A 72089-nucleotide genomic window follows, 5' to 3' on the forward strand; every position below is an offset into this window, starting at 1 on the left:
TTGCACATAGGTGGCTTGCGGGCGACTGTCTCTCCAACTTTAGTTGAACCAAGTATGGCTACGCCCGGTCCTTGCGAAGGTTAAAATGGAGTCTATTTGACAAACTATCATTGTGGTTTTGATGCGTAGGTGAGATTAGTTCTTGCTTAAGCCCGTAGCAGCCACGTAAAACTTGCAACAACAAAGTAGAGGACGTCTAACTTGTTTTTGCAGGGCATGTTGTGATGTGATATGGTCAAGGCATGATGCTGAATTTTATTATATGAGATGATCATGTTCTGTAACCGAGTTATCGGCAACTGGCAGGAGCCATATGGTTGTCGCTTTATTGTATGCAATGCAATCGCGATGTAATGCTTTACTTTATTACTAAACGGTAGTGATAGTCGTGGAAGCATAAGATTGGCGAGACGACAACGATGCTACGATGGAGATCAAGGTGTCGCGCCGGTGACGATGGTGATCATGACGGTGCTTCGAAGATGGAGATCACAAGCACAAGATGATGATGGCCATATCATATCACTTATATTGATTGCATGTGATGTTTATCTTTTATGCATCTTATCTTGCTTTGATTGACGGTAGCATTATAAGATGATCTCTCACTAAATTATCAAGAAGTGTTCTCCCTGAGTATGCACCGTTGCCAAAGTTCGTCGTGCCCAGACACCACGTGATGATCGGGTGTGATAAGCTCTACGTCCATCTACAACGGGTGCAAGCCAGTTTTGCACACGCAGAATACTCGGGTTATACTTGACGAGCCTAGCATATGCAGATATGGCCTCGGAACACGGAGACCGAAAGGTCGAGCGTGAATCATATAGTAGATATGATCAACATAATGATGTTCACCATTGAGGACTAATCCATTTCACGTAATGATCGGTTATGGTTTAGTTGATTTGGATCACGTGATCACCTAGAAGATTAGAGGGATGTCTATCTAAGTGGGAGTTCTTAAGTAATATGATTAATTGAACTTTAATTTATCATGAACTTAGTCCCTGATAGTATCTTGCTTGTTTATGTTGATTGTAGATAGATGGCTCGTGCTGTTGTTCCGTTGAATTTTAATGCGCTCCTTGAGAAAGCAAAGTTGAAAGATGATGGTAGCAATTACACGGACTGGGTCCGTAACTTGAGGATTATCCTCATTGCTGCACAGAAGAATTACGTCCTGGAAACACCACTGGGTGCCAGGCCTGCTGCAGGAGCAACGCCGGATGTTATGAACGTCTGGCAGAGCAAAGCTGATGACTACTCGATAGTTCAGTGTGCCATGTTTTACGGCTTAGAATCGGGACTTCAACGACGTTTTGAACGTCATGGAGCATATGAGATGTTCCAGGAGTTGAAGTTAATATTTCAAGCAAATGCCCGGATTGAGAGATACGAAGTCTCCAATAAGTTCTATAGCTGCAAGATGGAGGAGAACAGTTCTGTCAGTGAGCATATACTCAAAATGTCTGGGAATAATAATCACTTGATTCAGTTGGGAGTTAATCTTCCGGATGACTGCGTCATTGACAGAATTCTCCAATCACTGCCACCAAGCTACAAGAGCTTCGTGATGAACTATAATATGCAAGGGATGAATAAGACTATTCCCGAGCTCTTCGCGATGCTGAAAGCTGCGGAGGTAGAAATCAAGAAGGAGCATCAAGTGTTGATGGTCAACAAGACCACTAGTTTCAAGAAAAAGGGCAAAGGGAAGAAGAAGGGGAACTTCAAAAAGAACGGCAAGCAAGTTGCTACTCAAGAGAAGAAACCCAAACCTGGACCTAAGCCTGAAACTGAGTGCTTCTATTGCAAGCAGACTGGTCACTGGAAGCGGAACTGCCCCAAGTATTTGGCGGATAAGAAGGATGGCAAGGTGAACAAAGGTATATGTGATATACATGTTATTGATGTGTACCTTACTAATGCTCGCAGTAGCACCTGGGTATTTGATACTGGTTCTGTTGCTAATATTTGCAACTCGAAACAGGGACTACGGATTAAGCGAAGATTGGCTAAGGACGAGGTGACGATGCGCGTGGGAAACGGTTCCAAAGTCGATGTGATCTCAGTCGGCACGCTACCTCTACATCTACCTTCGGGATTAATATTAGACCTGAATAATTGTTATTTGGTGCCAGCGTTGAGCATGAACATTATATCTGGATCTTGTTTGATGCGAGACGGTTATTCATTTAAATCAGAGAATAATGGTTGTTCTATTTATATGAGTAATATCTTTTATGGTCATGCACCCTTGAAGAGTGGTCTATTCTTGTTAAATCTCGATAGTAGTAATACACATATTCATAATGTTGAAACCAAAAGATGTAGAGTTGATAGTGATAGTGCAACTTATTTGTGGCACTGCCGTTTAGGTCATATCGGTGTAAAGCGCATGAAGAAACTCCATACTGATGGACTTTTGGAACCACTTGATTATGAATCAATTGGTACTTGCGAACCGTGCCTCATAGGCAAGATGACTAAAACACCGTTCTCCGGTACTATGGAGAGAGTAACAGATTTGTTGGAAATCATACATACAGATGTATGTGGTCCGATGAATATTGAGGCTCGTGGCGGATATCGTTATTTTCTCACCTTCACAGATGATTTAAGCAGATATGGGTATATCTACTTAATGAAACATAAGTCTGAAACGTTTGAAAAGTTCAAGGAATTTCAAAGTGAAGTTGAAAATCATCGTGACAAGAAAATAAAGTTTCTACGATCTGATCGTGGAGGAGAATATTTGAGTTACGAGTTTGGTGTACATTTGAAAAATTGTGGAATAGTTTCGCAACTCACGCCACCCGGAACACCACAGCGTAATGGTGTATCCGAACGTCGTAATCGTACTTTACTGGATATGGTGCGATCTATGATGTCTCTTACTGATTTACCGCTATCGTTTTGGGGATACGCTCTAGAGACGGCCGCATTCACATTAAATAGGGCACCATCAAAATCCGTTGAAACGACGCCTTATGAACTGTGGTTTGGCAAGAAACCAAAGTTGTCGTTTCTGAAAGTTTGGGGCTGCGATGCTTATGTGAAAAAGCTTCAACCTGATAAGCTCGAACCCAAATCGGAGAAATGTGTCTTCATAGGATATCCAAAGGAGACTATTGGATACACCTTCTATCACAGATCCGAAGGCAAGACTTTTGTTGCTAAATTCGAAAACTTTCTAGAGAAGGAGTTTCTCTCGAAAGAAGTGAGTGGGAGGAAAGTAGAACTTGACGGGGTAACTGTACCTTCTCCCTTATTGGAAAGTAGGACATCACAGAAAACTGTTTCTTTGACACCTACACCAGTTAGTGAGGAAGTTAATGATAATGATCATGAAACTTCAGAACAAGATACTACTGAACCTTGTAGATCAACCAGAGTAAGATCCGCGCCAGAGTGGTACGGTAATCCCGTTCTGGAAGTCATGATGCTAGATCATGATGAACCTACGAACTATGAAGAAGCAATGGTGAGCCCAGATTCCGCAGAGTGGCTTGAAGCCATGAAATCTGAGATGGGATCCATGTATGAAAACAAAGTATGGACTTTGGTTGACTTGCCCGATGATCGGCAAGCAATTGAGAATAAATGGATCTTCAAGAAGAAGACTGACGCTGAGGGTAATATTACTGTCTATAAAGCTCGACTTGTCGCAAAAGGTTTTCGGCAAGTTCAAGGGATTGACTACGATGAGACCTTCTCACCCGTAGCGATGCTTAAGTCTGTCCAAATCATGTTAGCGATTGCCGCATTTTATGATTATGAAATTTGGCAGATGGATGTAAAAACTGCATTCCTGAATGGATTTCTGGAAGAAGAGTTGTATATGATGCAACCAGAAGGTTTTGTCGATCCAAAGGGAGCTAACAAAGTGTGCAAGCTCCAGCGATCCATTTATGGACTGGTGCAAGCCTCTCGGAGTTGGAATAAACGTTTTGATAGTGTGATCAAAGCATTTGGTTTTATACAGACTTTTGGAGAAGCCTGTATTTACAAGAAAGTGAGTGGGAGCTCTGTAGCATTTCTGATATTATATGTGGATGACATATTACTAATTGGAAATGATGTAGAATTTCTGGATAGCATAAAGGGATACTTGAATAAGAGTTTTTCAATGAAAGACCTCGGTGAAGCTGCTTACATATTAGGCATTAAGATCTATAGAGATAGATCAAAACGCTTAATTGGACTTTCACAAACCACATACCTTGACAAAATTTTGAAGAAGTTCAAAATGGATCAAGCAAAGAAAGGGTTCTTGCCTGTGTTACAAGGTGTGAAGTTGAGTAAGACTCAATGCCCGACCACTGCAGAAGATAGAGAGAATATGAAAGATGTTCCCTATGCATCAGCCATAGGATCAATCATGTATGCAATGCTGTGTACCAGACCTGATGTGTGCCTTGCTATAAGTCTAGCAGGGAGGTACCAAAGTAATCCAGGAGTGGATCACTGGACAGCGGTCAAGAACATCCTGAAATACCTGAAAAGGACTAAGGATATGTTTCTCGTATATGGAGGTGACAAAGAGCTCATCGTAAAAGGTTGCGTTGATGCAAGCTTTGACACAGATCCGGACGATTCTAAATCGCAAACCGGATCCGTGTTTACATTAAACGGTGGGGCTATGGTGCAGTTCTAAACAAAGCGTTGTAGCAGGATCTACATGTGAAGCGGAGTACATAGCTGCTTCGGAAGCAGCAAATGAAGGAGTCTGGATGAAGGAGTTCATATCCGATCTAGGTGTCATACCTAGTGCATCGGGTCCAATGAAAATCTTTTGTGACAATACTGGTGCAATTGCCTTGGCAAAGGAATCCAGATTTCACAAGAGAACCAAGCACATCAAGAGACGCTTCAATTCCATCCGGGATCTAGTCCAGGTGGGAGACATAGAGATTTGCAAGATACATACGGATCTGAATGTTGCAGACTCGTTGACTAAGCCTCTTCCACGAGCAAAACATGATCAGCACCAAGGCTCCATGGGTGTGAGAATCATTACTGTGTAATCTAGATTATTGACTCTAGTGCAAGTGGGAGACTGAAGGAAATATGCCCTAGAGGCAATAATAAAGTTATTATTTATTTCCTTATATCATGATAAATGTTTAATTCATGCTAGAATTGTATTAACCGGAAACATAATACATGTGTGAATACATAGACAAAGTGTCACTAGTATGCCTCTACTTGACTAGCTCGTTAATCAAAGATGGTTATGTTTCCTAACCATGAACAATGAGTTGTTATTTGATTAACGGGATCACATCATTAAGTGAATGATCTGATTGACATGACCCATTCCATTAGCTTAGCACCCGATCGTTTAGTATGTTGCTATTGCTTTCTTCATGACTTATACATGTTCCTATAACTATGAGATTATGCAACTCCTGTTTGCCGGAGGAACACTTTGGGTGCTACCAAACGTCACAACGTAACTGGGTGATTATAAAGGAGTACTACAGGTGTCTCCAAAGGTACATGTTGGGTTGGCGTATTTCGAGATTAGGATTTGTCACTCCGTTTGTAGGAGAGGTATCTCTGGGCCCTCTCGGTAATACACATCACTTAAGCCTTGCAAGCATTGCAACTAATAAGTTAGTTGCGGGATGATGTATTACAGAACGAGTAAAGAGACTTGCCGGTAACGAGATTGAACTAGGTATTTGGAATACCGACGATCGAATCTCGGGCAAGTAACATACCGATGACAAAGGGAACGACGTATGTTGTTATGCGGTCTGACCGATAAAGATCTTCGTAGAATATGTAGGAGCCAATATGGGCATCCAGGTCCCGCTATTGGTTATTGACCGGAGACGTGTCTCGGTCATGTCTACATTGTTCTCGAACCCGTAGGGTCCGCACGCTTAAGGTTACGATGATAATTATATTATGAGTTTATGCATTTTGATGTACCGAAGGTTGTTTGGAGTCCCGGATGTGATCACGGACATGACGAGGAGTCTCGAAATGGTCGAAACATAATGATTGATATATTGGAAGCCTATGTTTGGATATCGGAAGTGTTCCGGGTGAAATCGGGGTTTTACCGGAGTACCGGGAGGTTACCGGAACCCCCCGGGAGCTATATGGGCCTTAGTGGGCTTTAGTGGAAAAGAGAAGGGGCAGCCCAAGATGGGTTGCGCGCCTCCCCCCTCCCCTAGTCCTATTAGGACAAGGAGAGGTGGCCGCCCCCCCCTCTCTCTTCTCCCCCTCCGCGAATCCTATTCCAACTAGGATTGGGGGGAATCCTACTCCCAGAGGGAGTAGGACTCTCCTGGCGCACCCTCCTTGGCCGGACAGCTTCCCCCCTTAGTCCTTTATATACGGAGGCAGGGCACCCCAGAGATACACAAGTTGATCCACGTGATCTATTCCTTAGTCGTGTGCGGCGCCCCCAGCCACCATAGTCCTCGATAATATTGTAGCGGTGCTTAGGCAAAGCCCTGCAGCAGTAGCACGTCAAGATCGTCACCACGCCGTCGTGCTGACGGAACTCTTCCCCGACACTTTGCTGGATCGGAGTCCGGGGATCGTCATCGAGCTGAACGTGTGCTAGAACTCGGAGGTGCCGTAGTTTCGGTGCTTGATCGGTCGGATCGTGAAGACGTACGACTACATCAACCAAACGCTTCCGTTTTCGATCTACTAGGTATGTAGATCACACTCTCCCCTCTCGTTGCTATGCATCACATGATCTTGCGTGTGCGTAGGAAATTTTTTGAAATTACTATGAAACTCAACACCAACAACGTGCACATGCACTTTTTATGGCCTAGCTAGATCTATGCATGTTTGTGGTGTTGCATATGTTTGTGGTGTTGCATATATGTTTGTGTTTGCAGGTACCCGTATTTGAAATGCGATAGTTGACAATATTTTGCCGGAATGTTGATTCATTTCCGTTTCGGCGAGAATTTTGGCACTATGCATTCTTTTTGGTCCTATTTTTAGGAAAAGTCATGCCAAATTTTTTCTTGGTTCTAAAATATTGTTTTGCTCTACCCCACAGGCGACCATGGTCCGCATGATGACCGAAGGCATCGTGAATAGGTTTTTGAGCTCCGCGAAAGCCGAGATGCTTCAAAAGAACGAGACAGAGATAAGATGTCCGTGTCGAAGATGCAAGCTGAAGAGCCTTATTGCGGACCCGGATTCTGGGCAGGTGCGGGACCACCTGCTCTTGCGTGGTTTCATGGATGGCTATCGGTGGCAAGGTGATGAAGATGACTATGAAGTCATCCATGGGGCCGGGCAAGAAATGAGGAAGGGCAGCAAGACAACCACCGCGGCGAGGGCGGGCGAGAAGACGAAGAATCTCCAGGACATGATCATGACGGTGATGCTGTACACAGTCATCATGTAGAAGATGTCGGACATGATGATGAGGAAGATGAAGATGCCGGAGCAGACGACGATGGACCATCGATGGACTAGGTGCAAGACCCTCATATTCAAGAGCTTCTTCTCAAGCAGACGGATAACGCAAGAGCTGCCGCCTGAGAGAAAGCCAAGCTGGATCAACTGGAGATAGACGCGGTTACTCCATTGTATGAAGGATGCAGGCCCGAGGATACCCGCCTGAAAGTAACGCTCATGGCTCTGGAGATGAAGGTAAAACACAAAATGACCGACGCATGCTTCGACGAGAACATGTCATTCTGGCACGAACGTCTTCCCAAGGGAAACAAGTGCCCGATCAGTTTCGAGGAGGCGAAGAAAATCGTGTGTCCTCTGGATTTACCGCACGTGAAATACCATGTGTACATGAACAATTGCATCATTTATCGGGACGAGCACGCGGAGTCTACCATATGTCTAGTGTGCGGCGTCACTCGATACAAGAAGAGGAAGAAAGCTGCTCGAAAAGTGGTGTGGTACTTTCCGATCACTCCTTGTCTGCAGCGGTATTTCGCGGACCCTAAGCTAGCAAAGCTCCTGCATTGGCACGCGGATAGGGAGGAGAAGAAGCGAGAAGATGACGGAAATGATCCGGAGATAAATAAAAAGACAAGATGCTGAGTCACCCTAAGGATGCGAGCCAGTGGCAAGCGTTGAACTTCGAACACCCGGAATTTGGGGACGATCCAAGGAACATCATGCTGGGCGCGAGCACCGATGGAGTCAATCTGTTTGGCAGCCAGAGAAGCACACATAGCACATGGCCTGTGTTTGTGTGGATGTACAACCTTCCCCCTGGTTGTGCATGAAGAGGAAGTACATTCACATGAGTATGCTAATTGAAGGGCCGAAACAACCAGGGAACGACATCAATCTGTATCTGGGGCTGCTGAAAGAGGAGCTAGACACGCTGTGGAAAACGCCAGCGAATATGTGGGACGCCGCGGAGAAATAATATTTCCCTATGACAGCCGCACTGCTCACGATGGTGCATGACTATCTCGGTTATGGATATCTCGCGGGGCAGGTGGTCCACGGATTTTCTGGATGCGTCAGGTGCATGGATGACACAATGTATCGCCAGCTAGATAGAGATCCCGGGTCTTTGAAAACCGTGTTCATGGGACACCGAAGGTGGCTTCGCGACGATGACCCATGGAGAAAACGCAAGGATCTGTTCGATGGTGAAACCGAACCCCGAAGACGCCCGCGTACGAGGAGCGGCGAGGAAATAGATGAGCTATTGAAAAATTGGAAAGATTGCCCAATGCTGGGAAAGAAGCAAAAGGCACCAGAGCCGGGAAAGAAGTGAAAGGCGCCAGAGCCGCTGCTGAAGGTATGGAAAACGAGGTCTGTTTTCTAGGACTTGCCGTACTGGAAGATCCACCGTGTGCCTCACAGCCTTGATGTCATGCATATCACGAAGAACGTGTGCGAGAGTCTGCTTGGTACCCTGCTCAACATGCCAGAGAGGACCAAAGATGGGCCGAAAGCAAGGGCAGACTTGAAATCAATGGGCATCAGGGAGGAGCTTCACGCTAATGATGATGATGATGAGGCGAAGCAGGACACGGAAAGTCGTCGCAAAGAAAAAAAGGCCAAGAAGACCGGAAATGACTACCCTCCCGCGTGCTTCACTCTAAGTCAGGAGGAGATCGAGCAGTTTTTCACCTGCCTCGTAGGAGTAAAACTTCCTTACGGTTACGCGGGGAAGATAAGCAGATACCTAGACCCAGCGAAGCAGAAGTTCAGCGGGATGAAGTCTCACGACTGTCACGTGCTGATGATGCAGATACTTCCAGTTGCAATCCGTGGGATCATGGACGCGCACGTCCGTGAAACGCTATTTGGCCTATGCAACTTTTTCGACGTCATCTCTCAGAAGTCGGTTGGCGTGAGGCAACTCAGAAGGCTACATGAAGAGATCGTGGTGATACTATGCGAGCTTGAGATGTAATTCCCGCACGCATTCTTCGACGTTATGGTGCATCTGCTAGTCCATATCGTGGAGGATATCATCCAACTCGGGCCGACGTTCCTGCACAGCATGATGCCATTCGAAAGGATGAATGGTGTCATCAAAGGATACGTTCACAACATGTCACGTCCAGAGGGAAGCATAGCCAGGGGCTTTCTGACCGAAGAGTGCATCTCCTACTGCACGAATTATCTAGGCATCGAGAACCCCGTTGGTTTGCCCGTCAACAAGCACCTCGGCAGGCTCGCTGGATGGGGTCACTGCGAGGGTCGCCGCGAAATGCATGTCGACTTCGAGGGTCGACTCGCCGACTTTGAAAGAGCAAACCTAGTCGCGCTACAACACATAGACATGGTCGATCCTTGGGTGGTAGAGCACAAAACCTTTATTGAGAAGACATACAATGACCGAGGCCAACAGAGGATGGACGGAGATATAATCAAAGAGCACAACTCATGTTTCACATGTTGGTTCAAGAGCTTCTTTCATACCCTTTACATGAGGATTCTTCCGCGGAAGAAAAACTCATATTCGCCTTGTCACAGGGCGCCGAGCACAACCTGATGACCTATGAGGCGTACGATATCAACGGCTACACATTCTACACCGAGCACAAGGACATGAAGAGCGATGGTTATCAGAACTCTGGGGTAACGGTGGAATCCTACATCGGTAACAACAAGGACAGATACTACGGAAGGATCGAGGAGATCTGGGAGCTGAGCTACGCTGGAGAGAAGGTCCCGATGTTCCGTGTCAGATGGGCCAAGAGCGTCCTAAAAGAAGATCGGTATTTCACCACCATGGTTATACCCGAAGCCAAATCCAAGACCGCGAGCGCAAACGTCACTGCGAAAAATGAGCCATGGGTACTGGCTTCCCAAGTGGACCAATGCTTCTTCATTACCGACCCGTCAAAGCCCAGTCGTGTTGTCGTGAGGGAGGCAAAAGGAAGATCATCGGAATGGATGGAGTTGCCAATGAGCAAGACTTCAACAAGTACGGCGACCCGAAGATGGAACATGACGACGACGATGAAGTGCCATACACCACAAGAAGAAGCAGTACCACCCTACCTAAAGGACGTCTGTTCCACAGAAGAACTCCATTTGCGAAAAAGAAGGGCAAGAAGATTGTGAACAGATAACTAGCTAAGATCGATTGTATTTAAATTGTAGCCTTCATCTCTCGACTGTATTTCGACATATTGAAATGATATTTCTTCTGTTCTAGTGCCCTCACGAATATTTATTTATGTTTATTATGGTATTGAATTTCTAATTCGCAAAAAGTATTGAATTTGTTAATATTTTTTGAACTCATGAATATTCAAATTTGATGATACTTTTTCATATTCAATATGAAAAAATATTGAATATTCATGAGGACACTCGATCTCGATCCCCCTCCATCTCGATCGCTATCCCACCTCGCCAGATCCCCCTCGCCGCCGAGCACCCCCCGCACCCTCCCCCGCTCCGCCGGCGGCGACCCCCCGCACCCTCCCCCGCTCCATCGCCGCCGACGACCCCCCGCACCCTTCCCCGCTCCGCCGCCGCCGCCGACCCCCCGCACCCTTCCCCGCTCCGCCGCCGCCGCCGACCACCCACCTCCTTCCTCCCCCCGAGCGAGACCTAGGGTTCAAGACGCCGCTGTCGGCCCTTCGCTAGGCAACAAAAAATCCTAAAAAAAATACTAATGGCGCACCGATAGGGGGTACGCCATTACTATCCAAAAAAATATTACTAATGGCGCACCTTTAGGTGGTGCGCCATTGCTATCCAAAAAAAGATTACTAATGGCGCACCTCTAGGGGGTGCGCCATTGCTATCCAAAAATTCTAATGGCGCACCGCTAGGGGGTGCGCCATTGCTAAGCCTCCCCCTCGCCAACCCCCTTTCTTCCCCCAATCCCCCCCCACCCCACCCATACTGCGCCGACCCATCTCGCCCCTCGCCTCTCGCCACCGCCGCCGATCCCCTTCCACCCACCGGCGACCTCGCTCCCGGGCTCCGCCGCCCCCACCCACCCCTTCCCTCGCCTTCCCAGCCCTCCAAACCCTAGAAACCCGCGGCGCCCAGACCCACTGCGCCGCCTCGACCGAGACCCACTGCGCCGCCCCGCCGGAGACTTGGAGCCTCAGAGCCCAGACCCACTGCGCTGCCCCGCCGGAGACTTGGAGCCTCGGAGCCGCCCCACACCTGCCCCCTCATCCACAGGAGGGCCATCCACGTCCATTAGGAGAGGAGGCCCACCTCCCCCAAGCTCGCCGTCTATCCCCGCCTCCCCCAAGCTCGCCGTCTCCGCCCTCCGTCGTCTCCGCTCCGGCCACCACCTCATCATGGTCAGGTAATCTTCATTGCCCTCCTCCCTCTGCCTCTCTTATCCTCTCTTCCTCCTCTCCTTCCTCCTGGCCATGCCCTCTTCTTCTCTCTTTTGCTAGGTTTAGGTCAAATCCCTCTCGAATTTAGGTCAAATTAGGTTCAAACCCCTCTCGAATTTAGGTCAAATTAGTTTTAGCAACAATAATTCAGGAAGCTTGCTTGAGTTTGTGTCCTTTAATGTGTAAATCTGCAGTTCTAGCCACTGTTTGTAGTTGTAGCCACTCCTTGCTGCTAGTTCCTCAAGGAGTTCTGCTCAAAATTAGCTCAACAAGTTGCTCAAATTTTATGTAGTCAAGCTTGCAAATTGGATTTGCAGTAGTCAACCTATTAATATTTGTCAGTTTTGAAAATTCAGTTTATTCGGTTACTGAAAATTCACTTAATTCAGTTAGGCACACAAATTTCAGAACTTTGGTGTGCCCTAGTACTTGGTGTTTGTAGAAAACTAGGAGTGTCAATGTGCCCTAGTACTTGATGTTCACTTTTTTTGCTATGTAAATTGAGTGTCATTATTTTGTTTGCACCTGTTCTTATATGGGTGAAACTTCACTTGTTTTTAGGCTAGTGCAGGGTGTTGCTTTATTCTGTAAAGATGATGATCATCTTTTACAGAAAACAATTTGTGTGCTAAACAAAGGTTAGGTTCAGAGATAGTGCTGCATTGTTGAGTTTTACTCCTTTTGATGTAGTAAATTTATTGACTGGTGTTTATCTTACCCTGTTCCATTGAGTAGTAAATCATTATTGGCTTGTATAGATGTCGGCATGCTACCTTTCTACTCATTTTGGAGAACCTGTTCTTCACTTCTAAGAGTTGTTGTATTGAATGGTAGTTCTCATCCATTGGGGTTTTGATTGACATGGCACATTTGCAATGGAGTTTTATATATATTTAGCATGCTTTAAATTATAAAATTCTAATATTCAGTATTGACAGGTTATTGAGGTAGTTGATATGGACACAAAGAAGTGTTGATTTTCCTTGGTATATGTTGTGTTCAGTTTTGGCAGGAGTTCAGAACAGTTAGGCAAAGGTCATGTCTCCGACCATCGTGTCGTGATGATTTTGCAGGTACCCCGAGAGGCCCTTGAGTTTGCTGGAATGTCGATTAACTTCCGTTCCGGCAAATTCGGGTACTCCATATGTCCTATTTTCAGCAAAGGTCGTGCTGAAATTTTCCGTGAATTTTAGCATGACTTTGCTAAAAATAGGACATATGGGGTACTTGTGACTAATGCATGGGCCGGGGTATCTTAGTACTTAATTAAGTAGGATCAACTGCCCCTTTATTCTTGCTGCATTAAACCATAGGTGGCAATAGAGCCAAGTGATTAGGCCCAACTTAGAATTCTCCTTCCTAGCTTAGCTTTTAGGATGCCTCGGTGTCGAAAAACCATAAACTATAAAACCTTGGCTTTTAGGGTGCCTCGGTGTCGATAAAAACCTAAATGATGAAAGCTTAGGCTTTTAGAGTGCCTCGGCGTTGACAAACCCTAAATGATAAAAGCTTAGCTTTTAGGATGCCTCGGTGTCGACAAACCCTAAATGATGAGACCATGATCTTGTTCCTTGACAATAACCAACTTTTTGACCAAACTTTTTCCTATTTAGAGCGAAACATGGCCCACAACGATGAGGCCGGCGGTTCGGGCAAGCAATTCTGGGAGTTGTCCCAGATGATGGAGGAAGAACCTCGCCGCTATGAGGACGCCGCAGAAGACACCGATCCTGACTACACAACCCCTAGTGGCGTCGGGGATGACACCACTGATGGTGCCGCCGAGGATGCCACCACTGATGATGGCAGCGCATGCACAGATGGCAGCCAACCAAAGAGGCAACGGAAGGACCGGCGCCCGAACGTGCTCGGCACCGTCAAGGAGGAATTTACTGAAGTGAACTCCGACGGGAATCCAACGGCGCCCAAAGAATTAGTCAAGGGGTACTCGGTTCAGCTCGGGTGCATTCTCCGGAGCACCGTCTCGATCAACACCAAGAACCTAAGGCATAAGGACCGAGGGAATTTGCGCAGCCTCCTCTCACGAAGCTGCACGAACGATACAAGTTCCCTGCTGACTTTGCAAACACACGCCTCTCAGGGAATAAAGTGAACAGTGCCGCCCTCACGAAGATGAGCACGGCCCTGTCTACTTGGAGAAGCGCGGTGAAGAGAATGATTGACAAATGTGATAGTTATGAGAAGATCAAGGCGAAAAATCCTTCGATCAACGAAGATGACTACAAGGAGTTCAATATCAAGTGCGAGAGTAGCGCAACCTTTGAATCAAGTCAGTGGGGGAAAGAAATGCGGGAGTTGAACTTAGGGGAACATAAACTTGGTCCCGACAGTTACAGAGTGGCGGAGCCTATATGGGACAAGGAGGACGCGGAGCGTGCCGAGCAAGGCCTACCGCCCTGCTTCGAGAAATACCGTGACAAGCAGACCAGGAACTATGTCAGGGCCCGGTACAAGGAGGACCCAGTAACAAAGGAGCTTACCACAGATCTGAAGACCAGGGCACTTGAGCGTGTTCTGGTAAGGAATACACCCCCGCGTAATTAGCTCCATATGGTTGCATTCTAATTAATGAAGCCAAATTTCTAAATGGTTCACATTCCTTCCGCAGGAGACTGAAAGCAGTAGCGCGGGGTCGTCTCAGAGCACCCCTTGGGACAGCACTCTAAATAGGGCGTTGAGCGTTATGAAAAACAAGGATAAGCTCAGTAAGCCGTCGTCAGCTGGTCGTGTGGCCGACAAAGGCTTGTCCACAAAATGGTCGTCATACTATAACGCTGGTGGGCGAAAGGAGAGAAAGACCAGCTCGGAAAGCTAGTCGCGTGAGGTTCAAGAACTCAAGGCACAAGTGGCGCGGATTCCGGAGATTGTCCAAGAGCAAGTGCAACAACAACTGGGATCGACGCTCACCGCCATTGTGCCTACCTTGATTCAGGGGCTGACAACGTGGATTGCGGGCGGCCAACAGGGCCCGCCCCCGGTTCCCAGCTTCACGGCCAGCAACTCGCACAACGCGCAGGCGGCGCCATTGGTGTCTCCGGCGGAGGTGGTATTGGTGTGTCCGACGCCGGCACGGGCATTGGAGCTTAATGCACCCGGGTGTATGCCGGCCGGCACCTCGGCAGCAAGCGGCCCCTCCGTCAGTTGCACGCCCGCCGTTGGCGGTGCCTCGACATTAGCCGAGCTCGACGCCATCACGGTAACTAATTAAGCCTCTCGGCCGATGACTTCATCTCCTTGCCTTTGACTGGGCATCCCTGACGCCCTACATGTTTTTGCAGGGCGCCGCCGACGTTCCATGCACTCTCCTGCACTTCGTGGGCGGCGAGTTGATCAATGTCGCCAAGGGCAGAATCGTTCAACCGGGCAACCCCGTGTTCCACGGTAATCCGATGCCACCCACCCTGTATAGGGTTGAACTGGTTCGGGTGCTGCTAGGCTATGAGGAGTTGTTACCTCCGATTCGACCCGCTGGGGCCGACGAAGATGATGTGATGACCCTCAGCGCCTGTGTAAGCTGGCCCCTGCTTTGGCCAAAGAGACAGATTCGTTTGGGGGCGGGGGACACCACCCCACAGACAATATCGCCAGTCGTGCCGGCGCCAAGCCATGGCAAGACCGCCACAACGCTACCGGACATGCCGGACATCCCTATGGCACAGGATCCGAACATCCATATGGCACAGGATCCGGACGATGACGACAACAACGAAGGTACATTTACCAACGTTGATAAGTACTTTGTCGAACATGGGTACGGTGACGAATTCTTCGGGCCTCCTTCTCAAGAACCCAACCCTGAAAAAGATGACCGCGATCATGCTGGTACCGTGGAGAAACCAAATTGCAACAGGCGTCGTCTGGCGTTCAGTTCTCAGGAGACGCCTCCAGCTGCCGCCTTCACCGAGCCTCAGATAGCCAAGGTGCCAAATATTATCAGCCCCAACACATTCAAGAAGGAGGTCTGTGAGCAGAACTCGATCCCATTACAGCAGAAGAAGAAGGGACGGAAAAGAAAGAGTAACAAGGGTGCCAGCCAGCCGGCACCAAGTACGATCCGTGCTCAGGACGGTCCACCTTCACCTAAGGATATCTTGAGGAGGGTGCATGTGGCGGGTAGGCCGATGCTACTGACTAATCTGCTCAATGCTGCAACCGGTGCTATGCGGAGTCTGCATGACAGTGTTCTTTCTTTGGAGAAGTGGCGTCTCTCCGAGAATGATGTGGCATACCCGCTTTTCATGGCCAAGGTGCCAGAGGGCAAGGGCTTTGTGGATAACGCCATCGGGGGTACGATCGTCCTGCGGTTTGATGACATCTTCGCTATGTTTAACCTTCATCTGCTGCACTACACCTTCGTTCGGCTATTTTCGCTGACTATGGAGATGCAGATCATTAGAGACAAGACCCCGGACATTGTGATAGTCGACCCCTTCTACATGCGTGCCAAGATCTTGGGCAGCGCTAGGGACCGGCAAGTCGTGAGTTCTTACCTCGAAGGCGTCATTCTGGCAAACCCAGATAAGGATAACTTCCTCGTGCCTTACTTTCCCGAGTAAGTCATCCCCTTACCGCCCCGTAACATATGATTTCTTAGATTTCGATCGTTCTTTTTTTCTAACATTCCGTGTTTTGTGCAGTGACACACATTGCACACTCATCCTCTTAAGCCCGAAATATTCCATGGCCACGTATTTTGACTTGGACCGTCAGTCGAAGAAAGACTACACAAATATCAAGAAAGTTCTTGATGATGTTCTCCCCGGCTACGCCAGATCTGGAGGCACCTTCACCAGGCCAGTTCGTAGGTACGGCAAGCACGTGTTCGCCCACACTACGATGTTCCCCTGCGTGAAGCAGCCGCCTGGCGGTCATAAGGATGCCTACTACGCCCTCCATCACATGCGGGCGATCGTACGGGACCATAATCACCTTCTGCTACCAAATAATCTCAAAGATTGGGCCGCAAGCTTGTCGGCAATCCAGGACGCGGACATCAGACAAGAATTCTTTCGCATCCAGTCGGAGTTTGCGGAAATCATCCATCAAGATGTCCTTCATACCTCGGGGCAGTTCTACCTCAGATATCAACCATCCAACAGTGACATAGACACAACGCTACAAATGCAGGCTGACAACGCCCGCAATTTCATGACCATCACGAGAGATGGCGGCTTCATCCATGCTCCGGTCCCTGAGTCGAGTCGAAAGTAGTGATGCTATGTGTAGTTCTGAAATATCGATTAGCTCATGTTGTAATTAAACTTTAATGAACTTGTATGTCTCTTTGGTTTGGATAGTCGTTCAACTTAGATGTAATCGATGCTATTTATTAGTAGGACCATGAATCATGCTATTAATGTCTTACTTTTCTCTTCCAATCCTTTTGTTGCATACTTATATATTGCTTATGTATTGTCTGTGAATTGCTACTAACGTTTTGTTTGGCTAGTGCATAGAGATGCCGTCCTATGTCGTGTACAAGGGTAAGGTTCCCGGAGTCTACGACGATTGGGAGGAGTGTCGGAGACAGGTTCACCGTTTCAGCGGTAACAGTTACAAAGGGTACACCACTAGGGCGAAGGCGGAATCTAGATACGCGCGCTATCTAGCGGGAGAGAGGAGGGAGCGGAGGAGGAACCGGATGAAGACCAGTTTCATCGCGATGACCGCAGCTCTCTTCTATGTGATGGTAGTTTAGATGATCGATATCGACTTGTAATGTGAAGACAAACTCGCTACTCGCGGTCTCGAAACTTGTAATGTTCTATCTTTGTTCCGTCTTTTGAATTCGGAGACTAATATGATGAATTGTATTCGGAGACTAATCTTTTATTGTATTCGATGAATCTGCTGTTGATGTGTGGTGCTGTCTATATTCTGTCCAGTAATATATTTTGTAACATGTGCAAATATCAGAAAAGAAAAAATCCCTAATATTCATACTAGTGGCGCACCACCAACTAGTGCGCCATTAGAAGCCAGAGCACACTAGTGGCGCATCAACAACTAGTGCGCCATTAGTAAGCCAGAGCACATGGGTAAATATGGCCCTTGGGAGGCATACTAATGGCGCACCGTGGGACATACTAATGGCGCACGTGTGATGCTAGTGGCGCACCTGTGGTGCGCCATTAGTAGGAAAAACAGGTGTGCCACTAGCAGGCCTTTTTCTAGTAGTGTATCATGGGGGTGTTTAAGCTACCTTTTGCAGTTTGTGATGAACTTACAAGGATGGTGAGAGGTTGTTATTGGGGGTCTGAGAAGGGCAAAAGAAAAGTGCATTGGCGACCTTGGAATGATCTATTACAACCAAAAAATAAAGGTGGTGCTGGCTTCCGTGATTTCCGTATTTTTAACCAAGCTTTGTTAGCTAGGCAAGCTTGGAGATTAATCTCGAAACCCGACAGTCTATGTGCACAAGTCTTAAAGGCTAGATACTACCCCGAGGGTAAGCTTGAGGACACTATGTTTTCTATTAATGCTTCCTCGTCTTGGCAGGCTATTAGCTATGGTCTTGATCTTCTGAAGAAGGGACTTATCTGGATAGTGGGAAACAGTAGGAGTATTCGGGTTTGGCGTGATAATTGGATCCCGAGACCGTTCTCCTTTAAACTGATCACCATGCAGGGAAGGTGCAGAATTCATTTTGTCTCGGAGTTGCTAAATGAGCATGGGGCTTGGAACCAAGCATTACTGCATGAATATTTTTTGCCGGCGGATGTGACCGAGATCATGAAGATCAGGACGTCGCCATGCTTGGAGGAAGATACCTTGGCTTGGGGTCCTAGTAAATACAGAGTACTTTCAGTAAAGAGTGCATATCAATTCGGCTTCGACGAAGCCCACAGGAGCGCAACAATCGGGTCTAGCTCCCGACCAGATGGTGCGCGCTCATGCTGGTAGCTTATTTGGTCTACAAAGGTTCCACCAACAGTACGAAATTTTTCCTGGAGGGTCGCTACAGATTCTTTGCCAACATGGAGAAACAAGCATGTACGTGGCCTTGAAACAACCGATTTATGTCCGTTGTGTGGTACAAAGACTGAGGATTATTTCCACTCATTATGCCGGTGCACTTTCTCACGTATCTTATGGGAAACAATGGCGGATGTGTGGACCTTGCCGTGTATTACATCCATGCATAATTCTGGTACAGAATGGCTGCTGCATGTGTTAGAGACACTGCCAAAAATTGATTGTTCCATGTTGCTAATGACGCTTTGGCGGGCGTGGTACATCAGGAATGAGGTCATCCATCATAAGCATGTACCGCCTATGGAAGCTTTGAAACGATTCTTAGTGAGCTACCTTGACTCTCTTATTGGCATTAGAAATGTTCTCTCTTCCGATCCTAGTAAGGGAAAATCTTTTCACATATGATAATCATCCCCGGCGGTCACATGTGATAACAGATGTTGCTCATCCCAAGTGGATTGCACTCAAGGTCGGCTGGGTGCAGTTGTGCACTGATGGCTCGTATGCAGATGATGGATCGGCAGGCGCTGGCATGGTGCTGAGAGATGACAAGGGTTCTATAATTTTTTCTTCGTGTAGGCAGCTTTTCTCATGTCGCGAAGCCCTATAAGCTGAATTGTGTGCTTGCATGGAGGGTTTGTCATTTGCTATCCAGAGGAGTGTCCTACCTATCATGATCGAGATGGATTCCATTGTTGAAGTGAACCTGATACAGGCTTAGGAGGTGGACAATCTGTTTACACGTCGCTCACTAAGGAGATCCATTATCTTATGTCTCTTCGTGATTCTTGTATTACTCATATCAATCATAGTCAAAATAAGGTTAGTGATAGTCTAGCTAAGTTTGCTCGTCTAGAAGGCAGAACCATGACTTGGATAGGTTCGGGGCCTTCAGAGGCATTGGAGTTTGCAGTGATTGATTGTATGGACCTTGTGATTGAGTAATACATTATTTCACCCGCAAAAAAAAGATTTCACCTCCACAAAGAATCAGATCAACAAAAAAAGCTTGACACAGCAACATAAACTCATCAGATCAGAATAATCGGATCTGAGAGGAAAGAAAACTATCTACCTCATGCACCGCCAAAAGAACGTGAGGAAATTTATTCTCACAAAAACTATGATGATCACTGGACGATGATGAAGAACATAGAGGTCTTGAAGATCCGAGGTCCCCCCAGCTCTCAGTGCCAAATGGCAGCCAGAGGCGAGGGGACCTAAATTTCTTAGACGACGACGGTGGTGACGCAAGAAACCCTAGTTTGGGAAAAGAAGGAAAGGCACAAATTGGGCCATACTTGGACTAGCATACTTCAAACGCAGGCCCGGCCATAATGTGTTGGCCTATGACATAAGTAGTATTTCTCTGGACTTGGCCAGGGCCAGGCCGGGCTTGCCAGGGCCGCTCATCGCACTTTGTGTGGACTATTGTGCTGATCGACCGGTTGCTCTTGATCTTCTCATAAACAAAAAAACCATTCCTCTTTCTTTTTCTTATAGAAACCCTAAGCTAGGCGGCGGCGAGCCCTTTTCTTAGAGCATCTCCAACAGCCGCGCCAAACTAGCGCCGCGCCGCAAAATTCCCCGTTTTAGCGCGCGCGCAGCCGGAATAGTTGCTCCAGCGGGCGCGCGAAAACAGCGCGCGGGCCGAAACTCAATCGCGTGCCGCTTATTTGCAGCGCCCGCTCCCGCGCGCTGGACTCTTGCGCGCTCGCTCACACCTCCCACCCCCATCCAGCCGCGCCGCCGCCGCCGACCGCGCCACCCGACGACCGTTCCGGCACTTCCCCGGCCTATCCCCGCCCCGCGGCGGCTTCTCCGGCCTCCCTCTAGTCCCGCCGCCCCTCGCGCGCGCTGGTCCTCCAACGAACAGCGCCCGCGCACTCGCTGCCGCTCGGCGCCCGCAAGGTGTTCGACAAAACGCCTAGAAGGCATGTATTGCTCAAAAGCCATGAATTTCGTGCATGTTGATTGTAGTTTTTTATAGCATAGTATTGAACATTGTAGATGAGTTCGTCGTATGATTCTTCTAAAGAAGAATTTGATATGGAAGAGGAGGATCTTGCAATGATCCTAGCTATGCATATCAATAAAAAACCGAAGCACGGTGGTTCGGTTATGGATCGGCAGAAAATTTGGAGGGATAGGAACGATGCCCACAACAGATTGATCAGGCATTATTTTGCGGAGAATCCCACATACCCCGAGTCGTATTTTCGTTGCCGGTTTAGGATGAGCACCGAGTTGTTCAGGCGCATTGCAGAGAAACTAGCGAGCCATGACCGCTTTTTTCAGCAAAGGAGGAATGCCGCCGGAGAGCTCGGGCATAACACTTTTCAGAAGGTGACAGCCGCTTTGCATATGTTGGCATACGGTATACCGGCTGATCTAGTTGATGATCACTTGGCTATGGGTGAGAGCCAAGCCATCATGTGTGTCAAGCGCTTCGCAGTCGGAATTGTGCAAGTGTTTGGCGAGGAGTATTTGAGATCTCCCAATGCTGAAGACGTCGCAAGGCTATTGGCGACGAACAAAGCTCGCGGCTTTCCTGACATGCTTGGCTCAATAGATTGCATGCATTGGAGTTGGAAGAATTGTCCAAAGGCATGGCATGGACAATTCCACGGCCAAAAAAAGAGTTCCACTATAATCCTTGAAGCGGTGGCCGATCAAGAGACTTGGATTTGGCATGCATTCTTTGGAATGCCTGGATCTTTGAATGACATCAATATTGTCAACCGATCACCACTGATGAATAAGATTGCAAATGGTGAGTTGCCACCGGTGCAGTTTGTAGCAAATGGCCGTACATACAACTATGGCTATTATCTAGCGGATGGCATCTATCCAAAGTGGCAAATCTTTGTCAAGCCGTTGAAAAAGCCAGAAGGTAAGAAAGAACTTGATTTCTACAATGCTCAGGCGGCGGCTAGAAAAGATGTGGAGAGAGCTTTTGGGATTTTGCAAGCCCAATTTGCTATTGTGAGAGGACCGGCTAGATTTTGGGATCAGAAAATGCTTTGGTACATCATGCACGCTTGTGTGATCATGTATAATATGATCATCGAGAATGAGCGTGGCCAAGATGTAGACTACTCTCAGTATGAGCTTTTGGGACATCCGGTGCGAGTGCGACGGAGGGCTGAAAGGGTGGCCCGTTTTGTTGCCTCATATCATGCCATTCGATGTCCCGCGGCGCATAATGACCTTCAGAAGGATCTCATTGAGGAGTGGTGGGCATGAAATGGACGACAAAGAGCATCATGATTTGTGCGTTTGATATTGTATTGTTGAACTATTTGTTGTGTTTATTGCACTATTTGTTGTATTGAACGATAAACTGTTTGTTTGAGTTGTAATAATGAAATTGAACTATTTATTTTGATTTATTTTTGTTTGTGTTTGATCTTTTTGCTTTTGTTTTGGAATGCATATGTTGTTTGTGTGAGAGTCGCACGTGCTGCATTTTTACGCGCTGTTGGAGCGGCACGCACGCTGCATTTTAGCGCGGCTGCGGGAGTCAGCGCTGCGCGCCGCGCCAAACTAGGCGATGGGCCCGCGGCAAACCAATTTTTTTGCGCGCGGCGTGTTCGGCGCCTGTTGGAGATGCTCTTAGCCAGATCTCAATACGGGAAGGCGAGCGCAGGCGGCGGGCGGCGAGCGGCGAGCCCTTTCTGCCAGATCCCAACAAGGAAAGGCGAGCGGCGGGGAGAAGGCGAGGCGAGGACGCCTCGTGAGATGGAGGCGGAAGGGGATTCCGGCAAGTCCGTGGGGGAGCAGCCCCAAGTTCTCCCTGGCCCTGGGAACCCCGATTCTCGTGGCACCAAGAATCCCAGAAAGGATCAAGCTCTGCTCAGACAACTCAGGAAAGAGGAGAAGGAACTCAAGGACGAGGAGAGACAACTGCTGCAGGAGAGAGAGCAGATGGAGTCGACGGAGGAGCATCAGAGGTTAGATTTGTCCAGCCCCGACTGCAGTTCGATTAAGCAGAGTCGAGATTTGTTGGATAGAATCGAGCGCAACGCACAGCGCCAACTGGCCGTCACCGATGAAATCAGGCGCTTGAGCGAGCAGATGAGGGCTGTCAAAGCACGCAGCCTGACGGATATTCAGGGTGTGGAGCACAAGACTGAAGAAACTGCAGCCTTGGATGAGCGTGATCCTGCTAATGGCGGGGAGCTCAAGCCGGAAACTGCAGCCTTGAATGGGCATGAGGCTGATGGTGGTGCTGCTAATGGCGGGGAGCTCAAGCCGGAAACTGCAGCCTTGAATGGGCATGAGGCTGATGGTGGTGCTGCTAATGGCGGGGAGCACAAGATGGAAACTGACGCCTTGGATGAGCATGGTGATGCAGCTAATGGCAGGGAGCGGATGGTGGAAACTGCCGCCTTGGATGTCGACGGCGGTGGTGATGAGGAGCACATGGACTGCGACATTTCATCCATGGAGGACCAGGTGCCGAGGATCGACTCCAAATCAGAGCCAGAGGCAGAGGCGGCGGCGACAGGTCCAGATACCAATGTGTCAACGATTGAATCAAATCTCTCAGCATCAGACAAGTCAATACCCAAACCTGCAGATCATGTTCCCATCAACAGAGGCGATCATGTTGTTGAGAAGATGGACAGAGGCAAATCAGCCGAACAATTAGCCAGTGAGGCCGCGACGATGAATGCCCAACAGCAGAAATTTGATCGGTTTGTGGATGACTGGGATGCTAAATGGGGTTCGGCAGGGTTCAGTCTCTTCCATTACATGAGTGAGTAAACATAAATGCATGCATCTTGTTTATCTTACTCAATTTTGTTTAGTTAGTTTCCTTACTCTCTTTTCTTACCTTTGGTCCTATGTCTTTCTATAAGGGAAGGGAAGTGAAGGGATTTACTTTGCTGCTTATCAACTACTTGTTCATGTTACGAAAATTTTAACACCTGCTTCCATTGATCGATTTCTGCAGCGACGGTCAGTTGCATGCAATATACACACTTGATACCCGGGAGCGCCCCAAGGCACAATTGTCGAGCCGCGCCTAGCCTCCAGGTCGTCTCCATCAGACTGGCAGAAATTCAAGGTGGTCTGGAATGGCCGTTGCCAGTGTACGGTATGATTGCTGTCAGAGACCACGTGGATCACAATCGCAACCTTCTGTTTGCCTGCTCAGTCATTGATGGTGAGGTCGAGTCGCTTGCTCAGTCATTGATGGTGAAATTGACGACACACCCGGGCAACTTGAGCTGCTTGTTTCTCGTGGCAGTGCCATGCCCGTGACTTCTGAGGGTTACCTTCTTCTGTCAAGGAATGTCATTTCTGTAGATGTTAACAAGAGCCTGAATTTTCTCCTAGAGGCCTGCTCAGTCATTGATGGTGATATCATTGCACAAAAAGAATTGTCCTTCGAACCCAAACTTTGCAACATAAGTCAGGATAGTTGTGAACTTAATGGTATTGAGTTGGAGATCACTGTTGCTTGGTCTAGTCTTGTTTGTGAGAAGCGGGATATTTCGGTACAAGGATGTGTTGGTGACGAGGAGCAGGACTGGGACGTTGCATCAATGGAGCAGCAGGTGCCGAAGATAGACTCGAAATTGACATCGGAGGTGGGGCCAGAGGCGGAAACAGAGTCGGCGATGAGTCTGGATACCAGTGAATTGGCGAATGAATCGAGTACCTCCATGTTCGTATCAGACAAGTCAATACTCGAACCTGCAGATTCTGTTGCCGCCAACACAGGTTACGATGTTGAGAAGATGTATAGAGGCAAATCAGACGAACAATTAAAAATTGAGGCCAAGGAGATGGCTGCCGAACAGAAGCGTTTTGACATGTATGTTGATGCCTGGGAAGGGTCATGGGGTTATGATGGGTTCGGTTGCTTCCGAGACATGAGTGAGTAAACTTGCATGCATCTTGCTTATCTTACTGAACTTTGGTTAACTAGTCTCCTTCCTCTTTTTTACCTTTGGTCGTACTTCTTTGCATAAGGGAAGTGGAGGGAATTACTTTGTTGCTTATCTAGTACCTGTTCATGTTACAAGATTTCTAACACCTGCTTCCATTGATCTTGTTCTGATGCATGCAGCGACAGTGAGTTTCATGCAATACACACACTTGGTACCAGGGAGCACCCCGTTGCACTATGGTCGAGTATTGCACTATGGTCGAGTGTTGCCTAGCCTGCAGATCTTCTCTGTTAAACTCGCAGAAATACGAGGTGGTCTGGAATGGCCGTTGCCAGTGTACGGCACGGTCGCTGCCCGAGACCATGTGGGTCACAATCGCAACCTTCTGTTTGCCCGCAACAGGAGTGAGTGCCAGATACTCAATGAAGAGGTATCTATCTGTACCATCTTAATCTTATCAATATGCTCTTCGTTTGATTTTGGGGATATTGTGGACATGCCTGCCTGGGCCCTCTTGTTTATCAGTTGCTAATAAGGTGATTGCTGATGCTTGCAGGATTCCTTTTTGACCTTGACTGGCCCCTCTCGTGCAATTGTCAGCAAGGAATCTGTTGTCTTTGAAATCCAACTAAAAGTAAGAGGTAGAACAAAGTCTCAAGATAAGCCACTGATCAATGGCGTGTACACTTACCACAGCAGAGAAAGACCCATTTGCTTTAGGAACTGCTTTTGCACCGTAGAGTTAAGTTTGGAGAGAATTAAGAAATCAATCCAGGCCACTATTTTGGGCGTCCGTGTCAAAGAGGAGGGGTCATGGCCAGCATTCGGAGGTCGAGTTGCTTGCTCAGTCATTGGACCTGACGCCAGCCCTCAGGAAATTGAGCTGCTAGATTCTCGTTATACAACCGTGCCGATTACTTCTGAGGGTTACCTTGTTCTATCAAGGAGTGTTGTCTCTGTAGACTATCGTGGAAGCCTGTAGTTTATCTTGGAAGCCTACTCAGATTCCGGTAATAAAGTTGCACAAAAAAATGAGTCCTTCGAGCCCAAGTTTTCCAACATAAGCCAGCAAACATGTAAACTCACTGGAGGCATTGAGTTGGAGATCACTGTTGCGTGGTCCAGTCTCATTTCTGAGAAGTGGGATATCTCGTCTCGGTACTAGGAGACAACACCAGTCTTTTTTTTCTGAGAAGATGTTATGGCGAGGAGACAACAGCAGCCGTGCTTAAATATCAAAACCCCCACGATTGAGTACAGCAGCAAGAGAAAATATTCATAATTGATAAGCGGGGTTCGCCGTGGCTTATCAAAACCCCCACGATTGAGTACAGCAGCAAGAAACGACATAATGCAACAAAACTGGGGAACAGCAAAGAAAATCAAAAACTTGGGGGAACTAAACTAGCTACAGTGAAATAATCAACTAGGGAGACAAGATTCGGTAAAGAGTCTGAATATTCAGTTAACAATCTCAGGTTCAGAGCAACAAGTTACACGGTGCACCAAAAGTCACACCCGACACAAAAAGCTCAAGGACTTGCTACAGGCAATTCGCTCCTTTCCTTATCACTACCCATATTTAGTGAACAGAGCAGCCAGTTACAGGGTGCACAAAAACTTCTAACGGGGCTTCAGATCCTCACTCCCACGTCATCTTTGTATCATCGGGCCATGGAGCATCATATTTACCGCCTTCCCGTATAATTGCCTTGCAGCTGAACTCATCATCATGACAAACCAACAAAAGCTCCCCCCCCCCCCCCCCCCCCCCCCCCCCCCACAAGCAACAACGACAAATCAACCTCCGCAGTTGGCCTTGAACAGAAGCACAGGTTCGTCGCATGGTGCTCTTGCTCCTTCCGTATACACGCTTCTTTTGCAATCTTGACAACATCTTCATAGGGATTGACATAGCCTGCTTGATGCTCAAACCTTCCTTTGTACTTGAACAACAAATTCCTTTCCTCCCACATAGCCACATACAACTCCATTCCTGTCTTTGACAACTCCATACAGGTTCGTCAACGCAATGGGACTGTCAACAGCATCAAGAACCCACTGCCTGGCCTTGGCAAATCTCTGTGCCTCGCCAAACAAGAGGAAGAGTGTGCAAACATATCTCTGGCCTAAGTCTGTCATTTCTTGGTCAGGATGACGTTGAAGATCTTTAAGAAAATTGACAATTTTCAAGAGAATTCCTTGACCAAATTGCACCTTTTCCCTATAAACAACACAAAAATAAGTTGTAGAAAGCAAAAAAAGACACAAATATGAAGGACAAGGCACCCTCCCAAATGTTTTTAAGCCTGAATGATCATGCAATGTTAGGTTTAGAGAAACATGACAGTAACACCCAACAATGATGAACGTGAGAATGAGCCCCTGGGCAAATAATGGTTTGCTTCCCAGATGTAATTGAGCTTCAAACACTTCTTTGCCAAGTTTCTACCAAGTAACTAAACAAGTTTGTACCAAGACGATTCAACATGCATTCAGAAATGAGATTGGAAATTGGTTCACAGATCTTGCAAACATTTAGATAGACAGGACTAAAAACATTGATCATAACAAACCCCAAAATATTTTCCTTGCTACATAAAAACATCCACAGAGTGATGTTTTGCTGCCTCTAAGGCAGCCTCTAAAGCGATAGAGGCAGGCGCTATACACTGTGAGAACAGCCTCTAAGAAAAAATTGCTTAGCATCGACGCTATGCTTGGAGGCAGCCTCCAGCTCTTGTCTTTGTAATAAAATAATTCATAGCCACTACACATCATTGAGGAAGAGTATGCATGTGTCATGTCAACAGGATGAGAATGAGCCCCTGGGCAATCAATATATTATTTCTCATAGGGACGTCTTAGAGGCAGGGATCAACTACTTATAAACTGGTTAAAAAACAACTAATTAATACTTACAGTTCCCCATGTTGAGACTTATACTTTGTTGGCTCAGATACCCACAATCGGCTAGGCAACTTCACACCAAAGGTTCTCCACGGGGTTTCATTCCTAGCCTCGATGTTGAGATATACGCGAAAACCAACAACATAGTTATCGTTTTCACGTATTAAAATTTCCAAGACGGCTCCATCATCACACCTTATTGATATTGAGTGAAAGGATTGCTTGTCGGGCTAAAAAAATGATGGGATAAACAATAATTAACCATTGCAAAAAATAAAAACCCATTCGATTGTCATTGAACACAGAAAAAATAGATCTCGGTACCTCTTCCTGGCTTTTTGGCGTTACCGGAACCTTTGTTTCAGACTTGCCGTCCTCTTTTGTAATGGAAAGGAGCAAAGATGAAATGTTGAAATATCTCTCCTGTTGCGACTGGATCAAACGCATAAAATCCGCAGCCGATGGCTCTATGGGAAGCCAAAATGTTAGAAGCTCAGCAGAAATTGCCTTCAAAGATTAGACGAAAGCTACTCTTTCGGCTTCACGTTGTGCTTCCTCAAACTTCTTCAGCTCCCGACCAGCCTGTCTTGAGGTCAACATGGTGGTAGCTACAGCCAACAGAATAGGGTCAGATATGTCAATAGAAAATGAACAAAAACTATGTAAAGTGCAATTAAGCAGTGCACCACTAACTAATACAACTCAATCCAACAAAGATCTAAGACATACAAGACACTTTTTCCACCTCATACGATCCATTATGACAGTGCTGACAAACACACATCATAATATAACAGAAACATGGTGTTTTATTGAACAAATCAGAAAGTGCAACCATAAATTATGTCAGTATAAAAAATTCAGAGTATTTTCAATAAAATTTTATCAGCAGTGTTTCTATCAAGGTTTAGCCCTTATCAGCCAAACACCAAACCACCATTTTACACAAGAAATTACTTGTGACAAATTGCACAAAACAAGGACAAATGACTTGTTTCTTTTGGAATTGACCTGAAATTCAGAAGTGTACATAGGTGACAAGGAGCAGCAGCTTAAAGCCTAATTAGAAACAGCACCAGAAAATCTTATTACAAAAAAATGAAAGAGATTGCAAGATGAGTGTTTCTCCTGAACTAATGTGCTTGCTGGAATAATAAAAGACCTTCATTACAAGGAACTGACGAAGAAATATCAAACTAAGCACAAAGCATGAGCATATTGAACAAAAACTGTAAGCATAAAGAAACATCTGCAGAAGTTTAGCACAAGCAAGGCCTTTTATTGCACAAACAAATGCAGAATTGGCTCATCTTCAGATCACCATAATGTACAAGAAGATAAAATAGATTTCAAGAAGAGAATTAATTGCACATCTGCCAGTAACAACTAGTTCAATGGAAGACCAAATTTAGGGCGAGATATTAAATTCACCACCTGCAGGATTTGGCCGTCCCCTTTCTCACCCTGCACCAGGTAACTCTGATGGATCCTTTCACCTCCTACAGCAAGCAGCTGCAGACACGGCTCACTCCCATTGCCAGCTGCTGGGACCAACACCTCAACTCCTTTGCGGTCACCAGGAAGCAACGTACGACGAGGATGGGGCTGTCTGCCTCTGCCACGCAACCAGGAAGCAACCTACAAGGCGGATAGGGTTTCCTCCAAACGAGGACACGGACAGGGTTGCCTCCCTCCGAGGCCGGAAAGGACGCAGACAGGGTAGCCCACCTCCGCCGCCGCCAACAACAACAACCCCTGTAGGGCAAGAAACAAGAGTGAGCAGTTGGGAGCAATGCAGGTGACAAAAGGAAATCCAACCAAAAGGGAAGAACAAGTGGCGTGACAGCATACCTCAGATGCGATGGCCGATGGGCACAGTCGTCGCCGGCGAGGTTCCTCGAGTAATGTGCTCGCTGGTGATAAAGAAATATCCAACTTAGCACAAATAAGCAGTTTATTGACCAAAAACTGCAAGCATAAAGATACATCCTAACTTGCACAAACAAGGCCTTTTATTTAACAAACAAACGCAAGCATACATATCCTCAATCTGAAAATCCATAGGTATGTACATTAAGCTGCATCTTTAGAATTGATGTAACAATGGCAAAAACCAGAAACAATATGCTTGAAGCCAAATTGGCTCATAACCAGATCACCATAACATACAAGAACATAAACAGTACTGCACTTGTGCCGGTAACAGCTAGTTCAATGAGAGACCAACTTTAGGGGGAGATAATACCTTGGAGGATTTGGCCTCCCCTGCTGCAGGTAACTTTGCTGCCTCCCTTCACCTCCTACCGGAAGCAGTTGCAGGCACGTCTCACGAGGAAGCAACCGACAAGGCAGACAGGGCTGCCTCCCACCACAGCCGGGAACCAACCAACGAGGCGGACGGGGTTGACTCCCTCCGCCGCCGGGATCGAACCAAGGACGAGGACGGGCTTGCCTCACTCCACCGCGGGGATCCAACCAACGAGGCGGCCTCCTTCGCCGCAGGGAACCAACCAACGACGCGGAAAGGGTTGCCTCCTTCCGCCGCCGCCGCCGACGACACCCTGTAGGGCAGGAAACAGGGGCGAGCAGTTGGAGGTAATGCAGGTGCCAAAAGAAATCGAACGAAAGGGGGGAACGAGTGGGGTGATAGTGTACCTGAGATGAGGTGAGCGATGGGCGAAGGTCGTCGCCGGCGAGGTTCCGCCGCCCTCGCCGAGCGCTCACCCTGTGGAGCGGAGCGGACAGGAGTGGCGTCGGCCATGGCTAGGCGAAATCACTAATTAATTAATAATTAATTAAGGAGTACTCGTTGCAAGTTGCAAAGAACATTTCACTTCCCTAGATCGTGACAAATAGTGCACAGCGTCATTTGTCGTAATCTGGGAATTTTTCCTTTTTTCTAGTTTTGTTTATTCAAAATATTTTATTTTTTAACCGTGCGTCCAAATCTCGAACCGTTTTCATTATTGAATTCCTCGCGTCGATATCTTCAAAACTAGATCTCATGTTGATAAGTTTTGACAAACTTTTTTTTTCACGAAAAACCAGACGAAAAATACTGGATGAAAAAACCGAACCGGGAGCATGGTTTTTTCCCTTTTCGAAAGAGGCACGCCCGTGCCTCTCGTGAAAGTAAAACCGTGACTCTCGTGAAAGGGAAAAAACAAAAAACACGTTTTTTTCGTTTCCGAAAGGCACGGTTGTGACTTTCACGAAGGCACAACCGTACCTCTCGCGAAAGCAAAACTGTGACTCTCGCGAAAAAAAAAACAAAAAACATGTATTTTTTTCCCTTTCCTAGAGGCACGGCCGTGACTTCGCGAAAGCACAACCGTGCCTCTAGCGGAAGCAAAACCGTAACTCTCACAAAATAAAAAAACAGAAAACACATTTTGTTTTTCCCTTTTCTAGATGCACGGTCGTGACTTTCGCAAAAGCACAACCGTGCCTCTTGTGGAAGCAAAATCGTGACTCTCATGAAAAAAAAACAGAAAACACGTTTTGTTTTTTCCTTTTCCAAGAGGCACGGCCGTGACTCTCGCGGAAACAAAATCGTGACTCTCGCTAAAGCACAACCGTGCCTCTCACGGAAAAAAAACCGTGACTTTCGCGAAAGGAAAATAAAAGAAAATGCGTTTTTTTCGTGCAAAAAAATTTTAAATTTTTTTTGTTCGAAAAGCTAAGAAAGATTAAGGAAAAACCAAAACGTCAAAAAACCCGAAAAAACCGTCTAAAAAGCTGAAAACGCGTGTGAAAAAAAAAACAAAATCCAAACGGAGCGTCCAGAGCACGACACGTGACAAATGGCTGAGAGCGCACCAAGTAGCGCTGATCGTTGTGAGCCTCCCGAAGGAGCGCTCGTTAACTAGTTGCTCTCGCGGCTAGGTCTTTAATGGACCGAGCAGTTAGCGGGCCGGGTTTGTAGACGAGAGAAGAAAGACTCGGCCCAGGACGCGTTACAGCCCGGGATGCAATGCGTCCGTAACTAAATCTGAGAATAGTTTCATACTTAAATCATACTTGAACCATACTCGTACATGTATCTCTCAAAATCATATTTGAACCATACCCGTTTAATGTCATTTTCAGCCCAACCAAAACTAAACCATCTATTTTTTTCACCCAAACCAATTTAAACCCAATACATAACCGTGGGTTTAAACCCAATACATAACTATGGGTTTGCTTAAATGTATATATAATTGCACAAATCGACATGTTAAGAAGCAAATGACATAGAAAAGGCATAAGTGCATCTACAATAGTTTGGGAATAAAGTTATCGTTGAGATACGGTCAACACACAGCAAGAGTCAAAAAAAATAATGCCCATGACTGAAAAGCTCACTGACAAGTGTATTAAAACCAATTGCTTAGCTAAAACACAAGCAAACACATTCGATTTGCATGCATGGTGTTTTTCCATAATATAGAATTACGTAGTGCATCGCAGCATATACGCGGATTAAAGATACTCGATGTCGATGCGTCCTTGCTTATTGCACACAACCAATATCCAGAAACCGGTTTGGACCCATAATTTATAGCCGTTAATAACCGAATTGTTTAAGCCCATAACCAATTATACCTAAATTGGTTTCTTCACATACCCAAACCAAAACCAAACTAAAAAAGATTCAGCCCAATAAAACCTGAACCAATTAAACCCAAAATAAGAACCGAACCGTTTCACCCAGTTTTTTAATAACCATTCTCAGGTTTACCCGTAACAGGCACCCATCCGGTGAAGGTGCTTGGTTTCGCACAAGAGGCGGTATTCACACCGGATCCGGGTCAGGATACCAGCGTGGCCATCGGTGCAACAAAGTGACCACGCACCACCGGTGACCGGATCCATGTGGCGTGAGGCCGGGGTTGGTTGGTGTCGACCGCCTCGGGAAGGGAAGCGACGCACGATGGCCATCGAGACAAAGGCGTCGCCGCACCGTGCGTACACGACATGGTGTGATGTCGCCGGAGCCAGCGCCGGTCGTCGGCGGGAGTTTTGGTGACGTCGACCACCTCCGGAAGCGAGGCGCCTCTTAGCCGTCGACGTCGAGGAAGATGCCCCCGACGCGCACCGGAGATGGTGTCGACGTCGAGGAAGATGCCTCCGGCGCGCAGGGGAGATGGCGTGGCCGGAGAAGTGGGGCTCGTGATGTGGATCTTCATCTCTGATGGGGAAACATGGCGGCTTGGCTACTGAACAGGGAGTGGGAGTGGGAGTGGAAGAATGCTGTGGTGATAGATATGGTTAAGGGAATCGTTTAGACACGGCGCGCCGGCCGAAGATTGGGCCGGTCGCGCGCGAGCTGCGTGATCGATCTCGATCGTGTGTCTCCCACGGCCACGAGCGCTTCGTAGGCTACCTTATCCTTTTTCCCATACGAATCGTTTTCCCCCTCTGACTTTCTTCTACCCCACGACGTACGATGCCGTTACAACTCCTCTCATCCTCCATCTCCACCCACCGCATCAAGCCAGCATGGGGCCTTGTTGCTTGGGCGAGCTACGACGGAAGGAGAAAACGACAACAACCAGGATGCTCTCCCCCCCCCTTTTACCCTCTCAACCCCCCTGCGAAACATCATATCCCCCAGGACGAGCTGTGACCGGTAGCCGACAGAGCTACAACCAGCTTAAAAAAATGCTACATCTAGCTTCTTTTTTGCTGGAACCATTGTCACGGTTTGCTGGAACCGGCTTCCCCCCCTCAATGGTGACCAAGGTGACCACGGGAATGTAGTGAATTTTTGCTGCAACCACATCCTGTTTTGCTACAACCATATCCTGGTTTTGCTACTACCGATGACTTTTTTTGGTACATGCATGGCAGACGACGGCGTCGATGCTTCAGCCTGACATGGAAAAAAGCTTCAACTGGCCTACAAGAAGTTACCACTGGTGCCCGAAGAAGCTTCAACAAGCATAGCGTAAAAAGCTTCAATAGGCATAGCAGAAAAAGCTTCAACCCTCGTGAAAAAGCTTCAGCCAGGGAAAAAAGCTTCAATCGGCATAGAAAAAGCTTCAACCAGAGGTTAAAAAAGCTTCAATCCTCATGAAAAAGCTTCAGCCGGGGAAAAAAGCTTCAATCGGCATAGGAAAAGCTTCAACCAGAGTTTAAAAAGCTTCAACCGAGGACGGAGTCTGTGGGCGCACGAGTGGCGATGGCGACGAGCGGCGAACGGCCAGGGGGAGAGAACGCAGGTGCTGCGATGAGCGGCGACGGCGAGGAAGATGACGCGGGTGCTTTCGCATCTCATTGGCGCACACGCACAACGGGGGCTGGGGCAGGAACGTTACGCTGAAACAGATCTGATGCGGGGACGAAGAAAGGGAATGACATGGGAGATCGGACGACTCCTGCCTGCAGGATTACACAGCTGCGGTGCGACGGGTCCAAATTTAGGCCGGCGCACCGGCGCCTAGCGGTGCCCTATGGTTATGGTTAAGGGGGTATCGTACGTACTTATAGCGGTGGTGGGTTGGCTCGCAGCCGTAGATGCCTGCCTCCTCCGCGCCTCTCGCTCGTCCGTTCCGTTCCGTTCCGTTTGCTAATTGGCAATTAGCGCCTCCGTGGCCCGCACCAAATAAATGGCACCGACTCCTCAATCGTCGCGAGAGGTAAATGGAAATGAATTACTACTGTTTCGCCTCCCCCAGACGGCTCTCCCCCGAATGAATCGAATCGAATCGCTCCGAGACGAGACGAGACAGCGCGGGCCAGCCGTATTATTAAAGTCTCCTCCTCGTTCGCTGCTGCATGCGCGGTCAGCTTTGTGATGTGTGACACACTTTTTTTTTATCTATCCATATCAACAAAAAAAAAAAAGATGTGACCGTGAACGTGACGAGCGCACTCACTATATATCCACGCTACTCCGACGCGTAGTAAGTACGGTTGTTGCGTGCTAGTAATACGGACGTGCCCATTTTTTGCTAATATATGTGCTACTACCACTGTAGTATTGTAGTATTTATTTGTTTACTCCATTTGGAATTGCAACTGTTGGTGGGACCTGACCTTTGCTCTCTACCATGTTCATGACTTCTCTTGTGCACATGGGACGCAAATGGTTCACCACCCATTTTCAATTATCCGTTTCCCTCTGTCCAGCGCCGGTGGCGACGCCGTGGGCTTCCCCTCTCTCCGTCTACTCCTCCGGCAGCGGCAGGGTTGGGAAGCCCCGGTGACTCGTCGCCGCCTTGCAGATAGGTTAGGGTTAGGTTTTCGTGGCGTGACGGCTTTGAATAAAGGTGCGACTACTTTCCCCATCTCGACGTCACTATCAAAGGCGGCGTCAAAGAGTCGATGGCGTGTGTTCCTCATTGGTCTCTCAGATCGATGAGGTTAGTTTTCTTTGGTCTGGGCTGGCGGTTGCCGTCCTATTTGACGGTTGCTGCGATGGCCTCAGCGGGATTGCAGATGGCTCGGTGCTGGGTTTGTAGTCGATTGAAGACGGTGATGTTGGTGTCTAGTGGGAGGCACTGGGGAGTACGTCGGCCGACGTGCCACATAGGAGATGGTTCTATCGCTCGCAAAGCGACTTTTTTAGCGATGGTGCTCCTATGGGCCATGGCTTGGAGGTTTTTCGTCTCCCTCCAATCCGGCGGCGCTTCAGCGACGGCGGAGATCGGCGATGTTTGATGGATGTTTTTTGCGGAGTGACCCCCTAGAAGTCGGTTGTATTTTCTATTTTAATGGGTCCTTTTTGCAATGTATCGGGATATATGTTCTCCTGGCCAGCGGCGAACCCAAGGGGCATGCTTGGATGGGCTCAAGCCTGCCCTCCAAAATCGAACAATTTTTTTACTACTACTCATCAGCGCAGCCCATCCCAGAAAACACAGGCCCATCTGCTCAGCAGTCAGCCCAGCCACTGTAAACGCTGGTCTCAAGCACCCATTCGAGCGTGCTGCAACACCGTGCGGGTTATAAACCCATGTTACTACTAAGTTTATAGTAGCAGCACGGGGTATAAAACCCATGCTACTATTAAGTGGTCTTCACCGTGCCCCTCGGGACAGGCCGTAGTAGTAGCGCGCATTATAAACCCACGCTACTACTAAGTGGTCTCCACCGTGCCCCCCAGGACAGACCATAGTAGTAGCGTGGGGTATAAACCCAGCGCTACCACTATCGACCCACCAACACATGTATACATATAACGCGCAGAGGCCCAAACCCAGACCCACACTCTCTCGATTCCCCTTCTCCCTCCCACCTACGATGCCCTTCCTCACCCACCGCCACTGCCGGCCTTGCACCTCCACGTCTCCCCCAAATTCGGTGACCTTCTCTCCCACCACAGCCTCTCCCCTGCCCCTCCTCCCTCCTCCTTCTCCTCTGCTGGAAGGGGAGGGAGATCCAGCAGAGTGTCGTCCATCGCGATGGCCAGATCTGCCATGGACGCAACCACTTGCACTTCCTCGTCAGGACAGGGCCTCATGAGGACATGAGGTCCCGGGAAAAGCAGTAGTAGGTCACCGACATGATTTCTTGTATCTGCGTTGGTATTTTCCCGAAGAGGAGAGCATGATGCAGCACAACAACGGTAAGTATATCCCCAGGGAGCCAAGTGTACGACGGGAGGCCCGCGGGGACCATGATACACCAGGGCGCACCAGAGAGCCCAGGCGAGCCCCGGTGGATCATGGGGCCCATGAAACTCCGTTGCACCGCCTCTCAGCTCTATAAATACCCCAAATATTCTAGAAACCCTAGGGGAGTCGACAAAACACAATTCCAGCCGCCGCAAGTTCCAGAACCACGAGATCAAATCTAGAGCCCTATTCCGACACCTTGCCTGAGGGGAATACGATCACGGAGGGGTTCACCATCCTCATTGGTGCTCATTCGAAGATGTGTGAGTAGTTCACCGTAGACCTACGGGTCCTTAGGCAGTAGCTAGATGCCTTCTCTCTTTTTGATTCTCAATACAATGTCCCCCTCGATGTTCTTGGAGATATATTTGATGTAATGACTTTTTGCGATGTGTTTGTTGGGATCCGATGAACTGCGAGTTTATGATAAAATCTATCCATGGATATTATTTGAGTCTTCTTTGATCTCTTACATGCATGATTGTTATAGCCTTGTATTTTTCTCCGAATCTTTGGTTTAGTTAGGCCAACTAGATTGATTTTTCTTGCCATGGGAAGAGGTGCTTTGTGATGGGTTCGATCTTGCGGTGTCCTCACCCAGTTAGTCACATGGATGACGGAACACTTCATCGAGAAAGAAGAACAAAACCGGTAACGATGATGACGGTATAGTGAGTATGTCCATGACTCAGGAGGACAACGATCAACTGAGTGTTCGTAGGACAAGAATATCGAGGATTTTTTTTGTGGAATTTTTTATTAATTTTTCATGAAGCCTTGGATGGGGTTAATTGGGAATGAGAGATACGAGTTTACCCAGGTTCGGCCCCTCTAATGAGGTAAAAGCCTACTCCTGCTAGTTTTGCTTATTGTGTCTGATGATCTGGATTACAAGGGTGTTATTTCACTACCTCTGTCTCGAGAGACTAGAACTGGTCCCCTTGGACAACCCAGGAACCCCCTTTATATAATAGCGAGGTTCCTGGGATTGCAATAGACCCCGGGTTCTACCCGCGATCGGAGTCCTACTCTAACTCTTCTAGGTCCCCTATGCCTTCCAAGTCAGGAAAGTTCTGACCTTGTGTATGGACTCTGGGAAGTCGGGTCCTATCTTCTCTGGTCGGGTTCCCTTTAGGCTCTCCGGCCCACCAAGACCCGACCCAAGCAGCTTCCTAGATGACCCGGTCCTGGGCCCTCTGGGCCTGGTGCTACCTCTTTTAGCACTGCGTTGGTTTTCCCCGAAGAGGAAGGGATGATGCAGCAAAATAGCGTAAGTATTTCCCTCGGTTTTTGAGAACCAAGGTATCAATCCAGTAGGAGGCTACGCGCGAGTCCCTCACATCTGCACAAAACAAATAAATCCTCGCAACCAACGCAAATAGGGGTTGTCAATCCCTATAGGGCCACTTACGAGAGTGAGATCTAATAGATATGATGAGATAATATTTTTGGTATTTTTATGATAAAGATGCAAAGTAAATAACAAAGTAAATAACTAAGTAGTAGGAGATTAATATGATGAAGATAGACCCGGGGGCCATAGGTTTCACTAGTGGCTTCTCTCGAGAGCATAAGTATTCTATGGTGGGTGAACAAATTACTGTTGAGCAATTGACAGAATTGAGCATAGTTATGAGAATATCTAGGTATGATCATGTATATAGGCATCACGTCCGAGACAAGTAGACCAACTCCTGCCTGCATCTACTACTATTACTCCACTCATGGACCGCTATCCAGCATGCATCTAGAGTATTAAGTTAAAAACAGAGTAACGCCTTAAGCAAGATGACATGATGTAGAGGGATAGACTCATGCAATATGATGAAAAACCCATCTTGTTATCCTCGATGGCAACAATACAATACGTGCCTTGCTGCCCTTACTGTCACCCGGAAAGGACACCGCAAGATTGAACCCAAAGCTAAGCACTTCTCCCATTGCAAGAAAGATCAATCTAGTAGGCCAAACCAAACTGATAATTCGAAGAGACTTGCAAAGATAACCAATTATACATAAAAGAATTCAGAGAAGATTCAAATATTATTCATAGATAGACTTGATCATAAACCCACAATTCATCGGTCTCAACAAACACACCGCAAAAAGAAGATTACATCGAATAGATCTCCGCAAGAGAGGGGGAGAACATTGTATTGAGATCCAAAAAGAGAGAAGAAGCCATCTAGCTACTAACTATGGACCCATAGGTCTGAGGTAAACTACTCACACTTCATCGGAGGGGCTATGGTGTTGATGTAGAAGCCCTCCGTGATCGATGCCCCCTCCGGCGGAGCTCCGGAACAGGCCCCAAGATGGGATCTCGTGGATACAGAAAGTTACGACGGTGGAATTAGGGTTTTGGCTCCGTATCTGATCGTTTGGGGGTACGTGGGTATATATAGGAGGAAGAAGTACGTCGGTGGAGCAACAGGGGGGCCACGAGGGTGGAGGGCGCGCCGGGGGTAGGCATGCCCCTTACCTCGTGGCCTCCTGTTACGTGTCTTGACGTAGGGTCCAAGTCTCCTGAGTTGTATTCAATGAGAAAATCACATTCCCGAAGGTTTCATTCCGTTTGGACTCCGTTTGATATTCCTTTTCTTCGAAACCCTAAAATAGGCAAAAACATCAATTCTGGGCTGGGCCTCCGGTTAATAGGTTAGACCCAAAAATAATATAAAAGTGGATAATAAAGCCCAATAATGTCCAAAATAGTAGATAATATAGCATGGAGCAATCAAAAATTATAGATACGTTGGAGACGTATCTGTTGGGTTTCGTAGTAATTTCAAAAAATTTCCTACGCTCACGCAAGATCATGTGATGCATAGCAACGATAGGGGAGAGTGTTGTCTACGTACCCAACGCAGACTGACTGCGGAAGCGATGACACAACGTAGAGGAAGTAGTCGTACGTCTTCACGATCCAACCGATCAAGCACCGAAACTACGGCACCTCCGAGTTCGAGCACACGTTCAGCTCGATGACGATCCCCGGACTCCTATCCAGCAAAGTGTCGGGGAAGAGTTCCGTCAGCACGACGGCGTGGTGACGATCTTGATGTACTACAGCAGCAGGGCTTCGCCTAAACTCCGCTACAGTATTATCGAGGACTATGGTGGCTGGGGGCACCGCACACGGCTAAGGAATAGATCACGTCGATCAACTTGTGTGTTCTAGGGTGCCTCTGCCTCAGTATATAAAGGACTAGAGGGGGGAGGCTGGCCGGCCATAGGAGGCGCGCCAGGAGAGTCCTACTCCCTCTGGGAGTAGGATTCCCCCCCCCCCCAATCCTAGTTAGAATAGGACTCCTTGAGGGGGGGAAATAGAGAGAGGGGGCCGACCACCTCTCCTAGTCCTAATAGGACTAGGGGAAGGGGGAGGCGCACAGCCACCTTGGGCTGCCCCTTTCTCCTTTCCACTAAAGCCCATCATGGCCCATTTTGCTCCCGGGGGGTTCCGGTAACCTTCCCGGTACTCCGGTAAAATCCCGATTTCACCCGGAACACTTCCGATATCCAAACATAGGCTTCCAATATATCAATCTTTATGTCTCGACCATTTCGAGACTCCTCGTCATGTCCGTGATCACATCCGGGACTCCGAACAACCTTCGGTACATCAAAATGCATAAACTCATAATATAACTGTCATCGTAACCTTAAGCGTGCGGACCCTACGGGTTCGAGAACAATGTAGACATGACCGAGACACGTCTCCGGTCAATAACCAATAGCGGGACCTGGATGCCCATATTGGCTCCCACATATTCTACGAAGATCTTTATCGGTCAGACCGCATAACAACATACGTTGTTCCCTTTGTCATCGGTACGTTACTTGCCCGAGATTCGATCGTCGGTATTCCACTACCTAGTTCAATCTCGTTACCGGCAAGTCTCTTTACTCGTTCTGTAATACATCATCCCGCAACTAACTCATTTAGTTGCAATGCTTGCAAGGCTTAAGTGATGTGCATTACCGAGAGGGCCCAGAGATACCTCTCCGACAATCGGAGTGACAAAACCTAATCTCGAAATACGCCAACCCAACATCTACCTTTGGAGACACCTGTAATGATCCTTTATAATCACCCAGTTACGTTGTGACGTTTGGTAGCACCCAAAGTGTTCCTCCGGCAAAGGGGAGTTGCATAATCTCATAGTTATAGGAACATGTATAAGTCATGAAGAAAGCAATAGCAACATACTAAACGATCGGGTGCTAAGCTAATGGAATGGGTCATGTCAATTAGATCATTCAACTAATGATGTGACCTCGTTAATCAAATAACAACTCATTGTTCATGGTTAGGAAACATAACCATCTTTTGATTAACGAGCTAGTCAAGTAGAGGCATACTAGTGACACTTTGTTTGTCCATGTATTCACACATGTATTATGTTTCCGGTTAATACAATTCTAGCATGAATAATAAACATTTATCATGATTATAAGGAAATAAATAATAACTTTATTATTGCCTGTAACATCCCAAATTTTCAATTTGGAATGTTATACACTAGATCATCATGCATATCATATTTTCTTGCTTTTTGGTTGATCCTAGAAATTTCACGCAACTCAAGGACCTTCGGAGAGAGTTGGAGATTTCGTTACTTTCATATTTGAGAGTCTTCTCGAATTTGAAAAGAGGATCATTTGATTTATTTATTTCATCATCAATTATTTTTCCGATATCAAAAAAATGAGAGAGGGAATAATATGACTTTCCCAAAATTGAGGAAAAATGAAGATTTAATAAATAGATCAAGTTTTGGTTTTCCGGAGTTTTATTCGCATTTTATTTGGATAGGGAAAAATGCGCGTTTTTGAAAATTGCATTTTAGGCCCGGAGTAAAGTTCATTTTGTTCGGCTCATTTTTAGGAGTCGGGGAAAATTTACTTTAGTAATTTTGGAGCTCGTTTAGATTTTCTTTTCTGTGTTTTTCTGCGCGCGAAACCGTTTTTTTTTTAAAAACCCGCAGGCCAGCCGGGCCAAAGGCCCAGCCAGCCGGCCACCCCAGCCCCGCACGCGCGCCAGCGCCAGGCGCCAGCCAGGCCGCCGCCTCGCTCTAAGCCGAGTTCGGCTTGGACTCTAGGGTTAGCCCCTCCCCTTTCCTTGTTTCGTTTTCCTATTCCTACTCTATTTCTTGTCCCCTACCCCAAGAAACCCCCTCCCCTCCCCAATATAACTACCCCAACACCCCCCCTCTAAACCATCAAATCAAACCCCAAGCCCTCCACCGCACCCCACCCCGCGCCCTACACCGCCGCCGCGCCACCCCACACCCGCGCCGCCGCCCTTGTGCCCTAGCGCCGCGCCGCACCTTGCCCACGCCGCCGCCGCCCTACGCCACGCCGCCGGAGCCCCTCGCCGGAGGTTGCCCCGCGTCTTTTTTCCTCGGATCGTTTTCTTCTAATCGTTCCGATTCTTTTCTTCTCTTCCGATTCGTTTTCTTTCCGGTTCTTTTCTAAACCGTTCCTCTTTTCTAGATCGGTTTTCGTTCTTCTTTCGGACCTTTCGTCTCAACGAACGTGATCACCGGATTCTCCTAGGTTAATGAACGTCCGTTCGTTTAACCGTTCTTCTTTTTTTTCTCGTCGGATTTATTTCGCGATCGCGATCTCAGATCCGATCTTCTTTCTAGTCTTTCTTCTCGCTCGTTTATCGGAATCAGGTGATTCAAGCGCCTGGAGTTTCGTTTCGAAACCGCCGTTCCGTCTAATCAACTTAAAACAAGCTTTTGCTTCAATAAAATTTGACCTAGTTTCAACTAGCTAGAACCGAGTTGTTTTCTTCCGCCGTTTGTTTTCCGTCGTTCGTTCGGTTCGTTCTTTCTTTGCAACCGGAGTTCTTAAGTTGAACTTTCTGGTTTGTTCTCTTGTTCGAGTTTTACCTGTGCATTAGATGAGTACTTATTGTGTGCTTGTTGTTTGTCTGCGATAGATCACCTGGATTGCGCCGCTTGTTACTTCGAAACCCTAGGTCTCGCGGATCATCAGCAAGGCAAGTAACACTTTGATCATACCTTTTCTACAACCCAGTTTTATTGCATTAGATCAATCCTCACACATTGCATGATTAGGATCTAATTAAACTGTGGGATGGGAAGTAGATGAGGTAGTACCTATCACCTGTATTACTATGAAACCTTTGGGAGTTACTTCTACGTTTGCTTATTATGCCATGCTATGCTAGTAGACGTGGATTGAGTGAGTGATATCCATGACAGATGTGAGATTTATAATTAAGGGTTTATTTAAGGTGGCAACCTAACACACATCTGGGTGGATTGAGGCACCTGATGTCTATCAGGACTTGCCTGTTTTTTTATGGACCGCCACCCAGGCTCAAAGGGATCATAAGATCTTTCATGCTAGAAACTTCTGTGTGCAGCCACAAGCCATTATGGGCTCTGGCATAGTTGACTAAGTTGTGCGAACTCTTACAGTGGTAGACTAGCAGATGTAGGGGATGTAGGTGTACCGGTCTACCCGATCGTAAGGTGCTAGCGCTTCTGAAAGACTATGTCTCGGTCATCCGTTTCTCAAACACCATGCAGTGCGAGAAACCAAACGGAGGCGATCGAGTCTTGTGGGGAAAAGTGCGCAAACCTCTGCAGAGTGTACAAACTAATCATGATTAGCCGTGTCCCCGGTTATGGACAACTTGAGTATCTAGTACTTGAATATCATGTGAATCTCATCATGTTACTCTAAATTAATGTTGTTGGGTTTTAATGATGTTACTTTAATTGGGATTGAGAATGCTGTCAACCATTCTCAATGTTTCACAACCACCATGATAGTTAAATAAATGTATTCCTTTGCAGTAGGGAAAAACTGGCTTTACGCAAAACTGTAACCATAGAGCTTTCCACCAGCCATATATGCATATAGTATAGCTGTTTCATTCCATTACTCTCTATGTGTTACATTGCCAGCATATTCCATGTGCTGACCCGTTTTTGGGCTGCAACTTTCATGTTGCAGACTTTTCAGACGACGAGTAAGGTGCTTTAGGTCGTGGTCCTATACTCAGTGATGCCGTTGGAGTTGATGGACCCATTTATCTTCCGAGTCTTCCGCTGTTATCGACACTAGACGGCCTTAAGACATATTTATTGTAATAAGTTCTCTTTGAGACAACGATGTAATAAGTGTGTGATTGCCACTCTGCTATAAATCCTTCGATGTACTATGTGGTGTTAGCATTACTGATCCAGGGATGACACCTGAGCACAGAGCGCTTGATCCATTCGGGTCGGGTCGCGACAGAGATGGTATCAGAGCACACGCTGACTGTAGGACACGACCACTAAGTTAAAGCCATAGATCACTATTCTCTTCTCATTTTCTAACTCCTCATCTTTTCTACTCTTTTAGGATGACGCACGCGAAGATTAAGTATGCTCAACCGGATGAAGGCACACCATTTGGATTTCACCTGAAGGAAGTCAGCAAGTACCTGAACATTGGATTACCAAGCTTCACGGGAACCTTCAACGCCACTCTGCCTGAAGAGGAGCGCTGGAAGATTCAAGCTCACGTTCCGGGAAGGACATTCGCGCCAATCACGAAGCCTATAGATAGTGTTTTCAATGCACCAACCTGGAGTCTGGGAAGGAGCATGGCAGCTCATATCACCATAGGACGCATTGGAGAAGTTTATCAAGAAGACCTCAAGGACACTATCTACCAGATTTGCGGACGCCGAGATGAACAATGGGAGTTAGTCAGCACCAAGAAGGATAGATCCATTGCATCTTTCATCCAGGAGTTAAACCAGCACATTCGACGCCACGAGAACCAGATGTGCAATGATATGATAGAGTTGAAGAATGCAAAGGCAAGGATCATCGAGCTAGAAGGAGAACTGAAGTCTACACGCAAGGACTACATGGACGAGATCGTAGCTCTAGCAAGACACAATGGCGATCTTAAGCAGGAGATTGAAGAACTCAAGAGGAAGTTAGCATCCACGGAGGAAGACGAGTACGTCGCATGTCCGTACAACTACATCATCATCGACGACACCGATTCGGATCCAAGTGAGCCCGACTTTGAAGACGAAGCTGGAGCAGATATCATGGAGTCTTCCACCGGTTCAAATTTCTAGATGACCACCAGATAGTAGTAGTATTCCCCCATGTAAACACAATAGTTCGAGCACTTTTGCGATAGTTAGACCGTTTGTAAGCCCTTGTTTGATTGAATGAAGTGATTTTGTGTGCATTTGCTCATGTGCATTGGGGTAGTGTTTTCCCTTTAGACCTCACTCTATTCTTATATCTCGTCTTTTCTAAACCCTCAGATGCCTCCGAGACGTGACAATGGATTTCCACCGGAGCTCACTCAGTTGATCCAGCAGCAGAATCAATTGATGCAGATGTTAGTCCAGAACCAGCAGAACAACACCAACAACCCACCACCACCACCACCTGTTGACCACTTAGCCCGTTTCCTTAGGCTAAATCCGCCGGTGTTTTCTAGTAGCACCGAGCCGATAGTAGCAGACGATTGGCTCCGCAAGATAGGAAGGGAGTTGACCACTGCAGGATGCACAGATGGTGAGAAAGTGAAGTTTGCCGCTCATCAGCTTGACAGACCCGCGGCAGCATGGTGGGAGAATTTCACAGCCACTTACCCAGTTGACACTGTCACATGGGATCAGTTTCAGCAAGCTTTCCGCACTGCCCATGTTTCAGCAGGAGCTATGGCCATAAAGAAGCGTGAGTTTCGCAACTTACGCCAAGGAGGAAGGACAGTTGGCCAGTACGTTGACGATTTCAGCAAGTTAGCACGTTATGCCCCAGATGACGTTGCTACGGATGCAGCTAAGCAGGAGAAGTTTCTGGAAGGATTGAATGATGAGCTAAGCATGCAGTTGATGGTAGCAAGTTTCAACAACTACCAGGAGTTGGTAGATCGTGCCATCATGATTGATGGAAAGCAACAGCAGATTGAGAACCGTAAGAGGAAGTATGGACAGGGAAGTATAACTCTGGAGCCAAGCAGAAGCCCCGTTTTGCCCCTAAACTGGGATTTCAGTTTCAGCCCACCCATGGAGGAGGTAGCTCGCACAACCATAATGGCCACAAGAATGGTAATGGGAATGGAGGAAGCAACGGCCAGAACCGGACCACCCCATCCACCCCAGCCAAAAAGGACTTGAGCCACGTCACTTGCTATAAGTGTGCGAAGCCAGGGCATTATGCAAATGAATGTCCTGAAGGCCAGAATGGAAATGGCAATGGAAGCTCTGGGAAGAAGCCGAACCCTTTCAATAGGGGACAGGTGAACCACGTTAATGTGGAGGAGATTGAAGATCAGCCCGATGCAGTAATAGGTAAGTTTTTGGTTAAGTCATTTACTGTACTCGTTCTTTTTGATACTGGTGCATCGCATTCATACATATCAAGGGGATTTGTGGAAAGTATAGCCTGCCCACTAGGATTCTTAAAACACCTATGCTATTAAGCTCGCCAGGAGCAGAGTACATGGCCAGACAAGGATGTTTCCAAGTGCCATTAAGTATAGGAAGGCATGTTTTCCCAACGGATTTAATTATTCTGGAATCCCAAGGTCTGGATGTGATTCTTGGTATGGATTGGCTGTCGATGTATGGAGGAAACATCGATTGCGCCAGTAAGACAATTTTGCTTACCACACCAGAAGGAAGAAGGATCAAGTATGTATCCCGACATGTGCCAAACAGGACACAAGTAAACTGCCTAACAGGAGTTGTGCAAGAGGAAGTACCAGTGGTAAAGGATTTTCCTGATGTATTTCCTGAGGAATTACCAGGCATGCCATCGGATAGAGACATTGAGTTTTTGATTGAGTTATTGCCAGGTACAGGCCCAATATCGAAGCGACCATACCGGATGCCAGCAAAGGATTGGGTAGAAATTAAGAATCAGATTAAGGAGTTATTGGATAAAGGTTACATTCTCCCAAGTTCTTCGCCTTGGGGATCACCCGTACTTCTAGTGGAAAAGAAGGATGGATCATTAAGGATGGTTGTTGATTATTGGGGATTGAATGAAGTAACCATCAAGAATAAGTACCCACTTCCAATGATTAATGATTTGTTTGATCGGTTGCAAGGAGCTAAAGTGTTTTCCAAGATCGATTTGCGATCAGGGTACCATCAATTGAATATTCGGGAGCAGGACATACCTAAGACAGCATTCACCACGAGATATGGACTGTATGAGTATACCGTTATGTCATTTGGATTGACTAACGCACCTGCCTATTTTATGAACCTGATGAACAAAGTGTTTATGGAGTTTTGGATAAGTTCGTCGTAGTCTTCATTGATGACATCCTGGTTTATTCAAAGATGAAGAGGAGCATAAGGAGCATTTGCGTTTGGTTTTGGAGAAACTAAGGGAACATCAATTATACGCCAAATTCAGCAAATGTGAGTTTTGGTTGAAGGAAGTTGGATTCCTCGGACACGTTATATCCGTAGAAGGTATAGCAGTTGACCCCACAAAGGTTGAGACCGTAACCGAATGGGAAGCACCAACAACCGTTGGAGAGATCCGGAGTTTTCTTGGACTCGCAGGATACTACCGGAGATTTATTGAGAATTTCTCAAAGATTGCAAAGCCTATGACTGAATTGTTGAAGAAGGATACTAAGTTCAAATGGACTGAGGAGTGTGAGCTAGTTTCCAGGAGTTGAAGAAACGTTTGGTTACCTCACCAGTATTGATTTTGCCAGATCAGACCAAGGATTATGAGGTGTATTGCGACGCTTCACGTCGAGGACTTGGAGCAGTGCTTATGCAGGAAGGAAGAGTTGTTTCGTATGCTTCACGACAACTGAAGCCTCATGAGTTGAATTATGCCACGCATGATTTGGAGTTAGCAGCCGTAGTGCATGCATTGAAGACGTGGAGACATTTCCTCATTGGAAATCATTGTGAGGTGTACACGGACCACAAGAGTTTGAAGTACATTTTCACGAGAAGGAGTTGAACCTCAGACAAAGGAGATGGTTGGAGCTCATCAAGGATTATGACATGAGATTTCATTACCATCCCGGAAAAGCTAATGTAGTAGCTGACGCATTGAGCCGTAAGAGCCATGTCAACACCCTAGTGACGGGAGAAATACCAAAGGAGTTAGCAGAAAACCTTCGTGAGCTATGTTTGGAAATAGTTCCGAGAGGCTATGTAGCAGCATTGGAGATTCAGTCAACATTGATGGATAAAATCAGAGAAGCTCAGAAATCTGACAAGGAGATTGCTGCTATAAAAGAGAAATTGAGCGAAGGAAAAGCAAAGGGATTTCGTGAGGATGAGCACGATATCTTATGGTTTGAGGACCGTGTTTATGTGCCAAATGACCCGGAGATCAGGAAGTTGATTTTGCAAGAGGCACATGATTCACCGTATTCGATTCACCCAGGGAATACCAAGATGTATTTGGATTTAAAGGAAACATTCTGGTGGACCGGAATGAAGAAGGATATTGCAGCATATGTAGCAGTTTGTGACGTATGTCAGAGAGTAAAGGCAGAGCATCAGAAGCCAGCAGGATTGTTACAACCATTGCTGATACCCAAATAGAAGTGGGATAAGATAGGCATGGATTTTATCACAGGACTACCCAGGACAAAATCAAGCTATGACTCAATATGGGTAGTAGTTGATCGTTTGATGAAGGTAGCACATTTTATTCCAGTTAAGACCACTTACACCAGTGCTAAGTTGGCGAAGATATACATGACTAGGATCATTTGTTTGCATGGAGTTTCGAGGAGTATCGTATCAGATAGAGGAACCCAATTTACCTCAAAGTTTTGGAATCAGTTGCATGAAACTTTAGGAACCAGACTAGAGTTCAGCACAGCCTTTCATCCGCAGACGGATGGACAGACCGAGAGAGTCAATCAGATTTTGGAAGATATGCTGAGAGCTTGTGCACTAGATTATGGATCTAGTTGGGACGATAACTTGTCGTATGCGGAGTTTTCTTATAACAACAGTTACCAAACTAGTTTGAAGATGGCACCTTTCGAAGCTTTATACGGAAGGAGGTGCAGGACACCGTTGTCATGGGACGAAGTTGGAGACCGTCAATTCTTTGGACCAGATTTGATTAAGGAGTCTGAACGGAAAGTTAAGTTGATTCGTGATAGGCTCAAGGTAGCCCAGTCCAGGCAGAAGAGCTACGCAGATTCAAAACGCAAGGAGATAGTTTACGAAACCGGAGACAGAGTTTATCTTCGAGTATCCCCACTTCGAGGAGTTAAGCGCTTTGGAGTTAAGGGAAAGTTAGCACCGCGTTTCGTTGGACCGTATAAGATCTTGCAACGTATGGGAGAAGTCGCTTATAAGTTGGAATTACCAGAGGAACTGTCAGGAGTTCATGATGTATTCAATGTTTCTCAGCTGAAGAAATGTCACGCCGAGATGGCGGAGGTACCGCTAAGAGATACCGTGCCACTCGAAGCGATTCAGTTGAAGGACGACTTAACGTATGAGGAGAAACCAGTCAAGATTCTCGAGTATGCCAGCAGAGTTACTCGCAGCAAGGTTATCAAGTTTTGCAAAGTTCAGTGGAACCACCACTCCGAGGATGAAGCCACCTGGGAGAGAGAAGAAGATTTGCTCAAGGACCACCCTCACCTATTTTCTAGCCAACCCGAATCTCGAGGGCGAGATTCATCTTAAGGGGGGTAGGTTTGTAACATCCCAAATTTTCAATTTGGATTGTTATACACTAGATCATCATGCATATCATATTTTCTTGCTTTTTGGTTGATCCTAGAAATTTCACGCAACTCAAGGACCTTCGGAGAGAGTTGGAGATTTCGTTATTTTCATATTTGAGAGTCTTCTCGAATTTGAAAAGAGGATCATTTGATTTATTTATTTCATCTTTAATTATTTTCCCGATATCAAAAAATGAGAGAGGGAATAATATGACTTTCCCAAAATTGAGGAAAAATGAAGATTTAATAAATAGATCAAGTTTTGGTTTTCCGGAGTTTTATTCGCATTTTATTTGGATAGGGAAAAATGTGCATTTTCGAAAATTTCATTTTAGGCCCGGAGTAAAGTTCATTTTGTTCGGCTCATTTTTAGGAGTCGGGGAAAATTTACTTTAGTAATTTTGGAGCTCGTTTAGATTTTCTTTTCTGTGTTTTTCTGCGCGCGAAACCGTTTTTTTTTTAAAAACCCGCAGGCCAGCCGGGCCAAAGGCCCAGCCAGCCGGCCACCCCAGCCCCGCACGCGCGCCAGCGCCAGGCGCCAGCCAGGCCGCCGCCTCGCTCTAAGCCGAGTTCGGCTTGGACTCTAGGGTTAGCCCCTCCCCTTTCCTTGTTTCGTTTTCCTATTCCTACTCTATTTCTTGTCCCCTACCCCAAGAAACCCCCTCCCCTCCCCAATATAACTACCCCAACACCCCCCCTCTAAACCATCAAATCAAACCCCAAGCCCTCCACCGCACCCCACCCCGCGCCCTACACCGTCGCCGCGCCACCCCACACCCGCGCCGCCGCCCTTGTGCCCTAGCGCCGCCGCCGCACCTTGCCCACGTCGCCGCCGCCCTACGCCACGCCGCCGGAGCCCCTCGCCGGAGGTTGCCCCACGTCTTTTTTCCTCGGATCGTTTTCTTCTAATCGTTCTGATTCTTTTCTTCTCTTCCAATTCGTTTTCTTTCCGGTTCTTTTCTAAACCGTTCCTGTTTTCTAGATCGGTTTTCGTTCTTCTTTCGGACCGTTCGTCTCAACGAACGTGATCACCGGATTCTCCTAGGTTAACGAACGTTCGTTCGTTTAACCGTTCTTCTTTTTTTTTCATCGGATTTATTTCGCGATCGCGATCTCAGATCCGATCTTCTTTCTAGTCTTTCTTCTCGCTCGTTTATCGGAATCAGGTGATTCAAGCGCTTGGAGTTTCGTTTCGAAACCGCCGTTCCGTCTAATCAACTTAAAACAAGCTTTTGCTTCAATAAAATTTGACCTAGTTTCAACTAGCTAGAACCGAGTTGTTTTCTTCCGCCGTTTGTTTTCCGTCGTTCGTTCGGTTCGTTCTTTCTTTGCAACCGGAGTTCTTAAGTTGAACTTTCTGGTTCGTTCTCTTGTTCGAGTTTTACCTGTGCATTAGATGAGTACTTATTGTGTGCTTGTTGTTTGTCTGCGATAGATCACCCGGATTGCGCCGCTTGTTACTTCGAAACCCTAGGTCTCGCGGATCATCAGCAAGGCAAGTAACACTTTGATCATACCTTTTCTACAACCCAGTTTTATTGCATTAGATCAATCCTCACACATTGCATGATTAGGATCTAATTAAACTGTGGGATGGGAAGTAGATGAGGTAGTACCTATCACCTGTATTACTATGAAACCTTTGGGAGTTACTTCTACGTTTGCTTATTATGCCATGCTATGCTAGTAGACGTGGATTGGGTGAGTGATATCCATGACAGATGTGAGATTTATAATTAAGGGTTTATTTAAGGTGGCAACCTAACACACATCTGGGTGGATTGAGGCACCTGATGTCTATCAGGACTTGCCTGTTTTTTTATGGACCGCCACCCAGGCTCAAAGGGATCATAAGATCTTTCATGCTAGAAACTTCTGTGTGCAGCCACAAGCCATTATGGGCTCTGGCATAGTTGACTAAGTTGTGCGAACTCTTACAGTGGTAGACTAGCAGATGTAGGGGATGTAGGTGTACCGGTCTACCCGATCGTAAGGTGCTAGCGCTTCTGAAAGACTATGTCTCGGTCATCCGTTTCTCAAACACCATGCAGTGCGAGAAACCAAACGGAGGCGATCGAGTCTTGTGGGGAAAAGTGCGCAAACCTCTGCAGAGTGTACAAACTAATCATGATTAGCCGTGTCCCCGGTTATGGACAACTTGAGTATCTAGTACTTGAATATCATGTGAATCTCATCATGTTACTCTAAATTAATGTTGTTGGGTTTTAATGATGTTACTTTAATTGGGATTGAGAATGCTGTCAACCATTCTCAATGTTTCACAACCACCATGATAGTTAAATAAATGTATTCCTTTGCAGTAGGGAAAAACTGGCTTTACGCAAAACTGTAACCATAGAGCTTTCCACCAGCCATATATGCATATAGTATAGCTGTTTCATTCCATTACTCTCTATGTGTTACATTGCCAGCATATTCCATGTGCTGACCCGTTTTCGGGCTGCAACTTTCATGTTGCAGACTTTTCAGCCGACGAGTAAGGTGCTTTAGGTCGTGGTCCTATACTCAGTGATGCCGTTGGAGTTGATGGACCCATTTATCTTCCGAGTCTTCCGCTGTTATCGACACTAGACGGCCTTAAGCCATATTTATTATAATAAGTTCTCTTTGAGACAACGATGTAATAAGTGTGTGATTGCCACTCTGCTATAAATCCTTCGATGTACTGTGTGGTGTCAGCATTACTGATCCAGGGATGACACCTGAGCACAGAGCGCTTGATCCATTCGGGTCGGGTCGCGACATTGCCTCTAGGGCATATTTCGTTTAGTCTCCCACTTGCACTAGAGTCAATAATCTAGTTCACATCGCCATGTGATTTAACAGCAATAGTTCACATCACCATGTGATTAACACCCATAGTTCACATCGATATGTGATCAACACCCAAAGGGTTTTACTAGAGTCAGTAATCTAGTTCACATCGCTATGTGATTAACACCCAAAGAGTACTAAGGTGTGATCATGTTTTGCTTGTGAGATAATTTTAGTTAATGGGTCTGTCACATTCAGATCCGTAAGTATTTTGCAAATATTTATGTCAACAATGCTCTGCATGGAGCTACTCTAGCTAATTGCTCTCACTTTCAATATGTATCTAGATCGAGACTTAGAGTCATCCAGATCTGTGTCAAAACTTGCATCGACGTAACCTTTTACGACGAACCTTTTTGTTCACCTCCATGATTGAGAAATATTTCCTTATTCCACTAAGGATAATTTTGACCGCTGTCCAGTGATCTACTCTTAGATCACTATTGTACTCCCTTGCTTAAAACAGTGTAGGGTATACAATAGATCTGGTACACAGCATGGCATACTTTATAGAACCTATGGCTGAGGCATAGGGAATGACTTTCATTCTCTTTCTATCTTCTACCGTGGTCGGGCTTTGAGTCTTACTCAACTTCACACCTTGTAATACAGGCAAGAACTCTTTCTTTGACTGCTCCATTTTGAACTACTTCAAAATCTTGTCAAGGTATGTACTTATTGAAAAAACTTATCAAGCGTCTTGATCTATCTCTATAGATCTTGGTGCTCAATATGTAAGCAGCTTTACCGAAGTCTTTCTTTAAAAAACTCCTTTCAAACACTCCTTTATGCTTTACAGAATAATTCTACATTATTTCCGATCAACAATATGTCATACACATATACTTATCAGAAATGCTGTAGTGCTCCCACTCACTTTCTTGTAAATACAGGCTTCACCGCAAGTCTGTATAAAACTATATGCTTTGATCAACTTATCAAAACATATATTCCAACTCCGAGATGCTTGCACAAGTCCATAGATGGATCGCTGGAGCTTGCATATTTTGTTAGCACCTTTGGGATTGACAAAACCTTCTGGTTGTATCATATACAACTCTTCTTTAATAAATCTATTAAGGAATGCAGTTTTGTTTATCCATTTGCTAGGTTTCATAAAATGAGGCAATTGCTAACATGATTCGGACAGACTTAAGTATAGATACGAGTGAGAAAATCTCATCGTAGTCAACACCTTGAACTTGTCGAAAACCTTTTGCGACAATTCTAGCTTTGTAGATAGTAACACTACTATCAGCGTCAGTCTTCCTCTTGAAGATCCATTTATTTTCTATGGCTTGCCGATCATCGGGCAAGTCAACCAAAGTCCATACTTTGTTCTCATACATGGATCCCATCTCAGATTTCATGGCTTCAAGCCACTTTGCGGAATCTGGGCTCACCATCGCTTCTTCATAGTTCGTAGGTTCATCATGATCTAATAACATGACTTCCAGAACAGGATTACCGTACCACTCTGGTGCGGATCTCACTCTGGTTTACCTGCGAGATTTGGTAGTAACTTGATCTGAAGTTATATGATCATCATCATTAGCTTCCTCACTGATTGGTGTAGTAGTCATAGGAACAGATTTCTGTGATGAACTACTTTCCAATAAGGGAGCAGGTACAGTTACCTCATCAAGTTCTACTTTCCTCCTACTCACTTCTTTCGAGAGAAACTCCTTCTCTAGAAAAACTCCGAATTTAGCAACAAAAGTCTTGCCTTCGGATCTGTGATAGAAGGTGTATCCAATAGTTTCCTTTGGATATCCTATGAAGATTTACTTCTCCTATTTGGGTTCGAGCTTATCATGTTGAAACTTTTTTCACATAAGCATCGCAGTCCCAAACTTTAAGAAACGACAACTTTGGTTTCTTGCCAAACCATAGTTCATAAGGTGTCGTCTCAACGGATTTAGATGGTGCCCTATTTAACGTGAATGCAGCTGTCTCTAATGCATAACCCCAAAACGATAGTGGTAGATCGGTAAGAGACATCATAGATTGCACTATATCCAATAAAGTACGGTTATGACGTTCGGACACACCATTACATTGTGGTGTTCCAGGTGGCATGAGTAGTGAAACTATTTCACATTGTTTTTAACTGAGGGCCAAACTCGTAACTCAAATACTCTTCTCTTCGATCAGATCGTAGAAACTTTTATTTTCTTGTCACGATGATTTTCCACTTCACTCTGAAATTCTTTGAACTTTTCAAATGTTTCAGACTTATGTTTCATCAAGTAGATATCCCCATATCTGCTCAAATCATCTGTGAAGGTCAGAAAATAATGATACCTGCTGCAAGCCTTAATATTCATCGGACCACATACATCAGTATGTATGATCTCCAACAAATCTGTTGCTTGCTTCATTGTTCCGGAGAACGGCGTTTTAGTCATCTTGCCCAAAAGGCATGGTTCACAAGCATCAAGTGATTCATAATCAAGTGATTCCAAAATCCCATCAGCATGGAGTTTCTTCATGCGCTTTACACCAATATGACCTAAACGGCAGTGCTACAAATAAGTTGCACTATCATTATTAACTTTGCATCTTTTGGTTTCAATATTATGATTATGTGTATCACTACGATCGAGATCCAACGAACTATTTTCATTTGGGTGTGTAACCATATAAGGTTTTATTCATGTAAACAGAACAACAATTTATTCTCTTACTTAAATGAATAACCGTATTACAATAAACATGATCAAATCATATTCATGCTCAACGCAAACACCAAATAACACTTATTCAGGTTCAACACTAATCCCGAAAGTATAGGGAGTGTGCGATGATGATCATATCAATCTTGGAACCACTTCCAACACACATCGTCACTTCACCCTTAACTAGTCTCTGTTTATTATGCAACTCCCGTTTCGAGTTACTAATCTTAGCAACTGAACTAGTATCAAATACTGAGGGGTTGCTATAAACACTAGTAAAGTACACATCAATAACATGTATATCAAATATACTTATGTTCACTTTGCCATCCTTCTTATCTGCCAATCACTTGGGGTAGTTCCGCTTCCAGTGACCAGTCCCTTTGCAGTAGAAACACTTAGTCTCAGGCTTAGGACCAGACTTGGGCTTCTTCACTTGAGCAGCAACTTGCTTGCTGTTCTTCTTGAAGTTCCCCTTCTTCCCTCTGCCCTTTTCTTGAAACTAGTGGTCTTGTCTACCATCAACACTTGATGTTTTTCTCGATTTCTACCTTCGTCAATTTCCGCATTACGAAGAGCTTGGGAATCATTTCCGTTATCCCTTGCATATCATAGTTCATCACAAAGTTCTACTAACTTGGTGATGGTGACTAGAGAATTCTGTCAATCACTATCTTATCTGGAAGATTAACACCCACTTGATTCAAGCGATTGTAGTACTCAAACAATCTGGGCACATGCTCACTAGTTGAGCGATTCTCCTCCATCTTTTAGCTATAGAACTTGTTGGAGACTTCATATCTCTCAACTCGGGTATTTGCTTGAAATATTAACTTCAACTCCTGGAACATCTCATATGCTCCATGACGTTCAAAACGTCTTTGAAGTCCCGATTCTAAGCCATTAAGCATGGTGCACTAAACTATCAAGTAGTCATCATATTGAGCTAGCCAAACGTTCATAACGTCTGCATCTGCTCCTGCAATAGGTCTGTCACCTAGTGGTGCATCAAGGACATAATTCTTCTGTGCAGCAATGAGAGATAAACCTCAGATCATGGATCCAATCCGCATCATTGCTACTAACATCTTTCAACACAATTTTCTCTAGGAACATATCAAAATAAACACAGGGAAGCAACAACGCGAGCTATTGATCTACAACATAATTTGCAAAATACTACCAGGACTAAGTTCATGATAAATTTAAGTTCAATTAATCAAATTAGTTAAAGAACTCCCACTTGGATAGACATCCCTCTAATCCTCTAAGTGATTACGTGATCCAAATCAACTAAACCATAACCGATCATCACGTGAGATGGAGTAGTTTTCAATGGTGAACATCGTTATGTTGATCATATCTACTATATGATTCACGCTCGACCTTTCGGTCTCCGTGTTCCGAGGCCATATCTGCATATGCTAGGCTCGTCAAGTTTAACCTGAGTATTCTGCGTGTGCAAAACTGGCTTGCACCCGTTGTAGATGGACGTAGAGCTTATCACACCCGATCATCACGTGGTGTCTGGGCACGACGAACTTTGGCAACGGTGCATACTCAGGGAGAACACTTCTTGATAATTTAGTGAGAGATCATCTTATAATGCTACCGTCAATCAAAGCAAGATAAGATGCATAAAAGGATAAACATCTCATGCAATCAATATAAGTGATATGATATGGCCATCATCATCTTGTGCTTGTGATCTCCATCTCCGAAGCACCGTTATGATCACCATCGTCACCGACGCGACACCTTGATCTCCATCGTAGCATCGTTGTCGTCTCGCCAATCTTATGCTTCCACGACTATCACTACCGTTTAGTAATAAAGTAAAGCATTACATCGCGATTGCATTGCATACAATAAAGCGACAACCATATGGCTCCTGCCAGTTGCCGATAACTCGATTACAAAACATGATCATCTCATACAATAAAATTCAGCATCATGCCTTGACCATATCACATCACAACATGCCCTGCAAAAACAAGTTAGACGTCCTCTACTTTGTTGTTGCAAGTTTTACGTGGCTGCTACGGGCTTAAGCAAGAACCAATCTCACCTACGCATCAAAACCACAACGATAGTTTGTCAAATAGACTTCGTTTTAACCTTCACAAGGACCGGGCGTAGCCATACTCGGTTCAACTAAAGTTAGAGAAACTGTCACCCACAAGCCACCTGTGTGCAAAGCACGTCGGGAGAACCGGTCTCGCGTAAGCGTATGCGTAATGTCGGTCTGGGCCGCTTCATCTAACAATACCACCGAACCAAAGTGTGACATGCTGGTAGGCAGTATGACTTATATTGCCCACAACTCACTTGTGTTCTACTCGTGCATATAACATCAACATAAATAACCTAGGCTCGGATGCCACTGTTGGGTTTCGTAGTAATTTCAAAAAATTCCTATGCTCACGCAAGATCATGTGATGCATAGCTACGATAGGGGAGAGTGTTGTCTACGTACCCAACGCAGACCGACTGCGGAAGCGATGACACAACGTAGAGGAAGTAGTCGTACGTCTTCACGATCCAACCGATCAAGCACCGAAACTACGGCACCTCCGAGTTCGAGCACACGTTTAGCTCGATGACGATCCCCGGACTCCGATCCAGCAAAGTGTCGGGGAAGAGTTCCGTCAGCACGACGGCGTGGTGACGATCTTGATGTACTACAGCAGCAGGGCTTCGCCTAAACTCTGCTACAGTATTATCAAGGACTATGGTGGCTGGGGGCACCGCACACGGCTAAGGAATAGATCACGTGGATCAACTTGTGTGTTCTAGGGTGCCTCTGCCTCAGTATATAAAGGACTAGAGGGGGGGAGGCTGGCCGGCCATAGGAGGCGCGCCAGGAGAGTCCTACTCCCTCTGGGAGTAGGATTCCCCCCCCCCCCCAATCCTAGTTGGAATAGGACTCCTTGAGGGGGGGGGGAAGAGAGAGAGGGGGCCGGCCACCTCTCCTAGTCCTAATAGGACTAGGGGAAGGGGGGAGGCGCACAACCACCTTGGGATGCCCCTTTCTCCTTTCCACTAAAGCCCATCATGGCCCATTTAGCTCCCGGGGGGTTCCGGTAACCTTCCCGGTACTCTGGTAAAATCCCGATTTCACCCGGAACACTTCCGATATCCAAACATAGGCTTCCAATATATCAATCTTTATGTCTCGACCATTTCGAGACTCCTCGTCATGTCCGTGATCACATCCGGGACTCCGAACAACCTTCGGTACATCAAAATGCATAAACTCATAATATAACTGTCATCGTAACCTTAAGCGTGCGGACCCTACGGGTTCGAGAACAATGTAGACATGACCGAGACACGTCTCCAGTCAATAACCAATAGCGGGACCTGGATGCCCATATTGGCTCCCACATATTCTACGAAGATCTTTATCGGTCAGACCGCATAACAACATACGTTGTTCCCTTTGTCATCAGTACGTTACTTGCCCGAGATTCGATCGTCGGTATTCCAGTACCTAGTTCAATCTCGTTACCGGCAAGTCTCTTTACTCGTTCTGTAATACATCATCCCGCAACTAACTCATTTAGTTGCAATGCTTGCAAGGCTTAAGTGATGTGCATTACCGAGAGGGCCCAGAGATACCTCTTCGACAATCGGAGTGACAAAACCTAATCTCGAAATACGCCAACCCAACATCTACCTTTGGAGACACCTGTAATGCTCCTTTATAATCACCCAGTTACGTTGTGACGTTTGGTAGCACCCAAAGTGTTCCTCCGGCAAAGGGGAGTTGCATAATCTCATAGTTATAGGAACATGTATAAGTCATGAAGAAAGCAATAGCAACATACTAAACGATCGGGTGCTAAGCTAATGGAATGGGTCATGTCAATCAGATCATTCAACTAATGATGTGACCTCGTTAATCAAATAACAACTCATTGTTCATGGTTAGGAAACATAACCATCTTTTGATTAACGAGCTAGTCAAGTAGAGGCATACTAGTGACACTTTGTTTGTCTATGTATTCACACATGTATTATGTTTCCGGTTAATACAATTCTAGCATGAATAATAAACATTTATCATGATTATAAGGAAATAAATAATAACTTTATTATTGCCTCTAGGGCATATTTCCTTCAGTATCAAGCATCCCCAAGCTTAATTCCTGCTCGTCCTCGAGTAGGTAAATGATAAAAACAGAATTTTTTATGCGGAGTGCTACTTGGCATAATTTTAATGTAATTCTTCTTAATTGTGGTATGAATATTCAGATTCGAAAGATTCAAGACAAAAGTTCATATTGACATAAAAATGATAATACTTCAAGCATACTAACTAAGCAATTATGTCTTCTCAAAATAACATGGCCAAAGAAAGTTCATCCCTACAAAATCATATGGTTTAGTCATGTTTCATTTTCATCACACAAGAATGCTATCATCATGCACAACCCCGATGACAAGCCAAGCAATTGTTTCATACTTTAGTAATCTCAAACCTATAAACTTTCACGCAATATATGAGCGCGAGCCATGGACATAGCACTATGGGTGGAATAGAATATAATGAGGGGGGTTATGTGGAGAAGACAAAAAGTAGAAAGCCTCACATCAACGAGGCTAATCAATGGGCTATGGAGATGCCCACCGATTGATGTTAATGCAAGGAGTAGGGATTGCCATGCGACAGATGCACTAGAGCTATAAATGTATGAAAGCTCAACAAAAGAAACTAGTGGGTGTGCATCCAACTTGCTTGCTCATGAAGACCTATGGCACTTGAGGAGGCCCATTGTTGGAATATACAAGCCAAGTTCTATAATGAAAATTTCCCACTAGCATATGAAAGTGATAACATGAGAGACTCTCTACTATTAAGATCATGGTGCTACTTTGAAGCACACGTGTGGCAAAGGATAGTAACATTGTCCCTTCTCTCTTTTTCTCTCATTTTTTTGGGCCTTCTCTTTTTATGGCCTTTCTCTTTTTTTGGGCCTTCTCTTTTTTTATGGCTTTCTCTTTTTTTTATATTCCTCACTTGGGACAATGCTCTAGAAAATGATGATCATCACACTTCTATTTATTTACAACTCAATGATTACAACTCGATACTAGAACAAAAGATGACTCTATATGAATGCCTCCGGCGGTGTACCAGGATATGCAATGGACCAAGAGTGAGATGTATGAAAGAATTATGAACGGTGGCTTTTCCACAAATACTATGTCAACTACATGACCATGCTTAGCAATATGACAATGATGAATGTGTCATGATGAACGGAATGATGGAAAGTTGCATGGCAATATATCTCGGAATGGCTATGGAAATGCCATAATAGGTAGGTATGGTGGTTGTTTTGAGGAAGATATAAGGAGGTTTATGTGTGAAAGAGCGTATCATATCACGGGGTTTGGATGCATCGGCGAAGTTTGCACCAACTCTCAATGTGAGAAAGGGCAATGCACGGTACCGAAGAGGCTAGCAAGGATGGAAGGGTGAGAGTGCGTATAATCCATGGACTCAACATTAGTCATAAAGAACTCACATACTTATTGCAAAAATCTACAAGTCATCAAAAACATCGGTACTACGCGCATGCTCCTAGGGGGATAGATTGGTAGGAAAAGACCATCGCTCATCCCTGACTGCCACTCATAAGGAAGACAATCAAATAACACCTCATGTTTCAAATTTGTTGCATAACGTTTACCATACGTGCATGCTACGGGACTTGCAAACCTCAACACAAGTATTTCTCAATTTCACAACTACTAAACTAGCACGACTCTGATATTATTACCTCCATATCTCAAAACAATCATCAAGCATCAAACTTCTCTTAGTATTCAACACACTCATAAGAAAGTTTTTATTATTAATCTTGCATACCAAGCATATTAGGATTTTAAGCAAATTACCATGCTATTAAGACTCTCAAAATAATCTAAGTGAAGCATGAGAGATCAATAGTTTCTATAAAACAAATCCACCACCGTGCTCTAAAAGATATAAGTGAAGCACTAGAGCAAAATTATATAACTCAAAAGATATAAGCGAAGCACATAGAGTATTCTAAAAAAATCCAAATCATGTATGACTCTCTCAAAAGGTGTGTACAGCAAGGATGATTGTGGTAAACTAACAAACAAATACTCAAATAATACAAGACGCTCCAAGCAAAACACATATCATGTGGCGAATAAAAATATAGCTCCAAGTAAAGTTACCGATAGAAGTAGACGAAAGAGGGGATGCCTTCCGGGGCATCCCCAAGCTTTGGCTTTTAGGTGTCCTTAGATTATCTTGGGGGTGCCATGGGCATCCCCAAGCTTAGGCTCTTGCCACTCCTTGTTCCATAATCCATCAAATCTTTACCCAAAACTTGAAAACTTCACAACACAAAACTTAAAGTAAAAAATCTCATGATCTCCGTTAGCGAAAGAGAATAAAAGATCACTTCAAGGTACTGTAATGAACCCATTCTTTATTTATATGGGTTTTATACCTACTGTATTCCAACTTCTCTATGGTTCATAAACTATTTTACTAGCCATAGATTCATCAAAATAAGCAAACAACACACGAAAAACAGAATCTGTCAAAAACAGAACAGTCTGTAGTAATCTGTAGCTAGCGCAAGATATGGAACCCCAAAAATTCTAAAATAAATTTCTGGACGTGAGGAATTTATCTATTAATCATATGAAAAAAGAATTAACTAAATATCACTTTCTAAATAAAAATTACAGCAGTTCTCGTGAGCGCTAAAGTTTCTGTTTTTTACAGCAAGTTCAACAAGACATTCCCCAAGTCTTCCCAACGGTTCTACTTGGCACAAACACTAATTAAACACAAAAAACACAACCAAAACATAGGATAGATAATTTATTTATTACTAAACAGTAGAAAAAAGCAAGGAATAAAAATAAAATTGGGTTGCCTCCCAACAAGCGCTATCGTTTAACGCCCCTAGCTAGGCATAACAAGCAAGAATAGATCTAGGTATTGTCATCTTTGGTAGGCAATCCATAAGTGGCTCTCATAATAGATTCATAAGGTAATTTAATTTTCTTTCTAGGAAAGTGTTCCATGCCTTTCCTTAATAGAAATTGGAATCTAATATTTCCTTCCTTCATATCAATAATTGCACCAATCGTTCTAAGGAAAGGTCTACCAAGAATAATAGGACATGAAGGATTGCAATCTATGTCAAGAACAATAAAATCTACGGGCACATAATTCCTATTTGAAACAATAAGAACATCATTAAATCTTCCCATAGGTTTCTTAATAGTGGAATCCACAAGGTGCAAGTTTAGAGAGCAATCATCAAAATCACGGAAACCTAACAAATCACACAAAGTCTTTGGAATCGTGGAAACACTAGCACCCAAATCACATAAAGCATAGCATTCATGATCTTTAATTTTAATTTTAATAGTTGGTTCCCACTCATCATAAAGTTTTCTAGGGATAGAAACTTCTAATTCAAGTTTTTCTTCATAAGATTGCATCAAGGCATCAACGATATGTTTAGTAAACGCTTTATTTTGACTATAAGCATGAGGAGAATTTAGCACGGGTTGCAACAAGGAAATACAATCAATCAAAGAGCAATTTTCATAGTTAAATTTCTTGAAATCCATAATAGTGGGTTTAGCAACATCTAAGGTTTTAATTTCTTCAATCCCACTTTTATCAAATTTAGCATCAAGATCAAAAGATTCAGAATTCTTGGAACGCCTTCTAGGTAAAGGTGGATCATATTTAGTCCCATCATTATCAAGATTCATATTGCAAAACAAAGATTTAATAGGGGACACATCAATAACTTTTAGATCTTCATCATTATTTTCATAGGAACTAGAAGAACACGCTTTTATAAAGGCATCTTTCTTAGCACGCATCCTAGCGGTTCTTTATTTGCACTCATCAATGGAAATTCTCATGGCTTTTAGAGACTCATTGATATCATGCTTAGGTGGAATAGATAGAAGTTTCAAAGAATCAACATCAAGAGCAATTCTATCAACATTTCTAGCCAAGTCATCAATCTTAAGCAGTTTTTCTTCAATCATAGCATTACAATTCTTTTACGAAGTAATAAATTCTTTAATATTAGAATCAAAATCAGAGGGCTTCTTATTATAATTTCCATAAGAATTGTTGTAGGAATTACCATAATTATTAGAGGGATTACTAGGATAAGGCCTAGGATTGAAATTTCCTCTATACGCGTTATTACCAAAATTGTTCCTACCAACAAAATTCACATCCATAGATTCATTATTATTCTCAATCAAAGTAGACAAGGGCATATCATTAGGATCATAAGAAACACTCTTATTAGCAAATAATTTCATAAGTTCATCCATCTTTCCACTCAAAACATTAATTTCTTCTATCGCATGCACCTTTTTATTAGTAGATCTTTCAGTATGCCAATGAGAATAATTAACCATAATATTATCTAGGAGTTTAGTAGCTTCTCCTAAGGTGATTTCCATAAAAGTGCCTCCCACGGCCGAATCTAAAAAATTTCTAGAAGCAAAATTCAATCCGGCATAAAAAATTTGAACAATCATCCACAAATTTAAACCATGAGTAGGGCAATTATGTATCATTAATTTCATTCTCTCCCAAGCTTGTGCAACATGTTCATGATCAAGTTGCTTAAAGTTCATAATATCGTTTCTAAGAGAGATGATATTAGCAGGAGGAAAATACTTAGAGATAAAAGCATCTTTGCACTTATTCCATGAATCAATACTATTTTTGGCAAAGACGAAAACCAAGCTTTAGCACGATCTCTAAGCGAAAAAGGAAATAGCTTCAATTTAACAATATCATTATCCACATCTTTCTTCTTTTGCATGTCACACAAATCAATGAAGCTATTTAGATGGGTAGCGGCATCTTGTAGCGACCAGACCTCAAACAGTCTGATCTCTGTGCTCCGGTGTCATCCCTGGATCAGTAATGCTGACACCACACAGTACTCGGAGGATTTATAGTAGAGTAGCAATCACACACTTATTACATCAAGTGTCTCAAAAGAGAACTTATTACAATAAATATGGCTTAAGGCCATCTAATAACGATAACAACGGAAGGCTTGGAAGATAAGTGAGTCCATCAACTCCAACGGCATCACTGAGTATAGAACCACGACCTAACACTCCTTAATCGTCGTCTGAAAAGTCTGCAACATTAACGTTGCAGCCCGAAACGGGTCAACACATGGAATATGCTGGCAAGGTAACACATAGAGAGTAATGGAAATGAAATAGCTATACTATATGCATATTTGGCTGGTGGAAAGCTCTATGGTTACAGTTTTGTGTAAAGCCAATTTTTCCCTACTTCAAAGGAATAAATTTATTTAACTATCATGGTAGTTGTTAAACATTGAGAATGGTTGACAGCATTCTCAATCCCAATTAAGCATCATCATTAAACATAACCCAACAAAATTAATTTAGAGTAACATGTTGAGATTCACATGATAATCCAGGTACTAGATACTCAAGATGTCCATAACCGGGGACACGGATAACCATGATTAGTTTATTACAGTCTGCAGAGGTTTGCGCACTTTTCCCCACAAGACTCGATCGCCTCCGTTTGGTTTCTCGCACTACATGGCGTTTGAGAAGACGGATGACCGAGACATAGTCTTTCAGAAGCGCTAGCACCTTACGATCGGGTAGACCGTACCACCTATATCCCCTACATCTGCTAGTCTACCACTGTAAGAGTTCGCACAACTTAGTCAACTATGCTAGAGGCCATAATAGCTTGTGGCTGCACACGGAAGTTTCTAGTATGAATAGTCTCATGATCCCTTTGAGTCTGGGTGGCGGTCCAAAAGAAAACAGGCAAGTCCTGGAATACCGAGGTGCCTCAATCCACCCAGATGTGTGTTTAAGTTGCCACCTTAGATAAACCATTAATTAACAATCTCACATCTGTCATGGATGTCACTCACCCAATCCACGTCTACTAGCATAGCATGGCATAATAGGCAAACGTAGAAGTAACTCCCAAAGGTTTGATAATAAACAGGTAATAGGTACTACCTCATCTACTTCCCATCCCACAATTTAATTAGATCCTATTCATGCAATGTGTGAGGATTGATCTAATGCAAGAAAACTAGGTAGTAGAAAAGGTATGATCAAAGTGTTACTTGCCTTGCTGATGATCCGCGAAACCTAACGATTCGAAGTAACAGGCGGCGCACTCCGGATATTCTATCGCAGACAAACAAACAAGCATACAATAAGTACTCCTCTAATGCACAGGTAAAACTCAAATAAGAGATCTAACCAGAAGGTTCAACTTAAGAACTCCGGTTGGCAAAAAGAATCAAATCGAACGAAGCAACGAAAGTCAAACAGCGAAAGAAAACAACTTCGTTCTAGTAATCTGGATCTAGGGCAAATTTTACAGTAGCAAAAACTTGTTTAAGTTGGTTAAACGGATAGAGGGTTTCGAGACGAAACTCTAGGCGCTTGAATCGCCTGATTCCGTTAAACGAGCGAAAAGTTACACTAAAACGAAAATCGGATCAGGAATCGCGATCATAAAATCGCGGATTTAATCCGAGAAAAAAAACGACGAACACTCGCTAGAACGAACAAACGGACGAACGCTCGCTATTTAAATAAACCGGAAAAACCGATCTATTTAAAAAAACCGAAACTAAAAACAAACCGACGAAAACCGATCTTTTTTTTAAACGATGGCACGGAAGTCGAGGCGGCGGCGGCGAACCTCGACGGCGGCGGCAGTGTCCGGCGGCGGCGGCGGAAGCGGCGGCTGGGGCGGGCGGCTAGGGCGGCGGCTGGGCTAGGGTTTCCCCCGGGTGGGCTGCCCCGGCTTATAAAGGCCCCCCCTCGGGCCGGAGTCCTAGTCGGACACGGCCCGTAGGTCGGTTCTATTTTTTTTTCTTTCCTTTTTAAATTATTCCGCTCGGAAGAAAAATAAGAAGAAATACTAAACGGACTCCAAAAATTCCGAAATAAATTTTCGCGGGCTTCTAAAATCAAGCCGCACAAGGTGAACATTTATTTGGGACCTAAATGCAATTTTGAAAAATGCACATTTTTTTTCTAAATTCAAATAAAACACCGAAAAACTCCGAAATGAAATCTTATTTGATTTTATTATTAAATCCTCAATATTTCTTTATTTTTGGAAAGTCATTTTATTCCCTCTCTCATATTTTTGTAGTAGAAATAATTGATGATAAAATAAATAAAATCAAATGATCCTATTCTCAAAATTTGAGGAAACTCAAATATGAAAATAACGAAATCCCCAACTCTCTCCGTGGGTCATTGAGTTGCGTAGAATTTCTAGGATCAACCAAAATGCAAAATAAAATATGATATGCAATTCTGATCTAATGTATAACATTCCAAATTGAAAATTTGGGATGTTACAAACCTACCCCCCTTAAGATGAATCTCGCCCTCGAGATTCGGGTTGGCTAGAAAATAGGTGAGGGTGGTCTTTGAGCAAATCTTCCTCTCGTTCCCAGGTGGCTTCATCCTCTGTGTGGTGGCTCCACTGAACTTGCAAAACTTGATAACCTTCCTGCGGGTAACTCGGCTGGCAAACTCGAGGATCTTAATTGGTATCTCTTCGTAGGTCAAATCGTTATCCAACTGAATAGTTTCCAATGGCATTGTGTCTCTCAAAGGTATGTCAGTCATCTCCGCGTGGCACTTCTTTAACTGAGAAACGTGGAACACATCATGAACTCCTGACAATCCTTCGGGCAATTCCAACTTGTAGGCCACTTCTCCCATACGCTCCAAAACTCAATATGGTCCTACAAATCGTGGTGCTAACTTCCCTTTAACTCCAAAACGCTTTGTTCCCCGAAGTGGAGATACTCGAAGATAAGCTCTATCTCCGACTTCGTAAACTGTCTCCTTGCGTTTAGAATCTGCATAACTTTTCTGCCTGGACTAGGCTACATTGAGCCTATCGCGAATCAACTTCACCTTCTGTTCAGACTCTTTAATCAAGTCAGGTCCAACAACTGGCGGTCTCCAACTTCGTCCCATGATAACGGTGTCCTGCACCTCCTTCCGTAAAAAGCTTCGAAAGGGGCCATCTTTAAACTGGTTTGGTAACTGTTGTTGTAAGAGAACTCTGCATATGGCAAATTATCGTCCCAACTAGATCCGTAATCTAGCGCACAAGCTCTCAGCATATCCTCCAAAATCTGATTGACTCTCTCGGTCTGTCCATCTGTCTGTGGATGAAAAGCTGTACTGAATTCTAACCTGGTACCCAAAGTTTCATGCAACTGCTTCCAGAACTTTGAGGTAAACTGGGTTCCTCTATCTGATACGATACTCCTTGGAACTCCATGCAAACATACGATCCTGGTCATGTATATCTTTGCCAACTTAGCACTGGTGTAAGTGGTCTTTACTGGGATGGAATGAGCTACTTTCGTCAATCGATCGACTACAACCCAAATCGAGTCATAGCCTGAACGAGTCCTGGGCAATCCCGTGATAAAATCCATGCCTAGCTTATCCCACTTCCATTCGGGTATCGGAAATGGTTGTAACAATCCTGCTGGCTTCTGATGCTCTGCCTTTACTCTCTGGCATACATCACAAACTGCTACGTACTCCGCAATATCCTTCTTCATTCCGGTCCACCAGAATATATCCTTTAAATCCAAATACATCTTGGTATTTCCTGGGTGAATTGAATATGGTGAATCGTGTGCCTCTTGCAGTATCAACTTCCTAATCTCCGAGTCATTGGGCACATAAACGCGGTCTTCAAACCATAGGGTGTCGTGCTCATCCTCACGAAATCCTTTAGCTTTTCATTTGCTCAGTTTCTCCTTTATAGCGGCAATCTCTTTGTCAGTATTATGAGCTTCTCTGATTCTATCCATCAAAGTTGACTGAATCTCCAATGCTGCTACATAGCCTCTCGAAACTATTTCCAAACATAGTTCACGAAGATTTTCTGCTAACTCCTTGGGTATTTCTCCCGTCATTAACGTATTGACATGGCTCTTACAGCTTAATGCGTCAGCTACTACATTAGCCTTTCCGGGGTGATAATGCAGTTTCATATCATAATCCTTGATAAGCTCCAACCATCTCCTTTGTCTGAGGTTTAACTCCTTCTGTGTGAAAATGTAATTCAAATTCTTATGATCCGTGTACACCTCACAATGGTTTCCAATGAGGAAATGTCTCCATGTTTTCAAAGCATGCACTACGGCTGCTAACTCCAAATCATGCGTGGCATAATTCAACTCATGAGGCTTCAGTTGTCTTGAGGCATATGAAACAACTCTCCCTTCCTGCATAAGCACTGCTCCAAGTCCTCGACGTGAAGCGTCGCAATAAACCTCATAATCCTTGGTCTGGTCTGGCAAAATCAATACTGGTGAGGTAACCAAGCGTTTCTTCAATTCCTGGAAACTAGCCTCACATTCCTCTGTCCATATGAACTTGGTATCTTTCTTCAACAACTCAGTCATAGGCTTCGCAATCTTTGAGAAATTCTCAATAAATCTCCGGTAGTATCCTGCGAGTCCAAGAAAACTCCGGATCTCTCCAACTGTTGTTGGGGCTTCCCACTTGGTCACGGTATCTACTTTGGTAGGATCTACTGCTATACCTTCTCCAGATATAACGTGTCCGAGGAATCCTACTTCCTTCAACCAAAACTCACATTTGCTGAACTTGGCATATAATTGATGTCCTCTGAGCTTTCCAAGTACCAAACGCAAATGCTCCTTATGCTCCTCTTCATTCTTCGAGTAAACCAGGATATCATCAATGAACACTACGACGAACTTATCCAAAACTCCATAAATACTTTGTTCATCATGTTCATAAAATAGGCAGGTGCGTTAGTCAGACCAAATGACATAACGGTATACTCATACAGCCCATACCTGGTAGTAAAAGCTGTCTTCGGAATATCCTGTTCTCGAATCTTCAACTGGTGGTATCCTGATCGCAAATCGATCTTGGAAAATACCTTAGCTCCTTGCAATCAATCAAACAGATCGTTGATCATTGGTAGTGGGTACACTACTGGAATCAGCTACTTTGCCATCTGCCAGCTCTTTGCCGTCGGCTAGCAGACGACAAAGAAGCTCTTTGCCATCAGCTACCGAAAAGCGGACGGCAAAGAAATGGCAGATGGTAAAACAGGCCTTTGCCATCAGCCGGCTCTTTGCCGTCAGCCAGCAGACGACAAAGAAACTTTGCCGTCCGCTGGCTGACGGCAAAGAGAGAGGTGGCCCCCACCCCCGCCCGTTTAGAAAAAACTTAACGCCCCACCTCTTTGCCGTCCGCTAGCGGACGGCAAAGGGAGATAATGGCGGACGGCAAAGATAGGCGGACGGCAAAGAAGGGCCTAACTAACGGCCCCATCCCCCTGCCCGTTACTCTCTGTTCTCTCCTCTCCTCCCCGACGCCCCGCACCCACCGCCGCCCGGCGCCGCCCCCGCCCCCCGCCGCCGCCCCCGCCCCGCCGCCAGGCGCCGCCCCGCCCCCACTCCACCCGCCGACACCCCGCCACCCGCCGCCCGGCGCCGCCCCCGCCGCCCGGCGCCGCCCCAGCCGCCCGGTGCCGCCCCCGCCACTACTCCCGGCGCCCGGCGCCCCCTGTCACCGCCCCCGCCGACCGTCCCATTGCTCCGGTGAGGGACTACTTCTTTTTTTTCTTCTGTTTTTTCATTTTTTTGCTATTTAATTGTTAGTGCTAGGTTGTGTTAGTGTTAGTGTTAGAAAAGACTTAGAAGAAGTAGAAGTAGTAGAAGAAGTAGAAGAAGAAGAAAAGAAAAGAAGTAGAAGAAGAAGAAAGGAAGAAAAGAAAAGAAGTAGAAAAAGATGAAAAAAGAAGAAGAAGAAGACAAGAAGTAGAAGAAGTAGAAGAAGAAGACCCCGACACGCCACCCCGACACCCCGGCACGACAACCCGACCCCGACCCCCGACACCCCGACACGCCACCCCGACACCCCGGCCTGACACCCCGACCCCGACCCCCGACACCCCGACCCCCGACACCCCGACCCCGACACGCCACCCCGACACCCCGGCCCGACACCCCGACCCCGACCCCCGACACCCTGACACGACACCCCGACCCCGACACGACACCCCGACACCCCGACACCCGACCCCGACCCCGACCCCGACCCCCCGACACCTGACCCCCTGACCCCCCAACCCCGACACCACACCCCGACACCCCGACCCCGACACCACATCCCGACAACCGACCCCCTGACCCCGACACCCCGACCCCGACACGACACCCCGACCCCCCGACCCCGAAACAGCACCCCGACCCCGACACGGCACCCCGACACCGACACGGCACCCCGACCCCCGACACCTCCCGAAAAGGAGTTCTTTGGCGTTCTAGAGGCCGACGGGGTCATATATTTGTGAATTATTAGTTAGGTCATATATTCTTCGATTTTGTTATGAAGAACATCATGTATAATTGTGTTGACCGGGTAGTTTTAAATGTGCAGTTGTTTCATCGCTGCGAGGTTTGGTGTTCGACGACCTCGCCGTGCGTCTGACGAGCTCTGCCCCTTCATTCGTGGGTGAGCACAAATGACATGTCCTCCTCCCCCATTAATTATTTGCTCTATTCCGATGAAACTTGATAGCTAGCTATATATGTGTCTTGAATCATCAGTATGCGTAACCAATATGTGTCTCTCATTCGAAAGCGTCATAGTTATAAATATGCATGCATTTGCATATTTATAACCTTGATTCTTTCGAATTGTCCAACGCTATCCATGGACAGCCCGAGTATGTGTAGATTGGGTTCGTTTTCCCATATGCTTTGCTCCGGATCCGACGCATAAATTTCGTCAGTGCCTCCCCTGTTGTTCTCCAGGTACACATCCTCTCTGTTTATTGCAGAGACGTGTATCAGGAGAACAACGGGGAGGTGCTGCCGAAATTTTGCGTCGGATCCAGAGCATAGCATGGGAAAATGAACCCAATCTACACATACACAGGTGGGATTAGGACCTATCATTACCTATTAGAGTGTAGGTTGCATGGACGTAATAAAATTGACAAAGTAGATCAACTGATGAATATATACATGGTGAATTACATATATAATTGTTGTGTGTCCAGTAGCTCTGAAAGTCAAGATGAGTGACCGTGCGTGGATGTATACTGATCACACTGGTCAAAACAAATGGAGCGCTGAATGGTTCACAAAAACCAAGGGGTTTGTGCAAGCCGCATTTGCAAATGGCCAAAAGAAAACCTGGTGCCCCTGTTTCCGGTGCGGCAATTGGGAAAAGAAGACAGAGGCTGAAATGGGCAAACACCTGCAGAAGAGTGGTTTTACGCCCGATTATACGGTGTGGACATTTCATGGTGAGTCTGCCCAACGTGACCGAGCTGAGGTGGATCGTCGTCGCACCGACGAGCATGGTACCGGGATGGAAAACATGGTGCAAGACTATGATGATGCTCGGGATTCGGACGAGGAGATGGAGGAATTTGCAAAGGCCTTCAATGAAATGTTGGAGTCTTCAAAACGTCCGCTCCACGAGCACACTGAGCTTTGTCAGTTGGATGCCATCTCACAAGTAATGGCTTTGAAGGCTCAGTTCAACTTGGGCAGAGAATGCTATGACGCAATTATGATAGTATTTGGACGCTTTCTACCCAAAGGCCATGTAATGCCTGTAAACCTGTACCAGTCGGACAAAATCCTCCGTGCACTGAAGATGCCCTATGAGAAGATACATGCCTGTGAGAAAGGATGTGCCTTATTTAGGCTTGACTATGCGGACTTGAACTATTGTCCCATTTGCAAGTCTTCCAGGTATATTGTGGTAGACAACGGTATGGGTGAGAAGACACAGACCAAAATCCCCGGTAGTGTTCTTCGGTATATGCCAATCGTACCAAGACTTCAATGTATTTTCATGGTCGAAGAGACGGCCAGACAGATGAATGGCACAAAACAGGCAAAAGAACCGAACTAGATGCAGATGGGAATCTGATGATGGTACACACAGCGGATGGTGTTGCGTGGAAAAAGTTTGATGAATTACATGTTGACAAAGCGGCAGATCTGAGGCATCCTCAAGTCGGCATCAGCACGGATGGGTTCAGTGTGTTTGGTATGACGGCAGCCCAATATAGTTGTTGGCCCGTATTTGTCTTTCCACTCAATCTCCCCCCGGACAGATTATGCAAAGAAAGAACATTTTCCTGACGTTGATAATTCCAGGACCCAACTATCCGGGGAAAAATATGAATGTGTACATGCAACCGCTTAAGGACGAATTGCAAGAAGCCTGGGATAATGGGTTCAAGACATACGACGCCTTTAGCAAACGGAACTTCATAATGCATGTCTGGTACATGTACTCGACGCATGACTTGCCGGCGTATGCGCTATTCGTTGGCTGGTGTGTGCATGGAAGGTTTCCGTGCCCCACATGCAAGGGAGCTCTTGAGTTTCGTTGGCTTCAGGCCAGTCGCAGGTTTTCTTGCTTCGACATGCATAGACAGTTCCTGGATCCTCGCCATAAGTTCAGGAAAGACAAGAAGAACTTCATCAGGGGTAGAGTTGTCAAAAACTCTGCACCACCTGCATT

The 72089-nt window shown here is 45.6% G+C and overlaps 2 protein-coding genes and 1 long non-coding RNA gene across 3 annotated transcripts; 2 read left to right on the forward strand and 1 right to left on the reverse strand.

Moving 5' to 3' along the window:
• Nucleotides 1-22339: 22339 nt before the first annotated feature.
• LOC147986413 (uncharacterized) lies at nucleotides 22340-24056 on the forward strand. Its single transcript, XM_087544739.1, has 2 exons — nucleotides 22340-23547; nucleotides 23746-24056. The coding sequence occupies exons 1-2, from the start codon at nucleotides 22395-22397 to the stop codon at nucleotides 24054-24056; spliced, it is 1464 nt and encodes a 487-aa protein (XP_087400865.1). The 5' UTR covers nucleotides 22340-22394.
• Nucleotides 24047-25691, forward strand: LOC125539432 (uncharacterized). Its single transcript, XM_048702885.2, has 3 exons — nucleotides 24047-24674; nucleotides 24868-25118; nucleotides 25245-25691. The coding sequence occupies exons 1-3, from the start codon at nucleotides 24047-24049 to the stop codon at nucleotides 25668-25670; spliced, it is 1305 nt and encodes a 434-aa protein (XP_048558842.2). The 3' UTR covers nucleotides 25671-25691.
• Nucleotides 25692-26452: 761 nt separating this feature from the next.
• On the reverse strand, nucleotides 26453-30626 carry LOC125539433 (uncharacterized). Its single transcript, XR_007296860.2, has 7 exons — nucleotides 30254-30626; nucleotides 29844-30159; nucleotides 29450-29511; nucleotides 29033-29353; nucleotides 27923-28206; nucleotides 27611-27828; nucleotides 26453-26912 (listed from the first exon to the last, which is right to left on the reverse strand). It is a non-coding gene; the product is annotated as an uncharacterized LOC125539433 (long non-coding RNA).
• Nucleotides 30627-72089: the final 41463 nt, after the last annotated feature.

This window comes from Triticum urartu, chromosome 2A (assembly GCF_056163025.1).
Source record: "Triticum urartu cultivar PI428250 chromosome 2A, HENAU_Tu73, whole genome shotgun sequence".
Lineage (NCBI taxonomy): Eukaryota > Viridiplantae > Streptophyta > Magnoliopsida > Poales > Poaceae > Triticum > Triticum urartu.

What these genes read in the sequence shown, in the direction of transcription:
- LOC147986413 (XM_087544739.1), top strand. Translation starts at nt 22,395, where the DNA reads ATGCTCTTAGCCAGATCTCAATACGGGAAGGCGAGCGCAGGCGGCGGG. An exon ending in CAGTCTCTTCCATTACATGA is followed by an intron (nt 23,548 to 23,745) that starts GTGAGTAAACAT and finishes CGATTTCTGCAG; the next exon opens with CGACGGTCAGTTGCATGCAA.
- LOC125539432 (XM_048702885.2), top strand. Translation starts at nt 24,047, where the DNA reads ATGCCCGTGACTTCTGAGGGTTACCTTCTTCTGTCAAGGAATGTCATT. An exon ending in CGGTTGCTTCCGAGACATGA is followed by an intron (nt 24,675 to 24,867) that starts GTGAGTAAACTT and finishes TGATGCATGCAG; the next exon opens with CGACAGTGAGTTTCATGCAA. An exon ending in GCCAGATACTCAATGAAGAG is followed by an intron (nt 25,119 to 25,244) that starts GTATCTATCTGT and finishes TGATGCTTGCAG; the next exon opens with GATTCCTTTTTGACCTTGAC.